The sequence below is a fragment of the Eriocheir sinensis genome, unplaced genomic scaffold (genome assembly GCF_024679095.1).
Source record: "Eriocheir sinensis breed Jianghai 21 unplaced genomic scaffold, ASM2467909v1 Scaffold285, whole genome shotgun sequence".
Taxonomy (NCBI): domain Eukaryota; kingdom Metazoa; phylum Arthropoda; class Malacostraca; order Decapoda; family Varunidae; genus Eriocheir; species Eriocheir sinensis.
The window spans coordinates 164147-236235 of NW_026111593.1; positions in this window are offsets into that span (position 1 = coordinate 164147).

Sequence of the window (72089 nt, forward strand, 5' to 3'; positions counted from 1 at the left end):
AAATACACAAAAAATAATTTAAATTTGTATAAAATATATATACAAAATACACATAAAACTAGTTAAATTTCTATTGAAATACATATACAAAATACACATAAAATAATGTAAATTTGAATGAAAATATATAAACAAATACACTTAAAATAACGTAAATTTGTATGAAATATATATAGAAAATACACATTAAATAATGTAAATATGTATAAAAAAATATATACAAAACACAAATAGAATAATGTAAAATAGTATCAAAATAAATACACAGAATATTAATAAAATAATGTATATTTGTATGAAAATAAAGATGCAAAATACCCATAAAACAACGCATTTTTTATGAAAATATATATACCAAAATACACATAAAATATTTAAATTTGTATTACAATAAATATACAAAATGCACATACAATAAGGTAAATTTGTATTGAAATAGATATGCAAAATACACATAAAACAATGTAAATTTGTTTCAAAATATATATACGAATACACATAAAATAACGTAGATTTCTATAAAAATATATACACAAAATACACATAAAATGAAGTAAATACGTATAAGAAAATGTATACAAAATACACATAAAATAATGTAAATTCGTATCAAAATAAATAAACTAAATGCCAATAAAAGAATGTTTACTTGTATAAATATAAATATACAAAATACACATAAAATAACGTAAAATTGTATAAAACTATATACAAAAATAAACAAAAATAATTAAATTTGTATGAAAATAGATATACAAAAGACACATAAAATAAACTAAATTTGAATTAAATAAAAATAGTAAATACATAAAATAATGTAAATTTGTATCAAAATATATATACAAATACACATATAATAACGTAAATTTGTATAAAAATATATAAACAAAATACACATTAAATAATGTAAATACGTATAAAAGATATGTACGTAATGTAAAAATTTATAAAATTAAAGATGCAAAATACCCATAAAATAACTCATATTTAAAAAAAATATATATACAAAAATTCACATTAAATAATTGAAATGTGTTAAAATAAATATACAAAATACACATACAATAAGGTAGATTTTTATTTAAATAGATATGCAAAAAACACATAAAATAATGAAATTTTTTATAAAAATATATACGAATACACACAATAAAATTACGTAAATTTTTATGAAAATATGTATACAAAATACACATAAAATAATGTAAATACATATAAAAATATATATACAAAATACACATAAAATAATGTAAATTCGTATCAAAATAAATAAACAAAATTTCCTCTAAAAGAATGTATATTTGTAGGAAAATATATATACAAAATACAAATAAAATAACAAAAATTTGTATAAAAATATATACAAAAATACACAAAAAATAATTTGAATTTGTTTGAAAATAGATATGCAAAATACACATGAAATTAGGCAAATTTTTTTTGAAATACATATACAAAATACACATAAAATAATGTAAATTTGTATAAAAATATATAAACAAATACACATAAGATAACGTAAATTTCCATAAAATATATATACAAAATGAACATTAAATAATGTAAACATGTCTAAAAATATATATACAAAATACACAGAATAACGTAAAATCGTATCAAAATAAATAAACAGACTATCAATAAAATAATGTAAATTTGTATGAAAATAAAGATGCAAAATACCCATATAATAACGCATATTTGTTTAAAAATATACATACAAAAATACACATAAAATAATTAAATTTGTATCAAAATAAATATACAAAAGGCACATACAATAAAGAAAATTTGTATTGAAATAGATATGCGAAATACACATAAATAATGTAAATTTGTATCAAAATATACATACGAACACACATAAAATAGAGTAAATTTCTATGAAAATATATATTCAAAATACATATAAAATTATGTAAATAAGTATAAAAATATATATATCACATACACCTAAAATAATGAAAATTCGTATCAAAATAAATAAACAAAATTTCGATAAAAGAACGTATATTTGTAGGAAAATAAATATACAAAATACACATAAAATTAGGAAAATTTGAAAAAAATATATACTAAAATACACAAAATTAATTTCGATTTGTATGAAAATAGATATACATAATATACATATAATTAGTTAAATTTGGATTTAAATACATGTACAAAATACACATGAAATAATGTAAATTTGTATGAAATGAAAACAAATTCACATAAAATAACGTTCATTTGTATGAAATATATATACAAAATATACATAGAATAATGTAAAATCGTATCAAAATATATACACAGAATATCAATAAAATAAAGTAAATTTGTATGAAAATAAAGATGCAAAATACTCATAAAATAAAGCATTTTTTTATGAAATTACATATACAAAAATACTCATAGAATAATTAAATTTGTATTATTTTATATGTACTTTGTATATATATTTTTATACGCATTTACGTTATTTAACATTTATTTCATTTAATTACTTCTGTGTATTTTTGTTTATAGTTTTATACAAATTTACGATATTTTATGTGTATTTTGTATATTTATATTTATACAAATACACATTCTTTTATTGGTATTTTGTTTATTTATTTTGATACGATTTTACATTATTTTATGTGTATTTTGTATTCATTTTTTTATACGTGTTTATTTCATTTTATGTGTATTTTGTATATATTTTTATAGAAATCTACGTTATTTTATGTGTATTCGTATATATATTTTGAAACAAATTTACATTGTTTTATATGTATTTTGCATATCTATTTCAATACAAACTTACAAAAATGCACATAAAAAAAAGTAAATTTGCATTAAAATATATATACAAAACACATTAAATAATGTAAATGCGTACATGAAATAACCTAAATTTGTATAAAACTATATACAAAAATACACAAAAATAATTAAAATTTGTATGAAAAGAAATATACAAAATACACATAAAACTAGGTAAATTTGTATTGAAATACATATACAAAATACACATAAAATAATGTAAATTTGAATGAAAATATATAAACAAATACACTTAAATAACGTAAATTTGTATAAAATATATATGCAAGATATACATTAAATAATGTAAATGTGTATAAAAAAAAATATATAAAAAAAATAAATAGAATAATGTAAAATCGTATCAAAATAAATACAGAGAATAACAACAAAATAATGTAAATTTGTATGAAAAGAAAGATGCAAAATTCCCATAAAATAGCGCATTTTTTCTAAAATATATATACCAAAATACACATAAAATATTTAAATTTGTATTGAAATAAATATACAAAATGCATATACAGTAAGGTAAATTTGTATTGAAAGAGATATTCAAAAATACATATAAAACAATGCAAATTTGTTTCAAAATATATATATACGAATACACATAAAATAACGTAGATTTGTATAGAAATATATATACAAAATACACATGAAATTATGTAAATACGTATAAAAATACATATGAAGTAAAGTAATTTCGTGTTAAAATAAATAAACAAAATATCATGAAAAGAATGTGTATTTGTATGAAATCAAATAATAGATAATAAATTTGTATGAAATATATATGCAAGATACACATTAAATAATGTAAATATGTATAAAAAAAAAATACAAAAAACAAATAGAATAATGTAAAATCGTATCAAAATAAATACACCGAATATTAATAAAATAATGTAAATTTGAATGAAAATAAAGATGCAAAACTCCCATCAAATAGCGCATTTCTTATAAAAATATATGTACCAAATATACATAAAATATTTAAATTTGTAATACACATAAAAAAATTAGATTTGTATTAAAATAAATATATAAAAAACACATACAATAAGGTAAATTTGTATTGAAATAGATATGCAAAATACGTATAAAGCAAAGTAAATTTGTTTCAAAATATGTATACGAATACACATAAAATAACGTAGATTTCTATAAATATATATATTCAAAATACACATAAAATTAAGTAAATACGTAAAAAAAATGTATACAAAATAAACATAAAATAATGTAAATTCGTATCAAAATAAATAAACAAAATACCAATAAAAGAATGTGTATTTGTATAAATATAAATATACAAAATACACATAAAATAACGTAAATTTATATAAAACTATATACAAAAATACACAGAAGTAATTAAATTTGTATGAAAATATATACAAAATACACACAAAATAAGCTAAATTTGAATTGAAATATATGTACAAAATACATGAAATAAAGTAAATTTGTATCAAAATATTTATACAAATACACATATAATAATGTAAATTTGTATGAAAATATATAAACAAAATACACATTAAATAATGTAAATACGTATAAAAAAATGTGTACAAAATACACATATAATCATGTAATTCGTATCAAAATAAATAAACAAAATACCAATAAAATAGTATAAATTTGTATGAGTAAACGTGTATGTTGCATATTTTTTCAATACAAATTTACCTTATTATATACGCATTTTGTATATTAATTTTAATACAAATTTAATTGTTCGATGTGTATTTTTGTATCTGTATTTTTATAAACATATGCTTTATTTTTTGGGTATTTCGCATCTTTATTTTCATACAAATTTACATTACTTTATTGATGTTCTGCTCATTCATTTTGATACGTATTGACATTATTCTATGTGTATTTTGTATATATTTTTCATACAAATTTACGTTATTTTATGTGTATTTGTTTATGTATTTTGACACAAATTTACAATATCTTATGGCTATTTTGTATATACATTTCAAAAGAAATTTACCTAGTTTTATGTGTATTTTGTATATCTATTTTCATACAAACTTAAATTATTTCTATGTATTTTTGTATATATTTTAATATAAATTTTAGTTATGTTATGTGTATTTTGTAAATTTATTTTCATTCAAATATATATTATTTTATTGGTGTTTTGTTGATTTATATTGATACGAATTTACATTATTTTATATGTACTTTGTATATATATATTTATAATCTTTTACATTATTTAATATTTATTTTTAATATATATTTTATACAAATTCATATATTTAATGTGTATTTGTATATATATTTTCATATAAATTTACATTATTTTATGTGTATTTTGTACATATATTTTATTACAAATCTACCTTATTTTATGTTTATTTTGTATATGTATTTTGTATATTTATATTTATCCAAATACACATTCTTTTATTGGTATTTTGTTTATTTATTTTAAATCGAATTTACATTATTTTATGTGTATTTTGTATACATTTTTTTATACGTATTTACTTAATTTTATGTGTATTTTGTATATATATTTTTATAGAAATCTACGTTTTTTTATTTGTATTCGTATATATATTTTGAAACAAATTTACATTGTTTTATATGTATTTTTGCATATCTCTTTCAATACAAATTTACCTTATTGTATGCATTTTGTATATTTATTTCAATACAAATTTAAATATTTTATGTGTATTTTGGTATATATTTTTATAAGAAATGCGCTATTTTATGGGAATTTTGCATCTTTATTTTCATACAAATTTATATTATTTTAATAATATTCGGTGTATTTATTTTGATACGATTTTACATTATTCTATTTGTTTTTTGTATATACTTTTTTATACATATTTACATTATTTAATGTGTATCTTGCATATATATTTTATACAAATTTATTATGTATTATCTATTTTCATACAAATACACATTCTTTTAATGATATTTTGTGAATTTATTTTGACACGAATTTACATTATTTAATATGTATTTTGTATATATATTTTTATACGTATTTACATAATTTCATATGTATTTTGTATATATATTTCTATAGAAATCTACTTTATTTTATATGTATTCGTATATATATTTTGAAACAAATTTACATAGTTTTATATGTATTTTTGAATATGTCTTTTAATACAAATTTACCTTACTGTATATGCATTTTGTATATTTATTTCAATACAAATTTAAATATTTAATGTGTATTTTGGTATATATATTTTTATAAAAAATGCGATAATTTTTGGGAATTTTGCATCTTTATTTTCATACAAATTTACATTATTTTATTGATATTCTGTGTATTTATTTTGATACGATTTTACATAATTCTATTTGTTTTTTGTATATATTTTTTATACACAGTTACATTATTTAATGTGTATCTTACATATATATTTTATACAAATTTACGTTATTTTAAGTGTATTTGTTTATATATTTTCATTCAAATTTACATTATTTGATTTGTATTTTGTATATGTATTTCAATACAAATTTAACTAATTTTATGTGTATTTTGTATATTTCTTTTCAAACAAATTTAAATTATTTTTGTGTATTTTTGTATATAGTTTTATACAAATTTAGGTTATTTTATGTACGCATTTACATTATTTAGTGTGAGTTTTGTATATATATTTTTATGCAAATTTACTTTATTTTATGTGCATTTTTGTACATATATTTTTTTAGAAATTTGCGTTATTTTATGTGTATTTGTATATGTTTTCTCATACAAATTTACATTATTTTATTGCTATTTTGTTTATTTATTTTGATACGAATGAAAATAGATATACAAAATATATATAAAATAAACTAAATTTGTATTGAAATATATATACAAAATACATAAAATAATGTAAATTTGTATGAAAATATTTTAACAGATGCGCATAAAATAACGTAAATTTGTTTTAAAATATACAAAATACACATTAAATAATGTAAATATGTATAAAAAAATATATACAAAACACAAATAGAATAATGTAAAATCGTATCAAAACAAATACACAGAATATTATTAAAACAATGTAAATTTTTATGAAAATAAAGATGCAAAATACCCATTAAATAACGCATTTTTTATAAAAATATATATACCAAAATACAAATGAAAAAATTAATTTGTATTAAAATAAATATACAAAATACACATACAATAGGGTAAATCTGTATTGAAATAGATATGCAAAATACATATAAAACAATGTAAATTTGTTTAAAAATATATATACGAATACACATAAAATAACGTAGATTTGTATAAAAATATATATACAAAATACACATAAAATGAAGTAAATACGTATAAGAAAATGTATACAAAATACACATAAAATAATGTAAACTCGTATCAAAATAAATAAACAAAATACCAATAAAAGAATGTGTATTTGTATAAATATAAATATACAAAATACACATAAAATAACGTAAATTTGTATAAAACTATACAAAAATACACAGAAGTAATTAAATTCGTATGAAAATAAATATACAAAATACAGATAAAATAAGCTAAATTTGAATTGAAATGTATATACAAAATACAATATTTTATGTGTATATTTGTATTTGTATTTAGGTTATTTTATGTGTATTTTGTATATTTTTGTATATTTGTATTTCATCCAAAATTACATTATTTTATTGGTATTTTCTTAATTTAATTCGATACGAATTTAGATTATTTCATAGGTATTTTCTATACATATTTTTATACTCATTTACATTATCTAATGTGTGTTTTGTATATATATTTTTATGCAAATTTATTTTATGTTCATTTTTGTACATATATTTTTATAGAAATTTGCGTTATTTTATGTATATAGTTTTATATAAATTTACGTTATTTTATGTGCATTTTGTATATTTATATTTATACAAATACACATTCTTTTATTGGTATATTGTTTATTTACATTTATACGAATTTACATTATTTTATGTGTATTTTGTATACATTTTTTATACGTATTTAATTAATTTTATATGTATTTTCTATATGTATTTTTATAGAAATCTACGTTATTTTATGTGTATTCGTATATATATTTTGAAACAAATTTACATTATTTTATATGTATTTTGCATATCTATTTCAATACAAATTTACCTTATTGTATGTGCATTTTGTATATTTATTTTAATACAAATTGAAATATTTTAGGTGTATTTTGGTATCAATAATTTTAAAAAAAACGTAAAATTGTATAAAAAAATATGTACAAAACACAAATAGAATAATGTAAAATCGTATCAAAATAAATACACAGAATATTAATAAAATAATGTAAGTTTGTATGAAAATAAAGAAGCAAAATACCCATAAAATAACGCATTTTTTTTATTTATAAAAATATATATACCAAAATACACATCAAAAAATTAAATTTGTATTAAAATAAATATACAAAAAACATATACAATAAGGTAAATTTGTATTGAAATAGATATGCAAAATACATATAAAACAATGTAAATTTGTTTCAAAATATATATACGAATACACATAAAATAACGTAGATTTCTATAAAAATATATATACAAAATACACATAAAATTAAGTAAATACGTATAAAAAAATGTATACAAAATACACATAAAATAATGTAAATTCCTATCAAAATAAATAAACAAAATACCAATAAAAGAATGTGTATTTGTATAAATATAAATATACAAAATACACATAAAATAACGTAAATTTATATAAAACTATATACAAAAATACACAGAAGTAATTAAATTTGTATGAAAATATATACAAAATACACACAAAATAAGCTAAATTTGAATTGAAATATATATACAAAATACATATATTTTGCATATCTATTTTCAAACAAATTTAAATTATTTTTGTATTTTTGAATATATTTATTTTTGTTATACATAGAATAATGTAAAATCGTATCAAAATAAGTACACAGAATATCAATAAAATAATTTAAATTTGTATGAAAATAAAGATGCAAAATACCCATAAGATAAAGCATATTTTTTCGTATATATATTTTGAAACAAATTTACATTGTTTTATATGTATTTTTGAATATCTCTTTCTATACAAATTTACCTTACTGTATATGCATTTTGTATATTTATTTCAATACAAATTAAAATATTTTATGTGTATTTTGGTAAATATATTTTTATAAAAAATGCGATAATTTTTGGGAATTTTGCATCTTTATTTTCATACAAATTTACATTATTTTATTGATATTCTGTGTATTTATTTTGATACGATTTTACATTATTCTATTTGTTTTTTGTATATATATTTTTTATACACATTTACATTATTTAATGTGTATCTTGCATATATATTTTATACAAATTTACGTTATTTTAAGTGTATTTGTTTATATATTTTCATTCAAATTTACATTATTTGATGTGTATTTTGTATATGTATTTCAATACAAATTTACCTAATTTTATGTGTATTTTGTATATTTCTTTTCAAACAAATTTAAATTATTTTTGGGTATTTTTGTATATAGTTTTATACAAATTTAGGTTATTTTATATACGCATTTACATTATTTTTGTGTGTTTTGTATATATATTTTTTTTGCAAATTTACTTTATTTTATGTGCATTTTTGTACATATATTTTTATAGAAATTTGCGTTATTTGAATATGTTTTCTCATACAAATTTACATTATTTTATTGCTATTTTGTTTATTTATTTTGATACTAATTACATGATTATATGTGTATTTTGTACATATTTTTTATACGTATTTACATTACTTAATGTGTATTTTGTTTATATATTTTTAAACAAATCTACGTTATTATATGTATTTGTATAAATATTTTGATACAGATTTACATTATTTTATGTATTTTGTATGTACATTTCAATTCAAATTTAGCTTATTTTAGCTGTATTTTGTATATATATTTTCATACAAATTTAATTACTTCTGTGTATTTTTGTATATAGTTTTATACAAATTTACGATATTTTATGTGTATTTTGTATATTTATATTTATACAAATACACATTCTTTTACTGGTATTTTGTTTATTTATTTTGATACGATTTTTATGTATATTTTGTATTCATTTTTTTATACGTATTTACTTCATTTTATGTGTATTTTGTATATATTTTTATAGAAATCTACGTTATTTCATATGTAATCGTATATATATTTTGAAACAAATTTACATTGTTTTATATGTATTTTGCATATCTATTTCAATACAAATTTACCTTATAGTATGTGCATTTTTTATATTTATTTTAATACAAATTTTAATATTTTATGTGTATTTTGGTATATATATTTTTATAAAAAATGCGTTACAAATTTACATTATTTTATTAATATTCTGTGTATTTATTGTTGATACGATTTTACATTATTCTATTTGTGTTTTGTATATATTTTTTATACATATTTACATTATTTAATGTGTATTTTGTATATATATTTGATACAAATTTACGTTATTTTAAGTGTATATGTTTATATATTTTCATTCAAATTTCCATTATTTTATGTGTATTTTGTATATGTATTTCAATACAAATTTACCTAATTTTATGTGTATTTTGTATATTTATTTTCATACAAATTTAAATTATTTTTGTGTATTTTGTATATAGTTTTATACAAACTTAGGTTATTTTATGAGTATTTTGTATATCTATTTTCATACAAATACACATTCTTTTATTGATATTTTGTTTATTTATTTTGACGAGAATTTAAATTATTTAATGTGTATTTTGTATATATATATTTTTATACGTATTTACATCATTTCATGTGTATTTTGTATATATATTTCTATAGAAATCTACGTTATTTTATGTGTATTCGTATATAGATTTTTAAACAAATTTACACTTTTATGTGCATTTTGTATATTTTTTCAATACAAATTTACCTTATTGTACGTGCATTTTTAATACACATTTAATTATTCTATGTGTATTTTTGTATATGTATTTTTAAAAAAATATGCTTTATTTTATGGGTATTTTGCATCTTTATTTTCATACAAAATTACATTATTTTATTGATATTCTGTGTATTTATTTTGATACGATTTTACATTATTCTATGTATATTTTGTATATCTATTTTATACAAATGTACGTTAATTTATGTGAATTTGTTTTCATTTAATACAAATTTACATTATTTTATGTGTATTTTGTACATGTATTTAAATACAAATTTAACTAATTATATGTGTATTTTGTATATCTATTTTCATACAAATTTATATTTATTTTTTTGTTATTTTGTATATATTTTTATTCAAATTTTCGTAATTTTATGTGTATTTTGTATATTTATTTTCCTACAAATATACGTTCTTTTTTCGGAATTTTGTTTATTTATTTTGATACAAATTATATTTTTTATAGGTGTATTTGATATATATATTTTTATACTTATTTACATAATTTTATATGTATTTTGAATACATATTATCATAGAAATTTACTCTATATGTTTACACAAAAAAACACAAAAATAATTTAAATTTGTATGAAAATAAATATACAAAATACACATAAAATTAGGTAAATTTGTATTTAAATACATATACAAAATACACTTAAAATAATGTAAATTTGAATGAAATTATATAAACAAATACACTTAAAATAACGTTAATTTGTATAAAATATATATAAAAAATACACATTAAATAATGAAAATATGTATAAAAAAATATATACAAAACACAAATTGTATAATATAAAATCGAATCAAAATATACACAGAATATTAATAAAATAATGTACATTTGTATGAAAACTAAGATGCAAAATACCTATAAAATATCGCATTTTTTATAAAATTATATATACCAAAATACACATAAAATATTTGAATTTGTATTAAAATATATATACAAAATGCACATACAATAAGGTAAATTTGTATTGAAATAGATATGCAAAATGCATATAAAACAATGTAAATTTGTTTCAAAATATATATACGAATATACATAAAATAATGTAGATTTCTATAAATATATATATACAAAATACAAATAAAATTAAGTAAATACGAATCAAAAATGTATACAAAATACAAATAAAATAATGTAAATTCGTATAAATATAAATAAACAAAATACCAATAAGAGAATGTGTATTTGTATAAATATAAATACACAAAATGCACATAAAATAACGTAAATTTGTATAAAACTATATACAAAAATACACAGAAGTAATTAAATTTGTATGAAAATAGATATTCAAAATACAAACAAAATAAGCTAAATTTGAATTGAAATATATATACAAAATACATAAAACAAAGTAAATTCATTTAAAAATATTTTTAACAAATACACATATAATAACGTAAATTTGTAAAAAAATATATAAACAAAATACACATTAAGTAATGTAAATACGTATAAAAAATATTTACAAAATACACAAATAATCAAGTCATTCGTATCAAAATAAATAAACAAAAAACTAATTAAATAATGTAAATTTGTATGAGAAAACATATACAAAATACACATAAAATAACGTTTTAAGTTTCTATAAAATATATGTACAAAATGCACATAAAATTAGTTTGCATAAAAAATACATACAAAACACACATTAGATAATGTAAATGAGTATAAAATATGTATACAAAATACCTATGAAATAATCTAAATTCGTATCGAGTTAAATTAAGAAAATAACAATAAAATAATGTAATTTTGGATGAAAATATATATAGAAAACACATAAAATAACCTAAATACAAATACAAATATACACATTAAATAATTTAAAATTGAATGAAATAAATATACAAAATAAACATAAAATAAGGTAAATTTGTAATAAAATATATGTAAGAATACACATAAAATAATATCAATTTGTATGAAAATATATATACAAATACACATAAAATAACATGAATTTGTATAAAATTTGTTTCAAAATATATACGAATACACACAATAAAATAACGTAAATTTTATGAAAATGTATATATAAAATACACATAAAATAGTTTAAATACGTAGAAAAATATATATACAAAATACACATAAAATAATGTAAATTCGTAAAAAATTAAATACACAAAATTCCAATAAAAGAATGTATATTTGTAGGAAAATATATATACAAAAAACAAATAAAATAACTAAAATTTGTATAAAAATATATACAAAAATACACAAAAATAATTTAAATTTGTTTGAAAATAGATATGCAAAATACACATAAAGTTAGGCAAATTTGTATTAAAATACATATACAAAACTCACATAAAATAATGTAAATTTGTATGAAAATATATAAATAAATACATATAAAATCACGTAAATTTGAATAAAAAAAAAAAAATCTATATATATATATATATATATATATATATATATATATATATATATATATATATATATATATATATATATATATATATATATATATATATATATATATATATATATATATATATATATATATATATATATAAAAAATATACATTAAATATTTTAAATATGTATAAAAATATATTATATTATATATATTTTTATTGATATTTGCGTTATTTATGTGTATTTTGTATTTGTTTTCTCATAGAAATTTACATTATTTTATTGGTATTTTGACTATTTATTTTGATACGAATTACTTGATTATTTGTGTATTTTTTACATTTTTTTTATACGTATTTACATTATTTAATGTGTATTTTGTTTATATATTATTATACAAATTTACGTTATTATATGTGTATTTGTATAGGTATTTTGATACAAATTTACATTATTTTATGTATTTTGTATATATATTTCAATTCAAATTTAGCTTATTTTATGTGTATTTTGTATATCTATTTATTTTAATACAAAATCAAATATTTTATGTTTTTTCGTATATATATTTTTATAAAAAATGCGTTATTTTATGGGTATTTTGCATCCTAATTTTCATACAAATTTACATTATTTTATTAATATTTTCTGTATTTATTTTGATACGATTTTACATTATTTTATTTGTGTTTTGTATATATTTTTTTATACATATTTACATTATTTAATGTTTTTTTTGTATATATATTTGATACAAATTTACGTTATTTTAAGTGTATTTGTTTATGTATTTTCATTCAAATTCACATTATTTTATGTGTATTTTGTATATGTATTTCAATACAAATTTACCTAATTTTATGTGTATTTTGTATATTTATTTTCATACAAATTCAAATTATTTTTGTGTATTTTTGTATATAGTTTTATACAAATTTATGTTATCTTATGTGTATTTTGTATATTTATTTTCATACAAATACACATTCTTTTATTGATATTTTGTTTATTTATTTTGACGCGAATTTACATTTTTTAATGTGTATTTTGTATATATATTTATACGTATTTACATCCTTTCATGTGTATTTTGTATATTTATAAAAAATGCGTTATTTTATGGGTATTTTGCATCTTTATTTTCATACAAATTTACATTATTTTATTTACATTCTGTGTATTTATTATGATACGATTTTACATTATTCTATTTGTGTTTTGTATATATATTTTTTATACATATTTACATTATTTAATGAGTATTTTGTATATATATTTTATACAAATTTACGTTAAGTGTATTTGTTTATATATTTTCATTCAAATTTACATTATTTTATGTGTATTTTGTATATGTATTTCTATACAAATTTACCTAATTTTATGTGTATTTTGTATATTTTTTTTCATACAAATTTAATTTATTTTTGTGTATTTATATATATAGTTTTATACAAATTTACGTTATGTTATGTGTATTTTGTATATGTATCTTCATACAAATACAAATTCTTCTATTGATATTTTCCTTATTTATTTTGACACGAATTTACATTATTTAATGTGTATTTTGTATAGATATTTTTATACGTATTTACATCATTTCATGTGAATTTTGTATATATATTCCTATAGAAATCTACGTTATTTTATGTGTATTCGTATATATATTTTGAAACAAATTTACATTGTTTTATATGTATTTTGCATATCTATTTCAATACAAATTTACCTTATTGTATGTGTTTTTTATATATTTATTTTAATTCAAATTTAATTTTTTTATGTGTATTTTGGTATATATATTTTTTATAAATAAAAAAAAAGCGTTATTTTATGGGTATTTTGCCTCTTTATTTTCATACAAATTTACATTATTTTATTAATATTCTGTGTATTTATTTTGATACGATTTTACATTATTCTATTTGTGTTTTGTACATATTTTTTTATACAAATTTACGTTATTTTAAGTGTATTTGTTTATGTATTTTCATTCAAATTTACATTCTTTTATGTGTATTTTGTGTATGTATTTCAATACAAATTTACCTAATTTTATGTGTATTTTGTATATTTATTTCCATACAAATTTAAAATATTTTTGTGTATTTTTGTATATAGTTTGATACAAATTTAGGTTATTTTATGTGTATTTTGTATATCTATTTTCATACAAATACACATTCTTTTATTGATATTTTGTTTATTTATTTTGACGCGAATGATGTAAATACGTATAAAAATATATATACAAAATACACATTAAATACTGTAAATTCGCCTCAAAACAAAATAAACAAAATATCAATAAAAGAATGTGTATTTGTATGAAAATAGATATACAAAATACACATAAAATAACCTAAATTTGTATCAAACTATATACAAAAATAAACAAAAATATTTTAAATTTGTATGAAAATAAATATACAAAATACACATCAAAAAAATTAATTTGTATTAAAATAAATATACAAAAACACATACAATAAGGTAAATTTGTATTGAAATAGATATGCAAAATACATATAAAACAATGTAAATTTGTTTCAAAATATATATACGAATACACATAAAATAACGTAGATTTCTATAAAAATATATATACAAAATACACATAAAATGAAGTAAATACGTATAAAAAAATGTATACAAAATACACATAAAATAATGTAAATTCGTATCAAAATAAATAAACAAAATACCAATTAAAGAATGTGTATTTGTATAAATATAAATATACAAAATACACATAAAATAAAGTAAATTTATATAAAACTATATACAAAATTACACAGAAGTAATTAAATTTGTATGAAAATATATACAAAATACACACAAAATAAGCTAAATTTGAATTGAAATATATATATACAAAATACATGAAATAAAGTAAATTTGTATCAAAATATTTATACAAATACACATATAATAACGTAAATTTGTATGAAAATATATAAACAAAATACACATAAAATAATGTAAATACGTATAAAAAAATATGTACAAAATACACATATAATCATGTAATTCGTATCAAAATAAATAAACAAAATACCAATAAATTAATATAAATTTGTATGAGTAAACGTGTATGTTGCATATTTTTTCAATACAAATTTACCTTATTATATACGCATTTTGTATATTAATTTTAATGCAAATTTAATTATACATATAAACAATGTAAATTTGTTTCAAAATATATATACGAATACACATGAAATAAGGTAGATTTCTATAAAAATATATATACAAAATACACATAAAATTAAGTAAATACGTATAAAAAATGTATACAAAATACACATAAAATAATGTAAATTAGTATCAAAATAAATAAACAAAATACCAATAAAAGAATGTGTATTTGTATAAATATATATATACAAAATACACATTAAATAATATAATTTTTTTTAAAACTATACAAAATACACATGAAATGATGTAAATACGTATAAAAATATATATACAAAATACACATTAAATAAAGTAAATTCGCGTCAAAATAAATAAACAAAATATCAATAAAAGAATGTGTATTTGTATGAAAATAGATATACAAAATACACAAAAAATAACCTAAATTTGTATCAAACTATATACAAAAATACACAAAAATATTTTAAATTTGTATGAAAATAAATATACAAAATACACATAAAATTAGGTAAATTTTTATTGAAATACATATACAAAATACACATAAAGTAATGTAAATTTGAATGAAAAGACATAAACAAATACACTTAAAATAACGTAAATTTGTATAAAAAAATATATACAAAACACAAATAGAATAATGTAAAATCGTAGCAAAATAAATACACAGAATATTAATAAAATAATGTAAATTTGTATGAAAATAAAGAGGCAAAATACCCATAAAATAACGCATTTTTTTTATTTATAAAAATATATATACCAAAATACACATAAAAAATTAAATTTGAATTAAAATAAACATATAAAAAACACATACAATAAGGTAAATTTGTAGTGAAATAGATATGCAAAATAAATATAAAACAATGTAAATTTGTTTCAAAATATATATACGAATACACATAAAATAACGTAGATTTCTATAAAAATATATATACAAAATACACATAAAATGAATTAGATACGTATAAAAAAATGTATACAAAATACACATAAAATAATGTAAATTCGTATCAAAATAAATATACAAAATACCAATAAAAGAATGTGTATTTGTATAAATATAAATATACAAAATACACATAAAATAACGTAAATATATATAAAACTATATACAAAAATACACAGAAGTATTTTAATTTGTATGAAAATAGATATACAAAATAAGGTAAATTCGTTTCAAATTCAAAAAACAAAATTCAGATAAAAGAACGTATATTTGTAGAAAAAATAAATATACAAAACACACATCAAATAACGAAAATTTGTATGAAAATATATAAAAAAATAAACAAAAATAATTTCAATTTGTATGAAAATAAATATACAAAATACACATGTATTTTGTATATCTATTTTCACACAAATTTAATTACTTTTGTGTATTTTTGCATATAGTATTATATAAATTTACGTTATTTTATTTGTATTTTGTATATTTATATTTATACAATACACATTCTTTTATTAGTATTTTGTTTATTTATTTTGATACGAGTTTACATTATTTTATGTGTATTTTGTATACCTTTTTTTATACGTATTTACTTCATTTTATGTGTATTTTGTATATTTATTTTCATAGAAATCTACGTTATTTTATGTGTATTCGTATATATGTTTTGAAAAAAATTTACATGGTTTTATATGTATTTTGCATATCTATTTCAATACAAATTTACCTTATTGTATATGCATTGTATGTGTAGATTTCTATAAAAATATATTCAAAATACACATAAAATGAAGTAAATACGTATAAAAAAATGAATACAAAATACACATAAAAATCGTATCAAAATAAATAAACAAAATACCAGTAAAAGAATGTGTATTTGTATCAATATAAATATACAAAATGCACATAAAATATCGTAAATTTGTATAAAACTACATACAAAAATACACAGAAGTAATTAAATTTGTATGAAAATATATATACAAAATACAGCTAAAATAAGCTAAATTTGAATTGAAATGTACATACAAAATACATAAAATAATGTAAATCTGTATCAAAATATTTATACAAATACATATAATAACGTATATTTGTTTAAAAATATATAAACAAAATACACATTAAGTAATGTAAATACGTATAAAATATATGTACAAAATACACATATAATCATGTAATTCGTATCAAAATAAATAAACAAAATAGCAATAAAATAATGTAAATTTATATGAGAAAACATATACAACTAACGCAAATTTCTATAAAAATATATGTACAAAAATGCACATAAAATAAAGTAAATTTGCATAAAAATATATATACAAAACACACACTAAATAATGTAAATGCGTACATAAAATAACCTAAATTTGTATAAAACTATATACAAAAATACACAAAAATAATTTAAATTTGTTTGAAAAGAAATATACAAAATACACATAAAATTAGGTAAATTTGAATTGAAATACATATACAAAATACACATATAATAATGAAAATTTGAATGAAAATATATAAACAAATACACTTAAAATAACGTAAATTTGTATAAAATATATATGCAAGATACACATTAAATAATGTAAATGTGTATAAAAAATATATACAAAAAACAAATAGAATAATGTAAAATCGTATCAAAATAAATACACAGAATATCAATAAAATAATGTAAATTTGTATGAAAAGAAAGATGCAAAATTCCCAGAAATTACAGCATTTTTTATAAAAATATATATACCAAAATACACATAAAATATTTAAATTTGTATTGAAATAAATATACAAAATGCATATACAGTAAGGTAAATTTGTATTGAAAGAGATATTCAAAAATACATATAAAACAACGTAAATTTGTTTCAAAATATATATACGAATACACATAAAATAAAGTAGATTTCTATAGAAATATATATACAAAATACATATGAAATTATGTGAATACGTATAAAAATATATATACAAAATACATATCAAATAATGTAAATTCGTGTCAAAATAAATAAACAAAATATCATGAAAAGAATGTGTATTTGTATGAAAATAGATAATAGATAATAAATTTGTATAAAATATATATGCAAGATACAAATTAAATAATGTAAATATGTATAAAAAAGTATATACAAAAAACAAATAGAATAATGTAAAATCGTATCAAAATAAATACACAGAATATTAATAAAATAATGTAAATTTGTATAAAAATAAAGATGCAAAATTCCCGTTAAACAGCGCATTTCTTATAAAAATATATATACCAAAATACACATAAAATATTTAAGTTTGTATTGAAATAAATATACAAAATGCACATACAATAAGGTAAATTTGTATTGAAAGAGATATGCAAAAATACATATAAAACAATGTAAATTTGTTTCAAAATATATATACGAATACAAATAAAAAAACGTAGATTTCTATAAAAATATATATACAAAATACACATAAAATTAAGTAAATACGTATAAAAAAATGTATACAAAATACACATAAAATAATATAAATTCGAATTAAAATAAATAAACAAAATACCAATAAAAGAATGTGTATTTGGATAAATATAAATATACAAAATACACATACAAAATAAATCTAAAATAAGGTAGATTTAAAAAAAAATATATGTACAAAATACACATAAAATAATGTAAATTTATATGAAAATATATATACAAATACACATATAATACCAAGAATTTGTATAAAAATATATATTCAAAATAAATATTAAATAATGTAAAAGCGTATAAAAATATATATACAAAGTACATATAAAATAAACTAAATTCGTATCAATATAAATCAACAAAACAAATTTACATTGTTTTATATGTATTTTGCATATCTATTTCAATACAAATTTACCTTATTGTGTGTGCATTTCGTATATTTATTTTAATACAAATTCAAATATTTTATGTGTGTTTTGGTATATATATTTTTATAAAAAATGCGCTATTTTGGGGGTATTTTGCATATTAATTTTCATACAAATTTACATTATTTTATTAATATTCTGTTTATTTATTTTGATACGATTTTACATTATTCTATTTGTGTTTTGTATATATTTTTGTATACATATTTACATTATTTAATGTGATTTTATATATATATTTTAAACAAATTTACGTTAATTTAAGTGTATTTGTATATATATTTTAATTCAAATTTACACTATTTGATGTGTATTTTGTAAATGTATTTAAATACATTGTTTATATATTTTCATATAGATTTACATTATTTTATGAGTGTTTTGTATACGTATTTCAATCCAAATTTGCCTAGTTTTGTGTGTATTTTGCCTATCTATTTTCAAACAAATTTAAATTATTTTTGCGTATTTTTGAATAAATTTTTATACAAATTTTAGTTATTTTTTTTGTATTTTGTATATATATTTTCCTACATATATACATTCTATTATTGCAATTTTGTTTATTTATTTTGATACGAATTTCCATTACTTTATGTGTATTTTGTATATATATGTTTCTACGTATTTACATTATTTTATGTGTATTTTGGATATATATTTTCATAAAAATTTACGTTATTTTATTGTGTGCTCTCGTATATATTTTGATACAAATTTTATACAAATTCATGTTATTTTGTGTGTATTTGAATACATATTTTCATTCAAATTTAAATTATTTTATGTGTATTTTTACATATATTTCATTACAAATTTACCTTATTTTATGTTTGTTTCATATATTCATTTCATGCAATTTTAAATTATTTTATGTGTATATTTGTATTTGTATTTAGGTTATTTTATTTGTATTTTCTATATACATTTTCATCCAAAACTACATTATTTTATTGGTATTTTATTAATTTAATTCCATACGAATTTAGATTATTTCAAAGGTATTTTTTATACATTTTTTTATACGCATTTACATTATTTAATGTGTGTTTTGTATATATATTTTGATGCAAATTTACTTTATTTGATGTGCATTTTTGTACATATATTTTTAAAGAAATTAGCGTTATTTTATATGTATTTTGTATATGTTTTCTCATACAAATTTACATTATATTATTGGTATTTTGTTTATTTATTTTGATACGAATTACATGATTATATGTGTATTTTGTATATATATATATATATATATATATATATATATATATATATATATATATATATATATATATATATATATATATATATATATATATATATATATATATATATATATATATATATATATATATATATATATATATATATATATATATATATATATATATATATATATATATATATATATATATATATATATATATATATATATATATATATATATATATATATTTCAATTCAAATTTAGTTTATTTTATGTGTATTTTGTATATCTATTTTCATACAAATTTAACTACTTTTGTGTATTTTTGTATATAGTTTTATATAAATTTACGATATTTTATGTGTATTTTGTATATTTATTTTTATACATATACACATTTTTTTATTGGTATTTTGTTTATTTATTTTGATACGAATTTACATTATTTTATGTGTATTTTGTGTACATTTTTTTATACGTATTTACTTCATTTTATGTGTATTTTGTATATATATTTTTATAGAAATCTACGTTATTTTATGTGTATTCGTATATATATTGTGAAACAAATTTTACATTGTTTTATATGTATTTTGCATATCAATATAAATTTACCTAATTGTATGTGCATTTTGTATTTTTATTTTAATACAAATTTTAATTTTTTATATGTCTTTTGGTATATATATTAAAAAAAAATATGCGTTATTTTATGGATATTTTGCTCCTTTATTTTCATACAAATTTACATTATTTTATTAATATTCTGTGTATTTATTTTGTTACGATTTTACATTATTCTATTTGGGTTTTGTATATATTTTTTTATACATATTTACATTACTTAATGTGTATTTTGTATATATATTTTATACAAATTTACGTTATTTTAAGTGTATTTGTTTATATATTTTCATTCAAATTTACATTATTTTATGTGTATTTTGTAAATGTATTTGAATACAAATTTACCTAATTTTTTGTGTATTTTGTATACTTTTTTTCAAACAAATTTTAATTATTTTTGTGTATTTTTGTATATAGTTTTATACAAATTTACGTTATTTTATGTGTATTTTGTATATCTATTTTCATACAAATACAAATTCTTTTATTGATATTTTGTTTATTTATTTTGACACGAATTTACATTATTTAATGTCTATTTTGTATATATATTTTTATACGTATTTACAGCATCTCAAGTGTATTTTGTATATATATTTCTATAGAAATCTGCGTTATTTTATGTGTATTCGTATATATATTTTGAAACAAATTTACTCTGTTTTATGTGTATTTTGCATATTTTTTTTAATAAAAATTTACCTTATTGTATGTGCATTTTCTATATTAATTTTACTACATATTTAATTATTGAATGTGTATTTATGTATATGTATTTTTATAAAAATATGCTTTATTTTATTGGTATTTTGCATCTTTATTTTCATACAAATTTACATTATTTTATTGATATTTTGTGTATTTATTTTGATACGATTTTACATTATTTTCTATGTGTATTTTGTATATATATTTAATACAAATGTACGTTATTTTATGTGTATTTGTTTTCATTTAATACAAATTTTCATTATTTTATGTGTATTTTGTATATCAATTTTCATATAAATTGAAATTATTTTTGTTTTTTTTGTATATATTTTTATACAAATTTTCGTTATTTTATGTGTATTTTGTATATTTATTTTCCTACAAATATACGTTCTTTAACGGAATTTTGATTGTTTATTTTGATACGAATTTACATTATTTTAGGTGTATTTGGTATATATATTTTTATACTATTTACATCATTTTATATGTATTTTCTATGTATATTTTCATAGAAATTTACTCTATTTTATGTGTATTCGTATATATATTTTGATACAAATTTACATTATTGATGTGTATTTTGCATATGTATTTCAATACAAATTTACTTTATTGTATATGCATTTTGTATATTTATTTCAATACAAATTTAATTATTTCATGTGTATTTTTTTATATATATTTTTATGCATATATGCGTTATTATATGGGTATTTTGCATCTTTATTTTCATACAAATTTAAATTATTTTATTGATATTCTGTTTATTTATTTTGATACGATTTAACATTATTCTATGTGTATTTTGTATAACTATTTTTATACATATTTACATTATTTAATGTATATTTTGTATATATATTTTATCCAAATTTACGTTATTTTATGTGTATTTGTTTATATATTTTCATACAAATTTACATTATTTTATGTGTATTTTGTATATGTATTTCAATACAAATTTGTCTAACTTTATGTGTATTTTGCATATCTATTTTCAAACAAATTTAAATTATTTTTGTGTATTTTTGTATTTATTTTTATACAAATTTTAGCTATTTTATTTGTATTTTGTATATATATTTTCCTACAAATATACAATCTTTTATTATAATTTTGTTTATTTATATTGATACGAGTTTACATTATTTTATGTGTATTTTGTATATATATTTTTCTACGTATTTACATTATTTTATGTGTATTTTGTATATATATTTTAATAAAAATTTACATTATTTTATTGTGTGTATTCCTAATTATTTTGATAAAAATTTTATACAAATTCATGTTATTTTATGTGTATTTGTATATATATTTTCATACAAATTTATATTATTTTACGGGTATTTTTACATATTTTTCATTACAAATTTACCTTATTTTATGATTATTTTGTATATTTATTTCATTCAATTTTAAATTATTTTATGTGTATATTTGTATTTGTATTTACGTAATTTTATGTGTATTTTCTATATATATTTTCATCAAAAATTACATTATTTTATTGGTATTTTCTTTATTTAACTCGATACGAATTTAGATTTTTTCATAGGTATTTTGTATACATATGTTTATACTCATTTACATTATGTAATGTGTGTTTTGTATATATTTTTTAATGCAAATTTATTTTATGTCCATTTTATTTATTTTATGTGTATTTTGTATATGTTTTCTCATAAAAATTTACATTATTTTATTGGTATTTTGTTTATTTATTTTGATACGAATTACATGATTATATGTGTATTTTGTATATATTTTTTTATACGTAATTACATTATTTAATGTGTATTTTGTTTATATATTTTTATATAAAATTTACGTAATTATATGTGTATTTGTAAAAATATTTTGATACAAATTTACTTTATTTTATGTATTTTGTACATATATTTCAATTCAAATTAATCTTATTTTGTGTGTATTTTGTATATCTATTTTCATACAAATTTAATTACTTTTGTGTATCTTTATATATTGTTTTACATAAATTTACCTTATTTTATGTGCATTTTGTATATTTATATTTATACAAATACACATAAAATAAAGTAGATTTGCATAAAAATAAATATACAAAACACACATTAAATAATGTAAATGCGTATAAAAATATGTATACAAAATACCTATGAAATAATCTAAATTCGTATCGAATTAAACTAACAAAATATAAATAAAATAATGTAATTTTTGATGAAAATATATATAGAAAATACATATAAAATAACCTAAATACAAATACATATATAAACATAAAATAATTTAAAATTGAAGAAAATAAATATTCAAAATAAACATAAAATAAGGTAAATTTGTAATGAAATATATGTAAAAATGCACATAAAATAATGTAGATTTGTATGAAAATATATATACAAATACACATAAAATAACATGAATTTGTATAAAATTTGTATCAAATTATATACGAATACACACAATAAAATAAAGTAAATTTTTATGAAAATATATATACAAAATACACATAAAATAATGTAAATACGTATAAAAATTTATATACAAAATTCACATAAAATAAAGTAAATTCGTATCAGAATAAATAGATAAAATTCCAATAAAAGAATGTATATTTGTAGGAAAATATATATAGAAAATACAAATAAAATAACTAAAATTTGTATAAAAATATATACAAAAACACACAAAAATTATTTAAATTTGTTTGAAAATAGATATGGAAAATACACATAAAATTAGGCAAATTTGTATTGAAATACATATACAAAATACACATAAAATAATGTAAGTTTGAAAGAAAATATATAAACAAATACACTTAAAATAACGTAAAATTGTATGAAATATATATACAAAATACACATTAAATAATGTAAATATGTATAAAAAAATATAAACAAAACACAAATAGAATAATGTAAAATCGTATCAAAATAAATACAGGGAATATTAATAAAATAATATAAATTTGCATGAAAATAAAGATGCAAAATACCCATAAAATAACGCATTTTTTATAAAAATATATATACCAAAAACACACATAAAATATTTGAATTTGTATTAAAATAAATATACGAAATGCACATACAATAAGGTAAATTTGTATTGAAATAGATTTGCAAAATACATATAAAACGATGTAAATTTGTTTCAAAATATATATACGAAAACACATAAAATAACGCAGATTTCTATAAAGATATATATACAAAATACACATAAAATGAAGTAAATACGTATAAAAAAATGTGTACAAAATACACATAAAATAATATAAACTCGTATCGAAATAAATAAAGAAAATACTAATAAAAGAATGTATATTTGTATAAATATAAATATACAAAATACTCAAATAAAATTATATACAAAAATACACAAAAGTAATTAAATTTGTATGAAAATAGATATACAAAATACACATAAAATAACTCATATTTAAAAAAAATATATACAAAAATAGACATAAAATAATGAAATATGTATTAAAATAAATATACAAAATACACATTCTATAAGGTAAATTTGTATTGAAATAGAAATGCAAAATACACATAAAATAATGTAAATTTGTATCAAAATAGATACAAATACACACAATAAAATAACGTAAATTTTTATGCAAATATATATACAAAATACACATAAAATAATGTAAATACGTAGAAAAATACATATACAAAATACACATAAAATAATGTAAATTCGTATCAAAATAAATATACAAAATATCTATATATGTATTTATATATATATATATATATATATATATATATATATATATATATATATATATATATATATATATATATATATATATATATATATATATATATATATATATATATATATATATATATATATATATATATATATATATATATATATATATATATATATATATATATATATATATATACAAAATGCACATACAATAAGGTAAATTTGTATTGAAAGAATATGCAAAATACACATAAAACAATGTATATTTGTTTCAAAATATATATACGAATTCACATAAAATAACGTAGATTTCTATAGAAATATATATACACAAAATAGATAAAATGACGTAAATACGTATAAAAATATATATACACAATACACATTAAATAATGTAAATTCGTGTCAAAATAAATAAACAAAATATCAATAAAAGAATGTGTATTTGTATGAAAATAGATATACAAAATACACATTAAATATTGTAAATTTGTATAAAACTCTATACAAAAATACACAAAAAATAATTTAAATTTGTATGAAAATTAATATACAAAATACACATAAAATTAGGTAAATTTGTATTGAAATACATATACAAAATACACATAAAATAATGTAAATTTGAATGAAAATATATAAACAAATACACTTAAAAAAACGTAAATTTGTATGAAATATATATATAAAATACACATTAAATAATGTAAATATGTATAAAAAAATATATACAAAAGACAAATAGAATAATGTAAAATAGTATCAAAATAAATACACAGAATATTAATAAAATGTAAATTTGTATGAAAATAAAGATGCAAAATACCCATAAAACAACGCATTTTTTATGAAAATATATATACCAAAATACACATAAAATATTTGAATTAGTATTACAATAGATATACAAAATGAACATACAATAAGGTAAATTTGTATTGAAATAGATATGCAAAATACATATAAAACAATGTAAATTTCTTTCAAAATATATATACTAATACACATAAAATAACGTAATTTCTATAAAAATATATATACAAAAAACACATAAAATGAAGTAAATACGTATAAGAAAAAGTATACAAAATACACATAAAATAATGTAAATTCGTATCAAAATAAATAAACTAAATGCCAATAAAAGAATGTGCACTTGTATAAATATAAATATACAAAATACACATAAAATAACGTAAAATTGTATAAAACTATATACAAAAATAAACAAAAAAAAAATTTGTATGAAAATAGATATACAAAAGACACATAAAATAAGCTAAATTTGAATTGAAATAAATATAGAAAATACATAAAATAATATAAATTTGTATCAAAATATATATTCAAATACACATATAATAACGTAAATTTGTATAAAAATATATAAACAAAATACACATTAAATAATGTAAATACGTATAAAAGATATGTACGTAATGTAAAAATTTATAAAATTAAAGATGCAATATACCCATAAAATAACTCATATTTAAAAAATATATATACAAAAATACACATAAAATAATTAAATTTGTATTAAAATAAATATACAAAATACACATACAATAAGGTAGATTTTTATTGAAATAGATATGCAAAAAACACATAAAATAAAGTGAATTTCTATCAAAATATATACGAATACACACAATAAAATAACGTAAATTTTTATGAAAATATATATACAAAATACACATTAAATAATGTAAATACATAGAAAAATATATATACAAAATACACATAAAATAATGTAAATTCGTATCAAAATAAATAAACAAAATTTCCTCTAAAAGAATGTATATTTGTAGGAAAATATATATACAAAATACAAATAAAATATCAAAAATTTGTATAAAAATATATACAAAAATACACAAATTTTTTTTATTTTTGTTTGAAAATAGATATGCAAAATACACATGAAATTAGGCAAATTTTTATTGAAATACATATACAAAATACACATAAAATAATGTAAATTTGTATGAAACTATATAAACAAATACACATAAGATAACGTAAATTTCCATAAAATATATGTTCAAAATATACATTAAATAATGTAAATATGTCTAAAAATATGTATACAAAATACTCAGAATAACGTAAAATCGTATCAAAATAAATAAACAGACTATCAATAAAATAATGTAAATTTGTATGAAAATAAAGATGCAAAATACCCATATAATAACGCATATTTGTTTAAAAATATATATACAAAAATACACATAAAATAATTAAATTTGTATCAAAATAAATATACAAAAGGCACATACAATAAAGAAAATTTGTATTGAAATAGATATGCGAAATACACATAAATAATGTAAATTTGTATCAAAATATATATACGAATACACATAAAATAGAGTAAATTTCTATGAAACTATATATAAAATATATATATATATATATATATATATATATATATATATATATATATATATATATATATATATATATATATATATATATATATATATATATATATATATATATATATATATATATATATATATATATATATATATATATATATATATATATATATATATATATATATATATATCAAATACACCTAAAATAATGAAAATTCGTATCAAAATCAATAAACAAAATTCCGATAAAAGAACGTACAAATTTACATTATTTTATGTGTATTTTGTACATGTATTTAAATATAAATTTTACTAATTATATGTGTATTTTGTATATCTATTTTCATACAAATTGAAATTTATTTTTTTGTTTTTTTGTATATATTTTTATTCAAATTTTCGTAATTTTATGTGTATTTTGTATATTTATTTTCCTACAAATATGCGTTCTTTTATCGGAATTTTGTTTATTTATTTTGATACGAATTTTCATTTTTTAGGTGTATTTGATATATATATTTTTATACTTATTTCCATAATTTTATATGTATTTTGAATATATATTTTCATAGAAATTTACTCTATATGTATATACAAAAAAACACAAAAATAATTTAAATTTGTATGAAAATAAATATACAAAATACACATAAAATTAGGTAAATTTGTATTGAAATACATATACAAAATACACTTAAAATAATGTAAATTTGAATGAAATTATATAAACAAATACACTTAAAATAACGTTAATTTGTATAAAATATATATAAAAATACACATTAAATAATGAAAATATGTATAAAAAAATATATAAAAAACACAAATAGTATCATATAAAATCGTATCAAAATATATACACAGAATATTAATAAAATAATGTACATTTCTATGAAAACTAAGATGCAAAATACCTATAAAATAACGCATTTTTTATAAAATAATATATACCAAAATACACATAAAATATTTGAATTTGTATTAAAATAAATATACAAAATGCACATACAATAAGGTAAATTTGTATTGAAATAGATATGCAAAAAACATATAAAACAATGTAAATTTGTTTCAAAATATATATACGAATACACATAAAATAACGAAGATTTCTATAAATATATATATACAAAATACAAATAAAATTAAGTAAATACGAATCAAAAATGTATACAAAATACACATAAAATAATGTAAATTCGTATAAATATAAATAAACAAAATACCAATAGGAGAATGTGTATTTGTATAAATATAAATATACAAAATGCACATAAAATAACGTAAATTTGTATAAAACTATATACAAAAATACACAAAAGTAATTAAATTTGTATGAAAATAGATATACAAAATACACACAAATTAAGCTAAATTTGAATTGAAATATATATACAAAATACATAAAATAAAGTAAATTTGTTTCAAAATATTTTTAACAAATACACATATAATAACGTAAATTTGTAAAAAAAATATATAAACAAAATACACAGTAAGTAATGTAAATCCGTATAAAACAAATATTTACAAAATACACAAATAATCAAGTCATTCGTATCAAAATAAATAAAAACTAATTAAATAATGTAAATTTGTATGAGAAAACATATACAAAATACACATAAAATAACGTTTTAAGTTTCTATAAAAATATATGTACAAAAATGCACATAAAATTAGTTTGCATAAAAAAATATATACAAAACACACATTAGATAATGTAAATGAGAATAAAAATATGTATACAAAATACCTATGAAATAATCTAAATTCGTATCGATTAAATTAAGAAAATAACAATAAAATAATGTAATTTTGGATGAAAATATATATAGAAAAAACACATAAAATAACCTAAATACAAATACAAATATACACATTAAATAATTTAAAATTGAATGAAATAAATATACAAAATAAACATAAAATAAGGTAAATTTGTAATAAAATATATGTAAGAATACACATAAAATAATATCAATTTGTATGAAAATATATATAAAAATACACATAAAATAACATGAATTTGTATAAAATTTGTTTCAAAATATATACGAATACACACAATAAAATAACGTTAATTTTTATGAAAATGTATATAAAAAATACACATAAAATAATTTAAATACGTAGAAAAATATATATACAAAATACACATAAAATAATGTAAATTCGTAAAAAATTAAATACACAAAATTCCAATAAAAGAATGTATATTTGTAGGAAAATATATATACAAAAAACAAATAAAATAACTAAAATTTGTATAAAAATATATACAAAAATACACAAAAATAATTTAAATTTGTTTGAAAATAGATATGCAAAATACACATAAAGCTAGGCAAATTTGTATTGAAATACATATACAAAACTCACATAAAATAATGTAAATTTGTATGAAAATATATAAACAAATACATATAAAATCACGTAAATTTGGATAAAATATATATATACAAAATATACATTAAATATTTTAAATATGAATAAAAATATATTATATTATATATATTTTTATTGATATTTGCGTTATTTATGTGTATTTTGTATATGTTTTCTCATAGAAATTTACATTATTTTATTGGTATTTTGTCTATTTATTTTGATACGAATTACATGATTATTTGTATATTTTTTACATTTTTTATACGTATTTACATTATTTAATGTGTATTTTGTTTATATATTTTTATACAAATTTACGTTATTATATGTGTATTTGTATAGGTATTTTGATACAAATTTACATTATTTTATGTATTTTGTATATATATTTCAATTCAAATTTAGCTTATTTTATGTGTATTTTGTATATCTATTTATTTTAATACAAAATCAAATATTTTATGTTTTTTCGTATATATATTTTTATAAAAAATGCGTTATTTTATGGGTATTTTGCATATTAATTTTCATACAAATTTACATTATTTTATTAATATTTTCTGTATTTATTTTGATACGATTTTACATTATTTTATTTGTGTTTTGTATATATTTTTTTTATACATATTTACATTATTTAATGTCTTTTTTTTATATATATTTGATACAAATTTACGTTATTTTAAGTGTATTTGTTTATGTATTTTCATTCAAATTCACATTATTTTATGTGTATTTTGTATATGTATTTCAATACAAATTTACCTAATTTTATGTGTATTTTGTATATTTATTTTCATACAAATTTAAATTATTTTTGTGTATTTTTGTATATAGTTTTATACAAATTTATGTTATCTTATGTGTATTTTGTATATTTATTTTCATACAAATACACATTCTTTTATAGATATTTTGTTTATTTATTTTGACGCGAATTTGCATTATTTAATGTGTATTTTGTATATATATATTTATACGTATTTACATCCTTTCATGTGTATTTTGTATCTTTATAAAAAATGCGTTATTTTATGGGTATTTTGCATCTTTATTTTCATACAAATTTACATTATTTTATTTACATTCTGTGTATTTATTATGATACGATTTTACATTATTCTATTTGTGTTTTGTATATATATTTTTTATACATATTTACATTATTTAATGAGTATTTTGTATATATATTTTATACAAATTTACGTTGTGTATTTGTTTATATATTTTCATTCAAATTTACATTATTTTATGTGTATTTTGTATATGTATTTCTATACAAATTTACCTAATTTTATGTGTATTTTGTATATTTATTTTCATACAAATTTAATTTATTTTTGTGTATTTATATATATAGTTTTATACAAATTTACGTTATTTTATGTGTATTTTGTATATGTATCTTCATGCAAATACACATTCTTTTATTGATATTTTCCATATTTATTTTGACACGAATTTACATTATTTAATGTGTATTTTGTATATATATTTTTATACGTATTTACATCATTTCATGTGTATTTTGTATATATATTTCTATAGAAATCTACGTTATTTTATGTGTATTCGTATATATATTTTGAAACAAATTTACATTGTTTTATATGTATTTTGCATATCTATTTCAATACAAATTTACCTTATTGTATGTGTTTTTTATATATTTATTTTAATTCAAATTTAATTTTTTTATGTGTATTTTGGTATATATATTTTTATAAATAAAAAAAAGCGTTATTTTATGGGTATTTTGCCTCTTTATTTTCATACAAATTTACATTATTTTATTAATATTCTGTGTATTTATTTTGATACGATTATACATTATTCTATTTCTATTCTATTTTGTTTATTTATTTTGACGCGAATGATGTAAATACGTATAAAAATATATATACAAAATACACATTAAATACTGTAAATTCGCGTCAAAATAAATAAACAAAATATCAATAAAAGAATGTGTATTGGTATGAAAATAGATATACAAAATACACATAAAGTAACCTAAATTTGTATTAAACTATATACAAAAATACACAAAAATATTTTAAATTTGTATGAAAATAAATATACAAAATACACATAAAATTAGGTAAATTTGTATTGAAATACATACACAAAATACACATAAAATAATGTAAATTTGAATGAAAATACATAAACAAATACACTTAAAATAACGTAAATTTGTATAAAAAAATATGTACAAAACACAAATAGAATAATGTAAAATCGTATCAAAATAAATACACAGAATATTAATAAAATAATGTAAATTTGTATGAAAATAAAGAAGCAAAATACCCATAAAATAACGCATTTTTTTTATTTATAAAAATATATATACCAAAATACACATCAAAAAATTAAATTTGTATTAAAATAAATATACAAAAAACACTTACAATAAGGTAAATTTGTATTGAAATAGATATGCAAAATACATATAAAACAATGTAAATTTGTTTCAAAATATATATACGAATACACATAAAATAACGTAGATTTCTATAAAAATATATACAAAATACACATAAAATGAAGTAAATACGTCTAAAAAAATGTATACAAAATACACATAAAATAATGTAAATTCGTATCAAAATAAATAAACAAAATACCAATTAAAGAATGTGTATTTGTATAAATATAAATATACAAAATACACATAAAATAACGTAAATTTATATAAAACTATATACAAAATTACACAGAAGTAATTAAATTTGTATGAAAATATATACAAAATGCACACAAAATAAGCTAAATTTGAATTAAAATATATATACAAAATACATGAAATAAAGTAAATTTGTATCAAAATATTTATACAAATACACAAATAATAACGTAAATTTGTATGAAAATATATAAACAAAATACACATTAAATAATGTAAATACGTATAAAAAAATATGTACAAAATACACATATAATCATGTAATTCGTATCAAAATAGATAAACAAAATACCAATAAAATAATATAAATTTGTATGAGTAAACGTGTATGTTGCATATTTTTTCAATACAAATTTACCTTATTATATACGCATTTTGTATATTAATTTTAATACAAATTTAATAATTCGATGTGTATTTTTGTATCTGTATTTTTATAAACATATGCTTTATTTTTTGGGTATTTTGCATCTTTATTTTCATACAAATTTACATTATTTTATTGATATTCTGCTCATTCATTTTAATACGGATTGACATTATTCTATGTGTATTTTGTATATATTTTTCATACAAATTTACGTTATTTTATTTGTATTTTTTTTATATATTTTGACACAAATTTACAATATTTTATGGGTATTTTGTATATACATTTCAAAAGAAATTTACCTAGTTTTATGTGTATTTTGTATATCTATTTTCATATAAACTCAAATTATTTCTATGTATTTTTGTATATATTTTAATACAAATTTTAGTTATGTTATGTGTATTTTGTAAATTTATTTTCATTCAAAAATATATTATTTTATTGGTGTTTTGTTGATTTATATTGATACGAATTTACAGTATTTTATATGTACTTTGTATATATATTTTTATACGCTTTTACATTATTTAATATTTATTTTGAATATATATTTTTATACAAATTCATGGTATTTTATGTGTATTTGTATATATATTTTCATATAAATTTACATTATTTTATGTGTATTTTGTACATATATTTTATTACAAATCTACCTTATTTTATGTTTATTTTGTATGTGTATTTTGTATATTTATATTTATCCAAATACACATTCTTTTATTGGTATTTTGTTTATTTATTTTGTTTCGAATTTACATTATTTTATGTGTATTTTGTATACATTTTTTTATACGTATTTACTTAATTTCATGTGTATTTTGTATATATATTTTTATAGAAATCTACGTTTTTTTATTTGTATTCGTATATATATTTTGAAACAAATTTACATTGTTATATATGTATTTTTGCATATCACTTTCAATACAAGTTTACCTTATTGTATGTGCATTTTGTATATTTATTTCAATGCAAATTTAAATATTTTATGTTTATTTTGGTATATATATTTTTTATAAGAAATGCGCTATTTTATGGGAATTTTGCATCTTTATTTTCATAAAAATTTACATTATTTTATTATTATTCGGTGTATTTATTTTGATACGATGTTATATTATTCTATTTGTTTTTTGTATATACTTTTTTATACATATTTACATTATTTAATGTGTATCTTGCATATATATTTTATACAAATTTATTATCTATTATCTATTTTCATACAAATACACATTCTTTTCATAATATTTTGTTTATTTATTTTGACACGAATTTACATTATTTGATATGTATTTTGTATATATATTTTTATACGTATTTACATAATTTCATATGTATTTTGTATATATATTTCTATAGAAATCTACTTTATTTTATGTGTATTCGTATATATATTTTGAAACAAATTTACATTGTTTTATATGTATTTTTGAATATCTCTTTCAATACAAATTTACCTTACTGTATATGCATTTTGTATATTTATTTCAATACAAATTTAAATATTTTATGTGTATTTTAGTAAATATATTTTTATAAAAAATGCGATAATTTTTGGGAATTTTGCATCTTTATTTTCATACAAATTTACATTATTTTATTGATATTCTGTGTATTTATTTTGATACGATTTTACATTATTCTATTTGTTTTTTGTATATATTTTTTTATACACATTTACATTATTTAATGTGTATCTTGCATATATATTTTATACAAATTTACGTTATTTTAAGTGAATTTGTTTATATATTTTCATTCAAATTTACATTATTTGATGTGTATTTTGTATATGTATTTCAATACAAATTTACCTAATTTTATGTGTATTTTGTATATTTCTTTTCAAACAAATTTAAATTATTTTTGTGTATTTTTGTATATAGTTTTATACAAATTTAGGTTATTTTATGTACGCATTTACATTATTTAGTGTGTGTTTTGTATATATATTTTAGGCAAATTTACTTTATTTTATGTGCATTTTTGTACATATATTTTTATAGAAATTTGCGTTATTTGTATATGTTTTCTCATACAAATTTACATTATTTAATTGCTATTTTGTTTATTTATTTTGATACGAATTACATGATTATATGTGTATTTTGTACATATTTTTTATACGTATTTACATTACTTAATGTGTATTTTGTTTACAAATCTACGTTATTATATGTATTTGTATAAATATTTTGATACAGATTTACATTATTTTATGTATTTTGTATGTACATTTCAATTCAAATTTAGCTTATTTTAGCTGTATTTTGTATATATATTTTCATACAAATTTAATTACTTCTGTGTATTTTTGTATATAGTTTTATACAAATTTACGATATTTTTTGTGTATTTTGTGTATTTATATTTATACAAATACACATTCTTTTACTGGTATTTTGTTTATTTATTTTCATACGATTTTTATGTGTATTTTGTATTCATTTTTTTATACGTATTTACTTCATTTTATGTGTATTTTGTATATATTTTTATAGAAATCTACGTTATTTTATGTGTATTCGTATATATATTTTGAAACAAATTTAGATTGTTTCATATGTATTTTTGAATATCTCTTTCAATTCAAATTTACCTTACCATATATACCAGAATACACATAAAAAAATTAAATTTGTATTAAAATAAATATATAAAAAACACATACAATAAGGTAAATTTGTATTGAAATAGATATGGAAAACACATATAAAAGTATGTAAATTTGTTTCAAAATATCTATACGAATACGAATACGAATGAAAATAGATATACAAAATATACATAAAATCAACTAAATTTTAATTGAAATACATATATAAAATATACATAAAATAATGTAAATTTGTATAAAATATATCAAAATATATATAAAATATAAATATGTTTTAAAAAAATCGTATCAAAATAAATATAGAATATTAATAAAACAATATAAATTTGTATGAAAATAAAGATAAAATACCCATTAAATAACGTAAATTTTATAAAATATATATACAAAATTCACATGAAAAAATTAATTTGTATTAAAATAAATATACAAAATACACATACAATAAGGTAAATCTGTATTGAAATAGATATGCAAAATACATATAAAACAATGTAAATTTGTTTCAAAATATAAATAAAACACATAAAATAACGTAGATTTGTATAAAATATATACCAAATACACATAGAATGAAGTAAATACGTATAATAAAATGTATACAAAATACACATAAAATAATGTAAATTCGTATCAAAATAAATAAACAAAATACCAATAAAAGAATGTGTATTTGTATAAATATAAATATACAAAATACACATAAAATAACGTAAATTTGTATAAAACTATATACAAAATTACACAGAAGTAATTAACTTCGTATGAAAATAGATATACAAAATACAGATAAAATAAGCTAAATTTGAATTGAAATGTATATACAATACACAATTTATGTGTATATTTGTATTTGTATTTAGGTTATTTTATGTGCATTTTGTATATATATTTTCATCCAAAATTTCATTATTTTATTGGTATTTTCTTAATTTAATTCGATACGAATTTAGATTATTTCATAGGTATTTTCTATACATATTTTTATACTCATTTACATTATCTAATGTGTGTTTTGTATATATATTTTTATGCAAATTTATTTCATGTTCATTTTTGTACATATATTTTTATAGAAATTTGCGTTATTTTATGTATATAGTTTTATATAAATTTACGTTATTTTATGTGCATTTTGTATATTTATATTTATACAAATACACATTCTTTTATTGGTATATTGTTTATTTACATTTATACGAATTTACATTATTTTATGTGTATTTTGTATACATTTTTTTATACGTATTTACTTATTTTTATGTGTATTTTGTATATGTATTTTTATAGAAATCTACGTTATTTTATGTGTATTCGTATATTTATTTTGAAACAAATTTACATTATTTTATATGTATTTTGCATATCTATTTCAATACAAATTTACCTTATTGTATGTGCATTTTGTATATTTATTTTAATACAAATTCAAATATTTTATGTGTATTTTGGTATCAATAATTTAAAAAAAATGCGTTATTTTATAGGTATTTTGCATCTTAATTTTCATACAAATTTGGATTATTTTATTAATATTCTGTGTATATATTTTGATACGATTTTACATTATTCTATTTGTGTTTTGTATATATTTTTTATACATATTTACATTATTTAATGTGTATTTTGTACATATATTTCATACAAATTTACGTTATTATATGTGTATTTGTTTATATATTTTCTTTCAAATTTACATTATTTTATGTGTATTTTGTATATGTATTTCAATACAAATTAACCTAATTTTATTTATTTTCATACAAATTGAAATTATTTTTCTTTATTTTTTTATATATTTTCATACAAATTTTCGTTATTTTATGTGTATTTTGTATATTTATTTTTTCTACAAATATACGTTCTTTTATCTGAATTTTGTTTATTGAATTTGAAACGAGTTTACCTTATTTTGTATATCTATTTTCATACAAATTAAAATACTTTTGTGTATTTTTGTATATAGTTTTATATAAATTTACGTTATTTTATGTGTATTTTGTATATTTATATTTATACAAATACACATTCTTTTATTGGTATTTTGTATATTTATTTTGATACGAATTTACATTATTTTATGTGTATTTTGTATACATTTTTTTATACGTATTTACTTCATTTTATGTGTATTTTTATATATATATTTTTATAGAAATCTACGTTATTTTATGTGTATTCGTATATATATTTTGAAACAAATTTACATTGTTTTATATGTATTTTGCATATCTATTTCAATACAAATTTACCTTATTGTATGTGTTTTTTATATATTTATTTTAATTCAAATTTAATTTTTTGATGTGTATTTTGGTATATATATTATTATAAATAAAAAAAATGCGTTATTTTATGGGTATTTTGCCTCTTTATTTTCATACAAATCTACATTATTTTATTAATATTCTGTGTATTTATTTTGATACGATTTTACATTATTCTATTTGTGTTTTGTATATATTTTTTTATACAAATTTACGTTATTTTAAGTGTTTTTGTTTATGTCTTTTCATTCAAATTTACATTATTTTATGTTTATTTTGTATATGTATTTCAATACAAATTTACCTAATTTTATGTGTATTTTGTATATCTATTTTCATACAAATTTAAAATATTTTTGTGTATTTTTGTATATAGTTTGATACAAATTTAGGTTATTTTATGTGTATTTTGTATATCTATTTTCATACAAATACACATTCTTTTATTGATATTTTGTTTATTTATTTTGACGCGAATTTACATTATTTAATGTGTATTTTGTATATATATTTTTATACGTATTTACATCATTTCATGTGTATTTTGTATAGTTTTAAACAAATTTATATTATTTATTGTGTATTTTGTATATATATATTTATACAAATACACATTCTTTTATTGGTATTTTGTTTATTTATTTTGATACTAATTTACATTATTTTATGTGTATTTTGTATACATTTTTTATACGTATTTACTTAATTTTATGTGTATTTTGTATATATATTTTTATAGAAATCTACCTTATTTCATGTGTATTCGTATATATATTTTGAAACAAATTTACATTGTTTATATGTATAATTAAATTTGCATTAAAATTAATATACAAAATGCGTATATAATAAGGTAAATTTGTATTGAAAAAATATGCAACATACACGTTTACTCATACAAATTTATATTATTTTATTGGTATTTTGTTTATTTATTTTGATACGAATTACATGATTATATGTGTATTTTGTACATATTTTTTTATACGTATTTACATTATTTAATGTGTATTTTGTTTATATATTTTCATACAAATTTACGTTATTATATGTGTATTTGTATAAATATTTTTATACAAATTTACTTTATTTCATGTATTTTGTATATATATTTCAATTCAAATTTACCTTTTTTTGTGTGTATTTTGTATATATTTTCATACAAATTTAATTACTTCTGTGTAATTTTGTATATAGTTTTATATAAATTTACGTTATTTTATGTGTATTTTGTATATTTATGTTTATACAAATACACATTCTTTAATTGGTATTTTGTTTATTTATTTTTATACGAATTTACATTATTTTATGTGTATTTTGTATTCATTTTTTTATACGTATTTACTTCATTTTATGTGTATTTTGTATATATATATATTTTTATAGAAATCTACGTTATTTTATGTGTATTCGTATATATATTTTGAAACAAATTTACATTGTTTTAAATGTATTTTCCATATCTATTTCAATACAAATTTACCTTATTGTATGTGTTTTTTGTATATTTATTTTAATACAAATTGAATTTTTTGATGTGTATTTTGGTATATATATTTTTATAAATAAAAAAAATGCGTTATTTTATGGGTATTTTGCTTCTTTATTTTCATAAAAATTTACATTATTTTATTAATATTCTGTGTATTTATTTTGATACGATTTTACATTATTCTATTTGTGTTTTGTATATATTTTTTTATACAAATTTACGTTATTTTAAGTGTATTTGTTTATGTATTTTCATTCAAATTTACATTATTTTATGTGTATTTTGTGTATGTATTTCAATACAAATTTACCTAATTTTATGTGTATTTTGTATATTTATTTTCATTCAAATTTGAAATATTTTTGTGTATTTTTGTATATAGTTTGATACAAATTTAGGTTATTTTATGTGTATTTTGTATATCTATTTTCATACAAATTCACATTCTTTTATTGATAATTTGTTTATTTATTTTGACGCGAGATTACAGTATTTAATGTATATTTTGTATTTACATCATTCGCGTCAAAATAAATAAACAAAATATCATTAAAATAATGTGTATTTGTATGAAAATAGTTATACAAAATACACATAAAATAACCTAAATTTGTATCAAACTATATACAAAAATACACAAAAATATTTTAAATTTGAATGGAAATAAATATACAAAATACACATAAAGTTAGGTAAATTTGTATTGAAATACATACACAAAATACACATAAAATAATGTAAATTTGAATGAAAATACATTAACAAATACACTTAAAATAACGTAAATTTGTATAAAAAAATATGTACAAAACACAAATAGAATAATGTAAAATCGTATCAAAATAAATACACAGAATATTAATAAAATAATGTAAATTTCTATGAAAATAAAGAGGCAAAATACCCATAAAATAACGCATTTTTTTTTATTTATAAAAATATATATACAAAAATACACAAAAAAATTAAATTTGAATTAAAATAAATATATAAAAAACACATACAATAAGGTAAATTTGTATTGAAATAGATATGCAAAATACATATAAAACAATGTAAATTTGTTTCAAAATATATATACGAATACACATAAAATAACGTAGATTTCTTTAGAAATATATATACAAAATACACATGAAATGATGTAAATACGTATAAAAATATATATACAAAATACACATTAAATAATGTAAACTCGTGTCAAAATAAATAAGGAAAATATCAATAAAAGAGTGTGTATTTGTATGAAGATACATATACAAAATACACATAAAATAACGTAAATTTGTATAAAACTATATATATCAATACACAAAAATAAATTAAATTTGTATGAAAATAAATATACAAAATACACATAAAATTAGGTAAATTTGTATAGAAATACATATACAAAATACACATAAAATAATGTAAATTTGAATGAAAATATATAAATAAATACACAACGTAAATTTGTATAAAATATATATACAAAATACTCATTAAATAATGTAAATATGTATAAAAAATATATATACAAAACACAAATAGAATAATGTAAAATCGTATCATAATAAATACACAGAATGTAAATAAAATAATGTAAATTTGTATGAAAATAAAGATGCAAAATACCCATAAAATAACGCATTTTTTATAAATATTCAAAATACACATGGAAGGATGTAAATACGTATAAATATATATATATATATATATATATATATATATATATATATATATATATATATATATATATATATATATATATATATATATATATATATATATATATATATATATATATATATATATACAAAATACACATTAAATAATGTAAATTCCGGTCAAAATAAATAAACAAAATATCAATAAAAGAATGTGTATTTGTATGAAAATAAATATACAAAATTCACATAAGATAACATAAATTTGTATAAAACTATATACAAAAATACACAAAAATAATTTAAATTTGTATGAAAATAAATATACAAAATACACATAAAATTAGGTAAATTTGTATTGAAATACATATACAAAATACACATAAAATAATGTGAATTTGAATGAAAATACATGAACAAATACACTTAAAATAACGTAAATTTGTATAGAAAAAATATATACAAAACACAAATAGAATAATGTAAAATCGTATCAAAATAAATACACAGAATATTAATAAAATAATGTATATTTGTATGAAAATAAAGAAGCAAAATACGCATAAAATAACGCATTTTTTTATAAAAATATATACCAAAATACACATAAAAAAATTAATTTGTATTAAAATAAATATACAAAATACACATACAATAAGGTAAATCTGTATTGTAATAGATATGCAAAATACATAAAAACAATGTAAATTTGTTTCAAAATATATATACACATAAAATATTTGAATTTGTATTAAAATAAGTATACAAAATGCACATTCAATAAGGTAAATTTGTATTGAAATAGATATGCAAAATACATATAAAACCATGTAAGTTTTTTTCAAAATATATATACGAATACACATAAAATAACGTAGATTTCTATGAAAATAAATATAGAAAATACACATAAAATGAAGTAAATACGTATAAAAAAAGGTATACAAAATACACATAAAATAATGTAAACTCGTATCAAAATAAATAAACAAAATACTAATAAAAGAATGTGTATTGTATAAATATAATTATACAAAATACAAATCAAATAACGTAAATTTATATAAAACTATATGCAAAAATACACAAAAGGAATTAAATTTTTGTGAAAATAGATATACAAAATGCATGTGTATTTTGTATATTTATTTTCATACAAATTGAAATTATTTTTGTTTATTTTTTATATATTTTCATTAAAATTTTCGTTATTTTATGTGTATTTTGTATATTTATTTTTTCTACAAATATACGTTCTTTTATCTGAATTTTGTTTATTGAATTTGAAACGAATTTACCTTATTTTGTATATCTATTTTCATACAAATTAAAATACTTCTGTGTATTGTTGTATATAGCTTTATATAAATTTACGTTATTTTATGTGTATTTTGTATATTTATATTTATACAAATACACATTCTTTTATTGGTATTTTGTATATTTATTTTGATACGAATATACATTTTTTTATGTGTATTTTGTATACATTTTTTATACGTATTTACTTCATTTTATGTGTATTTTGTATATATATTTTTTATAGAAATCTACGTTATTTTATGTGTATTCGTATATATATTTTGAAACAAATTTACATTGTTTTATATGTATTTTGCATATCTTTTTCAATACAAATTTACCTTATTGTATGTGTTTTTTCTATATTTATTCTAATACAAATTTAATTTTTTTATGTGTATTTTGGTATATATATTTTTATAAATAAAAAAAATGCGTTATTTTATGGGTATTTTGCCTCTTTATTTTCATACAAATTTACATTATTTTATTAATATTCTGTGTATTTATTTTGATACGATTTTACATTATTCTATTTGTATTTTGTATATATTTTTTTTTATACAAATATACGTTATTTTAAGTGTATTTGTTTATGTCTTTTAATTCAAATTTACATTATTTTATGTGTATTTTGTATATGTATTTCAATACAAATTTACCTAATTTTATGTGTATTTTGTATATTTATTTTCATACAAATTTAAAATATTTTTGTGTATTTTTGTATATAGTTTGATACAAATTTAGGTTATTTTATGTGTATTTTGTATATCTATTTTCATACAAATACACATTCATTTATAGATATTTTGTTTATTTATTTTGACGCGAATTTACAGTATTTAATGTGTATTTTGTATATATATTTTTATACGTATTTACATCATTTCATATGTATTTTGTATATATATTCCTATAGAAATCAACGTTATTTTATGTGTATTCGTATATATATTTTGAAACAAATTTACACTGTTTTATGTGTATTTTGCGTTTTTTTTCAATACAAATTTACCTTATTGTATGTGCATTTTGTATAATAATTTTAATACGAATTTAATTATTCTAAGTGTATTTTTGTATATGTATTTAAAAAAAAAAAAGCTTTATTTTATGGGTATTTTGCATCTTTATTTTCATACAAATTTAAATTATTTTATTGATATTCTGTGTACTTATTTTGATACGATCTTACATTATTCTATGTATAACAAAAATAAATACAGAATACACAAAAATAGATATGCAAAATACATATAAACAATGTAAATTTGTTTCAAAATATATAAATACATGTACAAAATACACATAAAATAATGTAAATTTGTACGTTCTTTTATCGGAATTTTATTTATTGATTTTGATACGAATTTTCATTATTTTAGGTGTATTTGATATATATATATATATATATATATATATATATATATATATATATATATATATATATATATATATATATATATATATATATATATATATATATATATATATATATATATATATATATATATATATATATATATATATATATATATACTTATTTACATAATTTTATATGTATTTTTAATAAATATTTTTATAGAAATTTACTCTATTTTATGTGTATTCGTATATATATTTTGATACAAATTTACATTATTTATGTGTATTTCGCATATGTGTTTCAATACAAATTTTCTTTATTGTATGTGCCTTTTGTATATTTATTTTGATACAAATTTAATTATTTTATGTGTATTTTTGTATATATATTTTTAAACAAATATGCGTTATTATATGGGTATTTTGCATCTTTATTTTCATACTAATTTACATTATTTTATTGATAGTCTGTTTATTTATTTTGATACGATTTTACGTTATTCTGTGTATTTTGTATACATATTTTTAGACATATTTACATTATTTAATGTATATTTTGTACATATATTTTATGGAAATTTACGTTATCTTATGTGTATTTGTTTATATAGTTTCAGACAAATTTACATTATTTTATGTGTATTTTGTATATGTATTTCACAAAAAATTTGCCTATTTTCATGTGTATTTTGCATATCTATTTTCAAACAAAATAAAAAAAAATTGTGTATTTTTGTATATATTTTTATACAAATTTTTGTTATTTTATTTGTATTTTGTATATATATTTTCCTACAAATATACATTCTTTTAGAGGATATTTTGTTTATTTATTTTGATACGAATTTACATTATTTTATGTGTATTTTGTATATATATTTTTCTATGTATTTACATTATTTAATGTGTATTTTGTATATATATTTTCATAAAAATTTACGTTATTTTATTGTGTGTATTCGTATACATTTTGATACAAATTTACTTTATGTTATGTGTTTTTTGCATATCTATTTAAAAAAAAATCTACCTTATTGTATGTGTATTTTGTATATTTATTTTAATACAAATTTAATTATTTGATGTGTATTTTTGTATATATATATTTTTTTTAAATTGAGTTATTTTATGGGTATATTGCATCTTTAATTTTATAAATTTTTACATTACGTACATATCTTTTATACGTATTTACATTATTTAATGTGTATTTTGTTTATATATTTTTATACAAATTTACGTTATTATATGTGTATTTGAATATATATTTCGATACAAATTTACATTATTTTATGTATTTCTATATTTATTTCAATTCAAATTTAGATTATTTTATGTCTTTTGTATATCTATTTTCATACAATTTGTTTTTTTTTTGTTTTTTTATATAGAGTTTTATACAATTTTACGTTATTTTATGTGTATTTTGTATATTTATATTTATACAAGTACACATTCTTTTATTGGCATTTAGTTTATTTATTTTGATACGAATTTACATTATTTTATGTGTATTTTGTATACATTTTCTTATACGTATTTACTTCATTTTATGTGTTTGTATATATATTTTTATAGAAATCTACGTTATTTTATGTATTCGTATATTTTTTGAAAGAAATTTACATTGTTTTATATGTATTTTGCATATCTATTTCAACACATTTACCTTATTGTATGTTCATTTTGTATATCTATTGTAATACAAATTTAAATATTTTATGTGTATTTTGGTATATATATTTTCATAAAAAAATGCGTTGTTTTATGGGTATTTTGCATCTTTATTTTCATACAAATTTACATTATTTTATTAATATTCTGTGTATTTATTTTGATACTATTTTACATTATTCTATTTGTCTTTTTTATATAATTTTTATACATATTTACATTATCTAATGTGTATTTTATATATATATTTCATACAAATTTACGTTTTTTTAAGTGTATTTGTTTATATATTTTCATTCAAATTTACATTATTTTATGTGTATTTTGTATATGTATTTCAATACAAATTTACCTAATTTTATGTGTATTTTGTATATTAATTTTCATACAAATTTAAATTATTTTTGTGTATTTTTGTATAGAGTTCTATACAAATTTACAATATTTAATGTGTATTTTGTATATCTATTTTCATACAAATACACATACTTTTATTGATATTTTGTTTATTTATTTTGACACGAATTTACATTTTTAAATGTGTATTGTGTATATATATTTTTATACGTATTTTGCATCTTTAATTTCATACAAATTTACATTATTTTATTAATATTCGGTGTATTTATTTTGATACAATTTTACATTAATCTATTTGTTTTTTGTTTGTATATTTTTGTGTATTTTTGTATATAGTTTTATACAAATTTAGGTTATTATATGTACGCATTTACATTATTTAATGTGTGTTTTGTATATATATTTTTATGCAAATTTACGTTATTATATGTATTTTTATAAATATTTTGATACAAATTTACATTATTTTATGTATTTTGTATATACATTTCAATTCAAATTTAGCTTATTTTATCTGTATTTTGTATATCTATTTTCATACGAATTTAATTACTTCTGTGTATTTTTGTTTATAGTTTTATACAAATTTACGTTATTTTATGTGTATTTCGTATATTTATATTTATACAAATACACATTCTTTTATTGGTATTTTGTTTATTTATTTTGATACGAATTTACATTATTTTATGTGTATTTTGTATACATTTTCTTATACGTATTTACTTCATTTTAAGTGTATTTTGTATATATATTTTTATAGAAATCTACGTTATTTTATATGTATTCGTATATATATTTTGAAACAAATTTCATTGTTTTATATGTATTTTGCATATCTATTTCAATACAGATTTACCTTATTGTATGTGTATTTTGTATATTTATTTTAATACAAATTAATTTTTTCTTGTGTATTTGGCATATTTATTTTATATAAAAATGCAATAAATTATTTTATGTATTTGTATATATTTATACAAATTTTACATTATTTTATGTGTATTTTGTATATATTTCCTACAAATTTACATTATTTTATGTAATTTTGTATATTTATTTCAATACAAAATATTATTTATGTGTATTTTGTATATATATTTTTATAAAGAATTTGCTATTTTATGGGAATATTTCTTTTCATACAAATTTACATTATTTTATTGATATTTTGTATATATATTGTTATGATTTTACATTATTATTTATTTTTTATATATATTTTTATACACATTTACATTATTTAATGTGTATTTTATATATATTTTATACAAATTTACGTTATTTTAAGTGTATTTGTTTATATTTTCATTCAAATACATTATTTTATGTATTTTGTATATGTATTTCAATACAAATTTATTTTATGTGTATTTTGTATATTTCTTTTCATACAAATTTTAAATATTTTTGTGTATTTTTGTATATAGTTTTATACAAATTTAGGTTATTTTATGTAAGCATTTACATTATTTAATGTGTGTTTTGTATATATATTTAATGCAAATTTACTTTGTTTTATGTGCATTTTTGTACATATATTTTTTTAGAAATTTGCGTTATTTTAGGTGTATTTGTATATCTTTTCTCATACAAATTTACATTATTTTATTGCTATTTTGTTTATTTATTTTGATACGAATGAAAATAGATATACAAAATATACATAAAATAAACTAAATTTGTATTGAAATATATATACAAAATACATAAAATAATGTAAATTTGTATCAAAATATTTTAACAGATGCGCATAAAATAGCGTAAATTTGTTTTAAAATATACAAAATACACCTTAAATAATGTAAATATGTATAAAAAAATATATAGAAAACAGAAATAGAATAATGTAAAATCGTATCAAAATAAATACACAGAATATTAATAAAACAATGTAAATTTGTATGAAAATAAAGATGCAAAATACCTATTAAATAACGCATTTTTTATAAAAATAAATATACCAAAATACACAAGAAAAAATTAATTTGTATTAAAATAAATATACAAAATACACATACAATAAGGTAAATCTGTATTGAAATAGATATGCAAAATACATATAAAACAATGTAAATTTGTTTCAAAATATATATACGAATACATATAAAATAACGTAGATTTCTATAAAAATATATATACAAAATACACTTAAAATGAAGTAAATACGTATAAGAAAATGTATACAAAATACACATAAAATAATGTAAATTCGTATCAAAATAAATAAACAAAATACCAATAAAAGAATGTGTATTTGTATAAATATAAATATACGAAATACACATAAAATAACGTAAATTTGTATAAAACTATAAACAAAAATACACAGAAGTAATTAAATTCGTATGAAAATAGATATACAAAATACAGATAAAATAAGCTAAATTTGAATTGAAATGTATATACAAAATACATAAAATAATGTAAATTTGTATCAAAATATTTATAAAAATACATATAATAACGTAAATTTGCATGAAAATATATATACAAAACACACATTAAATAATGTAAATGCGTACATATAATAACCTAAATTTGTATAAAACTATATACAAAAATACACAAAAATATACAAACAAAAAACAAATAGAATAATGTAAAATTGTATCAAAATAAATACACCGAATATTAATAAAATAATGTAAATTTGTATGAAAATAAAGATGCAAAATACGTATAAAAATATATATACACAATACACATTTAATAATGTAAATTCGTGTCAAAATAAATAAACAAAATATCAATAAAAGAATGTGTATTTGTATGAAAATAGATATACAAAATACACATTAAATATTGTAAATTTGTATAGAACTCTATACAAAAATACACAAAAAATAATTTAAATTTGTATGAAAATTAATATACAAAATACACATAAAATTAGGTAAATTTGTATTGAAATACATATACAAAATACACATAAAATAATGTAAATTTGAATGAAAATATATAAACAAATACACTTAAAAAAACGTAAATTTGTATGAAATATGTATATAAAATACACATTAAATAATGTAAATATGTATAAAAAAATATATACAAAAGACAAATAGAATAATGTAAAATAGTATCAAAATAAATACACAGAATATTAATAAAATAATGTAAATTTGTATGAAAATAAAGATGCAAAATACCCATAAAACAACGCTTTTTTTATGAAAATATATATACCAAAATACACATAAAATATTTAAATTTGTATTACAATAGATATACAAAATGAACATACAATAAGGTAAATTTGTATTGAAATAGATATTCAAAATACATATAAAACAATGTAAATTTCTTTCAAAATATATATACGAATACACATAAAATAACGTAGATTTCTATAAAAATATATATACAAAAAAAACATAAAATGAATTAAATACGTATAAGAAAATGTATCCGAAATACACATAAAATAATGTAAATTCGTATCAAAATAAATAAACTAAATGCCAATAAAAGAATGTGCACTTGTATAAATATAAATATACAAAATACACATAAAATAACGTAAAATTGTATAAAACTATATACAAAAATAAACAAAAAAAAATTTGTATGAAAATAGATATACAAAAGACATAAAATAAGCTAAATTTGAATTGAAATAAATATAGAAAATACATAAAATAATGTAAATTTGTATCAAAATATATATTCAAATACACATATAATAACGTAAATTTGTATAAAAATATATAAACAAAATACACATTAAATAATGTAAATACGTATAAAAGATATGTACGTAATGTAAAAATTTATAAAATTAAAGATGCAATATACCCATAAAATAACTCATATTTAAAAAAAATATATACAAAAATACACATAAAATAATTAAATTTGTATTAAAATAAATATACAAAATACACATACAATAAGGTAGATTTTTATTGAAATAGATATGCAAAAAACACATAAAATAAAGTAAATTTGTATCAAAATATATACGAATACACACAATAAAATAACGTAAATTTTTATGAAAATATATATACAAAATACACATTAAATAATGTAAATACATAGAAAAATATATACAAAATACACATAAAATAATGTAAATTCGTATCAAAATAAATAAACAAAATTTCCTCTAAAAGAATGTATATTTGTAGGAAAATATATATACAAAATACAAATAAAATAACAAAAATTTGTATAAAAATATATACAAAAATACACAAAATTTTTTTAAATTTGTTTGAAAATAGATATGCAAAATACACATGAAATTAGGCAAATTTTTATTGAAATACATATACAAAATACACATAAAATAATGTAAATTTGTATGAAACTATATAAACAAATACACATAAGATAACGTAAATTTCCATAAAATATATGTTCAAAATATACATTAAATAATGTAAATATGTCTAAAAATATGGATACAAAATACACAGAATAACGTAAAATCGTATCAAAATAAATAAACAGACTATCAATAAAATAATGTAAATTTGTATGAAAATAAAGATGCAAAATACCCATATAATAACGCATATTTGTTTAAAAATATATATACAAAAATACACATAAAATAATTAAATTTGTATCAAAATAAATATACAAAAGGCACATACAATAAAGAAAATTTGTATTGAAACACATATGCGAAATACACATAAATAATGTAAATTTGTATCAAAATATAAATACGAATACACATAAAATAGAGTAAATTTCTATAAAAATATTTATTAAAAATACATATAAAATATATATATATATATATATATATTTAATAAAAATATAATTTTATATATATATATATATATATATATATATATATATATATATATATATATATATATATATATATATATATATATATATATATATATATATATATATATATATATATATATATATATATCAAATACACCTAAAATAATGAAAATTCGTATCAAAATCAATAAATAAAATTCCGATAAAAGAACGTACAAATTTACATTATTTTATGTGTATTTTGTACATGTATTTATATATTTTGAAACAAATTTACATTGTTTATATGTATTTTGCATATCTATTTTTGTGTATTCTGTATTTATTTTTGTTATACATAGAATAATGTAAGATCGTATCAAAATAAGTACACAGAATATCAATAAAATAATTTAAATTTGTATGAAAATAAAGATGCAAAATACCCATAAAATAAAGCTTTTTTTTTTAAATACATATACAAAAATACACTTAGAATAATTAAATTCGTATTAAAATTATTATACAAAATGCACATACAATAAGGTAAATTTGTATTGAAAAAAAACGCAAAATACACATAAAACAGTGTAAATTTGTTTCAAAATATATATACGAATACACATAAAATAACGTTGATTTCTATAGGAATATATATACAAAATACATATGAAATGATGTAAATACGTATAAAAATATATATACAAAATACACATTAAATACTGTAAATTATAGTCAAAATAAATAAACAAAATATCTATATCTGATTTTGTATTTGTATGAAAATAGATATACAAAATACAATTAAAATAACCTAAATTTGTATCAAACTATATACAAAAATACACAAAATATTTTAAATTTGTATGAAAATAAATATACAAAATACACATAAAATTAGGTAAATTTGTATTGAAATACATATACAAAATACACATAAAATAATGTAAATTTGAATTAAAAGACATAAACAAATACACTTAAAATAACGTATATTTGTATAAAAAAATATATACAAAATACAAATAGAATAATGTAAAATCGTATCAAAATAAATACACAGAATATTAATAAAATAATGTAAATTTGTATGAAAATAAAGAGGCAAAATACCCATAAAATAACGCATTTTTTTATTTATAAAAATATATATACCAAAATACACATAAAAAAATTAAATTTGTATTAGAATAAATATAGAAAAAACACATACAATAAGGTAAATTTGTATTGAAAAAGATATGCAAAATACATATAAAACAATGTAAATTTGTTTCAAAATACATATACGAATACACATAAAATAACGTAGATTTCTATAAAAATATATATACAAAATACACATAAAATGAAGTAAATACGTATAAAAAATGTATACAAAATAAACATCAATAATGTATATTCGTATCAAAATAAATATACAAAATACCAATAAAAGAATGTGTATTTTTATAAATATAAATATAAAAAATACACATAAAATAACGTAAATTTATATAAAGCTATATACAACAATACACAGAAGTATTTTAATTTGTATGAAAATAGATATACACAATAAGGTAAATTCGTTTCAAATTAATAAACAAAATTCAGATAAAAGAACGTATATTTGTAGAAAATAAATATACAAAATACACATAAAATAACGAAAATTTTAATGAAATATATAAAAATAAACAAAATACTTCAATTTGTATGAAAATAAATAGACAAAATACACCTGCCTTTTGTATATCAAATTTCACACAAATTTAATTACCTTTGTGTATTTTTGCATATAGTTTTATATAAATTTACGTTATTTTATTTGTATTTTGTATATTTATATTTATACAATACACATTCTTTTATTAGTATTTTGTTTATTTATTTTGATACGAGTTTACATTATTTTATGTGTATTTTGTATACCTTTTTTTATACGTATTTACTTCATTTTATGTGTATTTTCTATATTTATTTTCATAGAAATCTACGTTATTTTATGTGTATTCGTATATATATTTTGAAAAAAACTTACATGGTTTTATATGTATTTTGCATATCTATTTCAATACAAATTTACCTTATTGAATGTGCATTTTGTATACTTATTTTAATACAAATTCAAATATTTTATGTGTATATATATTTTGAAACAAATTTACATTGTTTTTTATGTATTTTGCATATCTATTACAATACAGATTTACCTTATTGTATGTGTATTTTGTATATTTATTTTAATACAAATTAATTTTTTTATGTGTATTTTGGTATATATTTTTATAAAAAAATGCGTTATTTTATGCGTATTTTGCTTCTTTATTTTCATACAAATATACATTATTTTATTAATATTCTGTGTATTTATTTTGATACGATTTTACATTATTCTATTTGTGTTTTGTATATATATTTTTTTATACAAATTTACGTTATTTTAAGTGTATTTGTTCATGTATTTTCATTCAAATTCACATTATTTTATGTGTATTTTGTATATGTATTTCAATACAAATTTACCTAATTTTATGTGTATTTTGTATATTTATTTTCATACAAATTTAAATTATTTTTGTGTATTTTTGTATATAGTTTTATACAAATTTATGTTATCTTATGTGAATTTTGTATATTTATTTTCATACAAATACACATTCTTTTATTGATATTTTGTTTATTTATTTTGACCGGAATTTACATTATTTAATGTGTATTTTGTATATATATATATATATATATATATATATATATATATATATATATATATATATATATATATATATATATATATATATATATATATATATATATATATATATATATATATATATATATATATATATTTATACGTATTTACATCCTTCCATGTGTATTTTGAATATTTATAAAAAATGCGTTATTTTATGGGTATTTTGCATCTTTATTTTCATACAAATTTACATTATTTTATTTACATTCTGTGTATTTATTATGATACGATTTACATTATTCTATTTGTGTTTTTGTATATATATTTACATTATTTAATGAGTATTTGTATATATTTTATACAAATTTACGTTGTGTATTTATTTATATATTTTCATTCAAATTTACATTATTTTATGTATTTTGTATATGTATTTCTACAAATTTACCTATTTTATGTGTATTTTGTATATTTATTTTCATACAAATTTAATTTATTTTTTATATATTTTTATTTATGTGTATTTTTGTATATATATTTATTTATACAAATTTTACATTTATTTTATGTATATTTTGTATAACTATTTTTGTGTATTTATACATTCTTTTAATGATATTTTGTTTATTTATTTTGACGCGAATGATGTAAATACAAAATATACATTAAATACTGTAAACTCGCGTCAAAATAAATAAACAAATTATCAATAAAAGAATGTGAATTTGTATGAAAATAGATATACAAAATACACATAAAATAACCTAAATTTGTATCAAACTATATACAAAAATACACAAAATATTTCAAATTTGAATGAAAATAAATATACAAAATACACATAAAATTAGGTAAATTTGTATTGAAATACATACACAAAATACACATAAAATAATGTAAATTTGAATGAAAATACATAAACAAATACACTTAAAATAACGTAAATTTGTATAAAAAAATATATACAAAACACAAATAGAATAATGTAAAATCGTATCAAAATAAATACACAGAATATTAATAAAATAATGTAAATTTTTATGAAAATAAAGAAGCAAAATACCCATAAAATAACGCATTTTTTTTATTTATAAAAATATATATACCAAAATACACATCAAAAAATTCAATTTGTATTAAAATAAATATACAAAAAACACATACAATAAGGTAAATTTGTATTGAAATAGATATGGAAAATACATTTAAAACAATGTAAATTTGTTTCAAAATATATATACGAATACACATAAAATAACGTAGATTTCTATAAAAATATATATATATATATATAAAATACACATAAAATGAAGTAAATACGTATAAAAAAATGAATACAAAATACACATAAAATAATGTAAATTCGTATAAAAATAAATAAACAAAATACCAATTAAAGAATGTGTATTTGAATAAACATAAATATACAAAATACACATAAAATAACGTAAATTTATATAAAACTATATACAAAATTACACAGAAGTAATTAAATTTGTATGAAAATATATACAAAATACACACAAAAAAAGGTAAATTTGAATTGAAATATATATACAAAATACATGAAATAAAGTAAATTTGTATAAAAATATTTATACAAATACACATATAATAACGTAAATTTGTATGAAAATATATAAACAAAATACACATTAAATAATGTAAATACGTATAAAAAAATATGTACAAAATACACATATAATCATGTAATTCGCATCAAAATAAATAAACAAAATACCAATAAAATAATATAAATTTGTATGAGTAAACGTGTATGTTGCATATTTTTTCAATACAAATTTACCTTATTATATACGCATTTTGTATATTAATTTTAATGCAAATTTAATTATACATATAAACAATGTAAATTTGTTTCAAAATATATATACGAATACACATGAAATAAGGTAGATTTCTATAAAATATATATACAAAATACACATAAAATTAAGTAAATACGTATAAAAAATGTATACAAAATACACATAAAATAATGTAAATTAGTATCAAAATAAATAAACAAAATACAAATAAAAGAATGTGTATTTGTATAAATATATATATACAAAATACACATTAAATAATATAAATTTGTTTAAAACTATACAAAATACACATGAAATGATGTAAATACGTATAAAAATATATATACAAAATACACATTAAATAATGTAAATTCGCGTCAAAATAAATAAACAAAATATCAATAAAAGAATGTGTATTTGTATGAAAATAGATATACAAAATACACATAAAATAACCTAAATTTGTATCAAACTATATACAAAAATACACAAAAATATTTTAAATTTGTATGAAAATAGATATACAAAATACACATAAAATTAGGTAAATTTGTATTGAAATACATATACAAAATAAACATAAAATAATGTAAATTTGAATGAAAAGACATAAACAAAAACACTTAAAATAACGTAAATTTGTATAAAAAAATATATACAAAACACAAATAGAATAATGTAAAATCGTATCAAAATAAATACACAGAATATTAATAAAATAATGTAGATTTGTATGAAAATAAAGAGGCAAAATACCCATAAAATAACGCATTTTTTTATTTATAAAAATATATATACCAAAATACACATCAAAAAATTAAATTTGAATTAAAATAAATATATAAAAAACACATACAATAAGGTAAATTTGTATTGAAATAGATATGCAAAATACATATAAAACAATGTAAATTTGTTTCAAAATATATATACGAATACACATAAAATAACGTAGATTTCTATAAAAATATATATATAAAAATACACATAAAATGAAGTAAATACGTATAAAAAAATGTATACAAAATACACATAAAATAATGTAAATTCGTATCAAAATAAATATACAAAATACCAATAAAAGAATGTGTATTTGTATAAATATAAATATACAAAATACACATAAAATAACGTAAATTTATATAAAACTATATACAAAAATACACAAAAGTATTTTAATTTGTATGAAAATAGATATACAAAATAAGGTAAACTCGTTTCAAATTCAATAAACAAAATTCAGATAAAAGAACGTATATTTGTAGAAAAAATAAATATACAAAATACACATAAAATAACGAAAATTTGTATGAAAATATATAAAAAAATAAAGAAAAATAATTTCAATTTGTATGAAAATAAATAAAATTAGGTTAATTTGTATTGAAATACATATACAAAATACACATAAAATAATGTAAATTTGAAAGAAAATATATAAACAAATACACATATAATAACGTAAATTTGTATGAAATATATGTACAAAATACACATTAAATAATGTAAATATGTATAAAAAATATATATACAAAACACAAATAGAATAATGTAAAATCGTATCAAAATATATACACAGAATATTAATAAAATAATCCAAATTTGTATGAAAATTAAGATGCAAAATACCTATAAAATAACGCATTTTTTTTAAATTATTGATACCAAAATACACATAAAATATTTGAATTTGTATTAAAATAAATATACAAAATGCACATACAATAAGGTAAATTTGTATTGAAATAGATATGCAAAATACATATAAAATAATGTAAATTTGTTTCAAAATAAATATACGAATACACATAAAATAACGTAGATTTCTATAAAAATACATATACAAAATACACATAAAAATAAGTAAATACGTATAAAAAAATGTATACAAAATACACATAAAATAATGTAAATTCGTATAAATGTAAATAAACAATATACCAATAAAAGAATGTGTATTTGTATAAATATAAATATACAAAATGCACATAAAATAACGTAAATTTATATAAAACTATATACATAAAATAACGCAAATTTCTATAAAAATATATGTACAAAAATGAACATGAAATAAATTTGCATAAAAATATATATACAAAACACACATTAGATAATGTAAATGAGTATAAAAATATGTATAGAAAATACCTATGAAATAATCTAAATTCGTATCGAATTAAATTAAGAAAATACCAATAAAATAATGAAATTTTGGATGAAAATATATATACAAAATGCACATAAAATAACCTAAATACAAATACAAATATACACATAAAATATTGTATTTTGTATATACATTTCAATTCAAATTTAGCTTATTTTATCTGTATTTTGTATATCTATTTTCATACGAATTTAATTACTTCTGTGTAATTTTGTATATAGTTTTATACAAATTTACGTTATTTTATGTGTATTTTGTATATTTATATTTATACAAATACACATTCTTTTATTGGTATTTTGTTTATTTATTTTGATACGAATTTACATTATTTTATGTGTATTTTGTATACATTTTATTATACGTATTTACTTCATTCTATGTGTATTTGGTATATATATTTTTATACAAATCTACGTTATTTTATGTGTTTTCGTATTTATATTTTGAAACAACTTTACATTGTTTTATATGTATTTTGCATATCTATTTCAATACAGATTTACCTTATTGTATGTGTATTTTGTATATTTATTTTAATACAAATTAATTTTTTCATGTGTATTTTGGTATATATATTTTTATAAAAAATGCGTTATTTAATGGGTATTTTGCATCTTTATTTTCATACAAATTTATATTGTTTTATTAATATTCTGTGTATTTATTTTGATACGATTTTACATTATTCTATTTGTGTTTTGTATATATTTTTTTATACATATTTACATTATTTAATGTGTATTTTGTATATTTTAAAACAAATTTACGTTATTTTATGCGCATCTGTTAAAATATTTTGATACAAATGTACATTATTTTATGTATTTTGTATATGTATTTCAATTAAAATTTAGTTGATTTTATGTATATTTTGTATATCTATTTTCATTCGTATTCGTATTCGTATATATATTTTGAAACAAATTTACATACTTTTATATGTGTTTTGCATATCTATTTCAATAGAAATTTACCTTATTGTATGTGTTTTTTATATATTTATTCTAATACAAATTAAATTTTTTTATGTGTATTCTGGTATATATGGTAAGGTAAATTTGAATTGAAAGAGATATTCAAAAATACATATAAAACAATCTAAATTTGTTTCAAAATATATATACGAATACACATAAAATAACGTAGATTTCTATAAAAATATATACAAAATACACATAAAATGAAGTAAATACGTATAAAAAAATGAATACAAAATACACATAAAAATCGTATGAAAATAAATAAACAAAATACCAGTAAAAGAATGTGTATTTGTATAAATATAAATACACAAAATACACAAAAAATATCGTAAATTTGTATAAAACTATATACAAAAATACACAGAAGTAATTAAATTTGTATGAAAATATATATACAAAATACAGCTAAAATAAGCTAAATTTGAATTGAAATGTACATACAAAATACATAAAATAATGTAAATCTGTATCAAAATATTTATACAAATACATATAATAACGTAGATTTGTTTAAAAATATATAAACAAAATACACATTAAGTAATGTAAATACGTATAAAAAAATATGTACAAAATACACATATAATCATGTAACTCGTATCAAAATAAATAAACAAAATAGCAATTAAATAATGTAAATTTGTATGAGAAAACATATACAAATAACGCAAATTTCTATAAAAATATATGTACAAAAATGCACATAAAATAAAGTAAATTTGCATAAAAATATATACAAAACACACACTAAATAATGTAAATGCGTACATAAAATAACCTAAATTTGTATAAAACTATATACAAAAATACACAAAAATAATTTAAATTTGTTTGAAAAGAAATATACAAAATACACATAAAATTAGGTAAATTTGTATTGAAATACATATACAAAATACACATCAAATAATGTAAATTTGAATGAAAATATATAAACAAATACACTTAAAATAACGTAAATTTGTATAAAATATATATGCAAGATACACATTAAATAATGTAAATGTGTATAAAAAAATATATACAAAAAACAAATAGAATAATGTAAAATCGTATCAAAATAAATACACAGAATATCAGTAAAATAATGTAAATTTGTATGAAAATAAAGATGCAAAATTCCCAAAAATTATCGCATTTTTTTAAAAAATATATTTACTAAAATACACATAAAATATTTAAATTTGTATTGAAATAAATATACAAAATGCATATACAGTAAGGTAAATTTGTATTGAAAGAGATATTCAAAAATACATATAAAACAATGTAAATTTGTTTCAAAATATATATACGAATACACATAAAATAAAGTAGATTTCTATAGAAATATATATACAAAATACATATGAAATTATGTAAATACGTATAAAAATATATATACAAAATACATATCAAATAATGTAAATTCGTGTCAAAATAAATAAACAAAATATTATGAAAAGAATGTGTATTTGTATGAAAATAGATAATAGATAATAAATTTGTATAAAATATATATGCAAGATACACATTAAATAATGTAAATATGTATAAAAAAGTATATACAAAAAACAAATAGAATAATATAACATCGTATCAAAATAAATACACCGAATAATAATAAAATAATGTAAATTTTTATGAAAATAAAGATGCAAAATTCCCATAAAATAGCGCATTTCTTATAAAAAATATATATACCAAAATAAACATAAAATATTTAAATTTGCATTGAAATAAATATACAAAATGCACATACAATAAGGTAAACTTGTATTGAAAGTGATATGCAAAAATACATATATAACAATGTAAATTTGTTTCAAAATATATATGCGAATACAAATAAAAAAACGTAGATTTCTATAAAAATATATATACAAAATACACATGAAATTAAGTAAATACGTATAAAAAAATGTATACAAAATACACATAAAATAATGTAAATTCGAAACAAAATAAATAAACAAAATACCAATAAAAGAATGTGTATTTGGATAAATATAAATATACAAAATACACATACAAAATAAACATAAAATAAGGTAGATTTGTAATAAAATATATGTACAAAATACACATAAAATAATGTAAATTTATATGAAAATATATATACAAATACACATAAAATACCATGAATTTGTATAAAAATATATATTCAAAATAAATATTAAATAATGTAAAAGCGTATAAAAATATATATACAAAGTACATATAAAATACTGTAAATTCGTATCAATATAAATCAACAAAACACCAATAAAATAATATATTTTTGAATGAAAATAAATTTACAAAATACACATAACATAACTAAAATTTGTATTAAAATATATACAAAAATACATAGAAATAATTTGAGTTTATATGAAAATAGATATACAAAATACACATAAAACTAGGTAAATTTCTTTTGAAATGTATATACAAAATACCCATAAAATATTGTAAATTTGTGTCAAAATATATAAAAAAATACAAATAAAATAACGTAAATTTGTATGAAAAATATATACAAAATACACATAGAATAATGTCAATCCGTATTAAAATGAATGAGCAGAATATCAATAAAATAATGTAAATTTGTATGAAAATAAAGATGCAAAATACCCAAAAAATAAAGCATATGTTTATAAAAATACAGATACAAAAATACTCATCGAATTATTAAATTTGTATTAAAATTAATATACAAAATGCGTATATAATAAGGTAAATTTGTATTGAAAAAATATGCAACATACACGTTTACTCATACAAATTTATATTATTTTATTGGTATTTTGTTTATCTATTTTGATACGAATTACATGATTATATGTGTATTTTGTACATATTTTTTTATACGTATTTACATTATTTAATGTGTATTTTGTTTATATATTTTCATACAAATTTACGTTATTATTTGTGTATTTGTATAAATATTTTGATACAAATTTACTTTATTTCATGTATTTTGTATATATATTTTAATTCAAATTTAGCTTATTTTGTGTGCATTTTGTATATATTTTCATACAAATTTAATTACTTTTGTGTAATTTTGTATATAGTTTTATATAAATTTACGTTATTTTATGTGTATTTTGTATATTTATATTTATACAAATACACATTCTTTAATTGGTATTTTGTTTATTTATTTTGATACGAATTTACATTATTTTATGTGTATTTTGTATACATTTTTTTAGACGTATTTACTTCATTTTATGTGTATTTTGTATATATTTTTATAGAAATCTACGTTATTTTATGTGTATTCGTATATATATTTTGAAACAAATTTACATTGTTTTATATGTATTTTGCATATCTATTTCAATACAAATTTACCTTATTGTAAGTGTTTTTTGTATATTTATTTTAATACAAATTAAATTTTTGATATGTATTGTGGTATATATATTTTTATAAATAAAAAAATCCGTTATTTTATGGGTATTTTGCTTCTTTATTTTCATACAAATTTACATTATTTTATTAATATTCTGTGTATTTATTTTGATACGATTTTACATTATTCTATTTTTGTATATAGTTTTATACAAATTTACGTTATTTTAAGTGTATTTGTTTATGTATTTTCATTCAAATTTACATTATTTTATGTGTATTTTGTGTATGTATTTCAATACAAATTTACCTAATTTTATGTGTATTTTGTATATTTATTTTCATACAAATTTAAAATATTTTTGTATTTTTGTATATAGTTTAATACAAATTTAGGTTACTTTATGTGTATTTTGTATATCTATTTTCATACCAATACACATTCTTTTATTGATATTTTGTTTATTTATTTTGACGCGAATTTACAGTATTTAATGTGTATTTTGTATATATATTTTTATACGTATTTACATCATTCGCGTCAAAATAAATAAACAAAATAGAATAGAAATAGAATAATGTATAATCGTATCAAAATAAATACACAGAATATTAATAAAATAATGTAAATTTGTATGAAAATAAAGAGGCAAAATACCCATAAAATAACGCTTTTTTTTATTTATAAAAATATATATACCAAAATACACATAAAAAAATTAAATTTGAATTAAAATAAATATATAAAAAACACATACAATAAGGTAAATTTGTATTGAAATAGATATGCAAAATACATATAAAACAATGTAAATTTGTTTCAAAATATATATACGAATACACATAAAATAACGTAGATTTCTATAGGAATATATATACAAAATTCACATGAAATGATGTAAATACGTATAAAAATATCTATACAAAATACACATTAAATAATGTAAATTCGTGTCAAAATAAATAAGGAAAATATCAATAGAAGAATTTGTATTTGTATGAAGATACATATACAAAATACACATAACATAACGTAAATTTGTATAAAACTATATATATAAATACACAAAAATAAATTAAATTTGTATGAAAAAAAATATACAAAATACACATAAAATTAGGTAAATTTGTATAGAAATACATATACAAAATACACATAAAATAATGTAAATTTGAATGAAAATATATAAACAAATACACTTAACGTAAATTTGTATAAAATATATATACAAAATACTCATTAAATAATGTAAATATGTATAAAAAATATATATACAAAACACAAATAGAATAATGTAAAATCGTATCATAATAAATACACAGAATGTAAATAAAATAATGTAAATTTGTATGAAAATAAAGATGCAAAATACCCATAAAATAACGCATTTTTTATAAATATACAAAATACACATGAAAGGATGTAAATACGTATAAATATATATACAAAATACACATTAAAAAATGTAAATTCGCGTCAAAATAAATAAACAAAATATCAATAAAAGAATGTGTATTTGTATGAAAATAAATATACAAAATACACATAAGATAACATAAATTTGTATAAAACTATATACAAAAATACACAAAAATAATTTGAATTTGTATGAAAATAAATATACAAAATACACATAAAATTAGGTAAATTTGTATTGAAATACATATACAAAATACACATAAAATAATGTGAATTTGAATGAAAATACATAAACAAATACACTTAAAATAACGTAAATTTGTATCAAATATATATACAAAAAAAAACATTAAATAATGTAAATATGTATAAAAAAATATATACAAAACACAAATAAAATAATGTAAAATCGTATCAAAATAAATACAGAAAATATTAATAAAATAATGTAAATTTGTATGAAAATTAGGATGCAAAATACCCATAAAATAACGCATTTTTTATAAAAATATATATACGAAAAAACATAAAATATTTGATTTTGTATTAAAATAAATAGATATACAAAATACACATAAAATAAGCTAAATTTGAATTGAAATATATATACAAAATACATAAATAATGTAAATTTGTATCAAAATACCTATACAAATACACATATAATAACGTAAATTTGTATAATAATATATAAACAAAATACACATTAAATAATGTAAATACGTATAAAAAAAATGTAAAAAATACACAAATAATCAAGTAATTCGTATCAAAATAAATAGTCAAAATACCAATAAAATAATGTAAATTTCTATGAGAAAACAAATACAAAATACACATAAATAACGCAAATATCAATAAAAATATATATAATATAATATATTTTTATACATATATATATATATATATATATATATGTATATATATATATATATATATATATATATATATATATATATATATATATATATATATATATATATATATATATATATATATATATATATATATATATATATATATATATATATATTTTTTTTTATTCAAATTTACGTGATTTTATATGTATTTATTTATATATTTTCATACAAATTTACATTATTTTATGTGAGTTTTGTATATGTATTTTAATACAAATTTGCCTAACTTTATGTGTATTTTGCATATCTATTTTCAAACAAATTTAAATTATTTTTGTGTATTTTTGTATATATTTTTATACAAATTTTAGTTATTTTATTTGTTTTTTGTATATATATTTTCCTACAAATATACATTCTTTTATTGGAATTTTGTGTATTTAATTTTTTACGAATTTACATTATTTTATGTGTATTTTGTATATATATATTTTTCTACGTATTTAAACTATTTTATGTGTATTTTATATATACATTTTCATAAAAATTTACGTTATTTTATTGTGTGTATTCGTATATATTTTGAAACAAATTTTATACAAATTCATGTTATTTTATGTGTATTTGTATATATATTTTCATACAAATTGATATTATTTTATGTGTATTCTTACATATATTTTATTACAAATTTACCTTATTTTATGTTTATTTTGTATATTTATTTCATTCAATTTTAAATTATTTAATGTGTATATTTGTATTTGTATTTAGGTTATTTTATGTGTGTTTTCTATATATATTTTCATCCAAAATTACATTATTTTATTGTTATTTTCTTAATTTAACTCGATACGAATTTAGATTATTTCATAGGTATTTTGTATACATATTTTTATACTCATTTACATTATCTAATGTGTGTTTTGTATGTATTTTTTTATGCAAACTAATTTTATGTGCATTTTTGTACATATATTTTTATAGAAACTTAAAACGTTATTTTATGTGTATTTTGTATATGTTTTCTCATACAAATTTACATTATTTAATTAGTTTTTTGTTTATTTATTTTGATACGAATGACTTGATTATTTGTGTATTTTGTAAATATTTTTTTATACGTATTTACATTACTTAATGTGTATTTTGTTTATATATTTTTTTTACAAATTTACGTTATTATATGTGTATTTGTTAAAAATATTTTTAAATGAATTTACTTTGTTTTATGTATTTTGTATATATATTTCAATTCAAATTTAGCTTATTTTGTGTGTATTTTGTATATCTATTTTCATACAAATTTAATTACTTCTGTGTATTTTTGTATATAGTTTTATACAAATTTACGTTATTTTATGTGCATTTTGTGTATTTATATTTATACAAATACACATTCTCTTATTGGTATTTTGTTTATTTATATTTATACGAATTTACATTATTTTATTTGTATTTTGTATACATTTTTGATTCGTATTTACTTAATTTTATTTGTATTTTGTATATATATATTTATAGAAATCTACGTTATTTTATGTATATTCGTATATATATTTTGAAACAAATTTACATTGTTTTATATGCATTTTGCATATCTATTTCAATACAAATTTACCTTATTGTATGTGCATTTTGTATATTTATTTTAATACAAATTCAAATATTTTATGTGTATTTTGGTATATATAATTTTATAAAAAATGCGATATTTTATAGGTATTTTGCATCTTAGTTTTCATACAAATGTACATTATTTTATTAATATTCTGTGTATATATTTTGATACGATTTTATATTATACTATTTGTGTTTTGTATATATTTTTTTATACATATTTTCATTATTTAATGTGTATTTTTTATATATATTTTATACAAATTAACGTTATTTTAAGTGTATTTGTTTATATAATTTCATTCAAATTTACATTATTTTAAGTGTATTTTGTATATGTATTTAAATACAAATTTACCTAATTTTATGTGTATTTTGTATATTTATTTTCATACAAATTTAAATTATTTTTGTGTTTTTTTGTGTAAACATATAGAGTAAATTTCTATGATAATATGTATTCAAAATACATATAAAATTATGTAAATAAGTATAAAAATATATATATCAAATACACCTAAAAAAAAAAAAATTTGTATCAAAATAAATAAACAAAATTCCGAAAAAAGAACGTATATTTGTAGGAAAATAAATATACAAAATACACATAAAATTACGAAAATTTGAATAAAAATATATACAAAATAACAAAAAAATAAATATAAATTTATATGAAAATAGATATACAAAATACACATATAATTAGTTAAATTTGTATTTAAATACATGTACAAAATACACATAAAATAATGTAAATTTGTATTAAATGAAAACAAATTCACATAAATTAACGTACATTTGTATAAAATAGATATACAAAATATACATAGAATAATGTAAAATCGTATCAAAATAAATACACAGAATATCAATAAAACAATGTAATTTTGTATGAAAATAAAGATGCAAAATACCCATAAAATAAAGCATATTTTTTTAAAAATACATATACAAAAATACACATAGAATAATTAAATGTGTATTAAAAATGCACGTACAATAAGGTAAATTTGTATTGAAAAAATATACAAAATGCACATAAAAGTGTAAATTTGTTTAAAAATCTATATACGAATATTCACACATAAAATAACGTAGATTTCTATAGAAATATATATACAAATACACATGAAATGATGTAAATACGTATAAAAATATATATATACAAAATACAAATTAAAAAATTTAAATTCTCGTCAAAATAAATAAACAAATATCAATAAAAGAATGTGTATTTGTATGAAAATAGATATACAAAATACTCATAAAATAACCTAAGTTTGTATAAAACTATATACAAAAATACACAAAAATAATTCAAATTTGTATGAAAATAAATATACAAAATACACATAAAATTAGGTAAATTTGTGTTGAAATACATATACAAAATACACATAAAATAATGGAAATTTGAATGAAAATATATAAACATATACACTTAAAATAACGTAAATTTGTATCAAATATATATACAAAATACACATTAAATAATGTAAATATGTATAAAAAAATATATACAAAACACAAATAGAATAATGTAAAATCGTATCAACAATAAATACACAGAATATTAATAAAATAATGTAAATTTGTATGAAAATAAAGATGCAAAATAGTCATAAAATAGGCATTTTTTATAAAAATATATATACCAAAATACACATAAAATATTAAAATTTGTATTAAAATAAATATAAAAAATGCACATACTGTAAGGTAAATTTGTATTGAAATAGATATGCAAAATACATATAAAACAATGTAAATTTGTTTCAAAATATATATACGAATATACATAAAATAACGTAGATTTCTATAAAAATATATACAAAATACACATAAAATGAAGTAAATACGTATAAAAAAATGAATACAAAATATACATAAAAATCGTATCAAAAAAAATAAACAAAATACCAGTAAAAGAATGTGTATTTGTATAAATATAAATATACAAAATACACATAAAATATCGTAAATTTGTATAAAACTATATACAAAAATACACAGAAGTAATTAAATTTGTATGAAAATATATATACAAAATACAGCTAAAATAAGCTAAATTTGAATTGAAATGTACATACAAAATACATAAAATAATGTAAATCTGCATCAAAATATTTATACAAATACATATAATAACGTAGATTTGTTTAAAAATATATAAACAAAATAAACATTAAGTAATGTAAATACGTATAAAAAATATGTACAAAATACACATATAATCATGTAATTCGTATCAAAATAAGTAAACAAAATAGCAATAAAATAATGTAAATTTGTATGAGAAAACATATTCAAATAACGCAAATTTCTATAAAAATATATGTACAAAAATGCACATAAAATAAAGTAAATTTGCAAAAAAATATATATACAAAACACACTAAATAATGTAAATGCGTACATAAAATAACCTAAATTTGTATAAAACTATATACAAAAATACACAAAAATAATTTAAATTTGTTTGAAAAGAAATATACAAAATACACATAAAATTAGGTAAATTTGTATTGAAATACATATACAAAATACACATCAAATAATGTAAATTTGAATGAAAATATATAAACAAATACACTTAAAATAACGTAAATTTGTATAAAATATATATGCAAGATACACATTAAATAAAGTAAATGTGTATAAAAAATATATATACAAAAAACAAATAGAATAATGTAAAATCGTATCAAAATAAATACACAGAATATCAATAAAATAATGTAAATTTGTATGAAAATAAAGATGCAAAATTCCAAAAAAAATTATGGAATTTTTTAAAAAATATATTTACCAAAATACACATAAAATATTTAAATTTGTATTGAAATAAATATACAAAATGCATATACAGTAAGGTAAATTTGTATTGAAAGAGATATTCAAAAATACATATAAAACAATGTAAATTTGTTTCAAAAAATATATACGAATACACATAAAATAAAGTAGATTTCTATAGAAATATATATACAAAATACATATGAAATTATGTAAATACGTATAAAAATATATATACAAAATACATATCAAATAATGTAAATTCGTGTCAAAATAAATAAACAAAATATCATGAAAAGAATGTGTATTTGTATGAAAATAGATAATAGATAATAAATTTGTATAAAATATATATGCAAGATACACATTAAATAAAGTAAATATGTATAAAAAAGTATATACAAAAAACAAATAGAATAATGTAACATCGTATCAAAATAAATACACCGAATATTAATAAAATAATGTAAATTTGTATGAAAATAAAGATGCAAAATTCCCATAAAATAGCGCATTTCTTATAAAAATATATATACCAAAATACACATAAAATATTTAAATTTGCATTGAAATAAATATACAAAATGCACATACAATAAGGTAAATTTGTATTGAAAGAGATATGCAAAAATACATATAAAACAAAGTAAATTTGTTTCAAAATATATATACGAATACAAATAAAAAAACGTAGATTTCTATAAAAATATATATACAAAATACACATAAAATTAAGTAAATACGTATAAAAAAATGTATACAAAATACACATAAAATAATGTATTTTCGAAATAAAATAAATGTAAATTTGAATGAAAATATATAAACAAATACACTTAAAATAACGTAAATTTGTATAAAATATATATGCAAGATACACATAAAATAATGTAAATGTGTATAAAAAAATATATACAAAAAAACAAATAGAATAATGTAAAATCGTATCAAAATAAATAAACAGAATATCAGTAAAATAATGTAAATTTGTATGGAAATAAAGATGCAAAATTCCCAAAAATTATCGCATTTTTTATAAAAATATATATACCAAAATACACATAAAATATTTAAATTTGTATTGAAATAAATATACAAAATGCATATACAGTAAGGTAAATTTGTATTAAAAGAGATATTCAAAAATACATATAAAACAATGTAAATTTGTTTCAAAATATATATACGAATACACATAAAATAAAGTAGATTTCTATAGAAATATATATACAAAATACATATGAAATTATGTAAATACGTATAAAAATATATATACAAAATACATATCAAATAATGTAAATTCGTGTCAAAATAAATTAACAAAATATCATGAAAAGAATGTGTATTTGTATAAAAATAGATAATAGATAATAAATTTGTATAAAATATATATGCAAGATACACATTAAATAATGTAAATAGGTATAAAAAGGTATATACAAAAAACAAATAGAATAATGTAAAATCGTATCAAAATAAATACACCGAATATTAATAAAATAATGTAAATTTGTATGAAAATAAAGATGCAAAATTCCCATAAAATAGCGCATTTCTTATAAAAATATATATACCAAAATACACATAAAATATTTAAATTTGCATTGAAATAAATATACAAAATGTACATACAATAAGGTAAATTTATATTTAAAGAGATATGCAAAAATACATATAAAACAATGTAAATTTGTTTCAAAATATATATACGAATACAAATAAAAAAACGTAGATTTCTATAAAAATATATATACAAAATACACATAAAATTAAGTAAATACGTATAAAAAAATGTATACAAAATACACATAAAATAATGTAAATTTGATTTAAAATAAATAAACAAAATACCAATAAAAGAATGTGTATTTGGATAAATATAAATATACAAAATACATATACAAAATAAACATAAAATAAGGTAGATTTGTAATAAAATATATGTACAAAATACACATAAAATAATGTAAATTTATATGAAAATATATATACAAATACACATAAAATACCATGAATTTGTATAAAAATATATATTCAAAATAAATATTAAATAATGTAAAAGCGTATAAAAATATATATACAAAGCACATATAAAATAATGTAAATTCGTATCAATATAAATCAACAAAACACCAATAAAATAATATATATTTGAATGAAAATAAATTTACAAAATACACATAACATAACTAAAATTTGTATTAAAATATATACAAAAATACATAGAAATAATTTGAGTTTGTATTAAAATAGATATAAAAAATACACATAAAACTAGGTAAATTTCTTTTGAAATGTATATACAAAATACCCATAAAATATTGTAAATTTGTGTCAAAATATATAAAGAAATACACATAAAATAACGTATATTTGTATGAAAAATATATACAAAATACACATAGAATAATGGCAATTCGTATCAAAATGAATGAGCAGAATATCAATAAAATAATGTAAATTTCTATGAAAATAAAGATGCAAAATACCCAAAAAATAAAGCATATGTTTATAAAAATGCAGATACAAAAATACACATCGAATAATTAAATTTGTATTAAAATTAATATACAAAATGCGTATATAATAATGTAAATTTGTATTGAAAAAATATGCAACATACACGTTTACTCATACAAATTTTTATTATTTTATTGGTATTTTGTTTATTTATTTT